Source organism: Notolabrus celidotus, chromosome 8, assembly GCF_009762535.1.
Source record: "Notolabrus celidotus isolate fNotCel1 chromosome 8, fNotCel1.pri, whole genome shotgun sequence".
NCBI classification, from domain to species: domain Eukaryota; kingdom Metazoa; phylum Chordata; class Actinopteri; order Labriformes; family Labridae; genus Notolabrus; species Notolabrus celidotus.
Window position 1 is genome coordinate 29,877,049 of NC_048279.1, and position 72,089 is coordinate 29,949,137.

At 39.4% G+C, this 72,089-nt stretch overlaps 2 protein-coding genes across 2 annotated transcripts; one reads left to right on the top strand and one right to left on the bottom strand.

Annotated features, from left to right (window-relative positions):
* Positions 1–22,134: 22,134 nt before the first annotated feature.
* gask1b (golgi associated kinase 1B) lies at positions 22,135–31,973 on the bottom strand. The gene is made up of 4 exons (XM_034690921.1): positions 31,046–31,973; positions 29,151–29,368; positions 25,964–26,190; positions 22,135–24,302 (listed from the first exon to the last, which is right to left on the bottom strand). The coding sequence occupies exons 1-4, from the start codon at positions 31,923–31,925 to the stop codon at positions 24,095–24,097; spliced, it is 1,533 nt and encodes a 510-aa protein (XP_034546812.1). The 5' UTR covers positions 31,926–31,973; the 3' UTR covers positions 22,135–24,094.
* A 3,211-nt stretch (positions 31,974–35,184) lies between these two features.
* On the top strand, positions 35,185–43,465 carry tmem144b (transmembrane protein 144b). The gene is made up of 13 exons (XM_034689993.1): positions 35,185–35,517; positions 35,618–35,776; positions 35,902–36,024; positions 37,674–37,773; positions 37,925–38,005; positions 38,136–38,214; positions 38,322–38,354; positions 38,453–38,532; positions 39,141–39,259; positions 39,616–39,735; positions 41,372–41,469; positions 42,522–42,575; positions 42,801–43,465. The coding sequence occupies exons 1-13, from the start codon at positions 35,412–35,414 to the stop codon at positions 42,882–42,884; spliced, it is 1,236 nt and encodes a 411-aa protein (XP_034545884.1). The 5' UTR covers positions 35,185–35,411; the 3' UTR covers positions 42,885–43,465.
* The last annotated feature ends 28,624 nt before the right edge of the window (positions 43,466–72,089 follow it).

Genomic DNA, 72,089 nt, shown 5'->3' on the forward strand with positions numbered 1-72,089 from the left:
GATTTGGCCTTGCTGGATTTGTTTGCCTTTGCTTACTGACTTGCTGTGCATGACCCCTGGACTTTTAATGAAAGAAACCTGCCCTCTGAACTGCATTTGGTGCCCTGGAATTGTCTCTGCTCCTGAGTCGTTTTCACAGGAAGTAAGTCAGCACACAAGACACAAGGTAAGAACTACAAAGATACAACAGGAAATGAAGACTAGAATACAAAACAAGGATAATTCAAAACAAATGCAACTTCTGACAGGAGAGTGTCTTCAAAACCCAGGAGTTGTAGAGGTTCATTTTATATCTGGAATATATTTGCATTCAGATCATCTCATGCTATGAGACATAAACTTAACACTGCATGACCTGTTAAAGCCTGTTTAATGTGAAAACTTTATGATATTGCAAATTCTACAAGTTATGCCACTGAACACTGAGCTGCATAATTGTGACTGTTCTTTTATTGTCAACAAAGGCATTTTTTCAAATTGAGTTTTGCCATGCATTGCTCAGGATCAGTTCTGGCTTCCAATATGCCAAAAACCCCTGGTGGAGATATTTTGGCTTCACTTGTGCACAATGGAGTTGTCTTTCACTGAAACCTTAGTTTATACCTCTTTCAGTACATACTTTCAATGTAAGCACCTTGTTTGAGTATCAGAGAGGAGAGGACGTGCGGTTTAGTATGTGATGGAAAGAGAAACTGAAATCTGGCACAACATTTTCCCACAAGGTGTCACTGTGAGAGTGGGTCCACCTGTTTCTTTCCTTTCTTGTCAAGGAACAAATCATAAGGAATTGTTTCTTTTACATTTTACATGAGGTGTGAGTGGGCTGTAAGTGAACATGTGCATGTGTCTGCTAACATCTGAGACCCTTGCTTCCCACATCTAGGTGGTTGCCATGGAAACTATCCCACAAGTGCAAGCAGCAGCACATCTCTGGAGTGATTCAAGGCAGGCAGAAAGAGCCCTGCTGAAAAACACATAGAAGGAAATTATGTTTTAGTAGACGCTCGGGAAGCAACAGTTCATCAGTTCAGACTGAGCACAGAGGAGAAAGTGCACCTGGAACTATGGGGGCGGCAGGGTGTAGTTTGCATGCAAGGCTAATACAGCTAGTAACAAAACATGTAGCATCATAAAACCTGACGGAGACTGGGCCGCAGGTTCAGCCAGGCAGTTAGGTTGAGCCCTTTTGTGCAGAGGCTGCAATCCTCGGCATTGTTCAATTTGCACTGCAGCGTGTCATTCTTCCTTCTCCCAGTTTCCTCCTCTGTCCACTTTCCTAACCTCTATGAAGGCTTAAAGGTAAATAATTGACTGAAAATCAAATCTGACAAGACAAACTATAAAATAGTCAGAATTGTCTCAATATCTACTGGTTGACATCACACAAAATGTGCCAGATCTTTTTGGGAAGATCTTTCCCCTTCTCTACAGAGCTGAAGGTACAGATTTACTATTTAGATGATTTTCTTATGTTTTGGAAACATGCTCTCCAAAATAACTTGATGATGAACTGATCCTAAATGTTTTTCTTTGACTGCAATTGGTATTTTCCATGTATCTCTGTATTTAATGTTTGGTTCCTCAATCAAAAACCAGTGTGGACCCTTTTCTAACTCCAGAGAGTCCAAGGTACATATTATATTAATATATTAAGTATACATATGAATGACCAGGTTCATTTAAAACATTGTAGAGACCTGTTTTTTTTAAGTGTCTATTTACAGATACTGATCGTCACCTGCACATAGATTTTCTACCTGATAATTATTCCCTATCAGATGTTTCTTTTAGTCTAATATGTTTATCTGTCCTTGAGTCAGTGTAACTCCCTCCAGTCAAGACACGGACACAAGGCGTTCCTTTTCTTACGGGCATTTATTTCACACAATCTGTGCCTTTGAGCATGCCGTGAGAACTGTAATAAAAATCATAAAATCAGCTTAATAAAGCTTCAACACAAATTACATATACACATAACACACTACTTATCAAATCAAATCAATATACATAGAAACTACATGCTGTTTAAAGGTGCTGTGAGGAACTTTTGTTTTGTATCTATTCTGGCGCCCCCTTGTGGACAATGATACCTCTTATCTCTTGCCCTATACATGCAAAAGTAGTGTTTTCAACAAAAACACCATTCTGTTGTCTTTTAACAATCAACTTTATCAGGCAATGTGATTATTTTCCATGAAAACAGTCAAATAAAGGCTGTTTCTGAGGCGAGATGTCCATCATCTGGTCTGACACCTACCCCCTCAGGGCGGTTTCAGGCATCAAAAATGACAACAGAGAAGATGCCAGTGTTGTTGCTGATGGCCTTGTTTGCCATTGAAGGTCATAAAGAGGCATCAGTATCATTTTCAGTCTGTTTCTCAGCCAGTTCAAAACTCCTCACAGGGCCTTTAACTTATAATCACATCAAAGAAAATAATTCGGCCACACAAACAAACTTTAACACATATCTCATTGGCCCCATGAACTGAAAGGGAGTAAAAATGAAATTTCTGGCTTCCCAGGTCTTCCAATGTGCAGCAGCTTTCTCCTCTCTGCATTAACCTTGCTGCATGGCAAGCATGAGGTGCATCCTGCTAAGCCCCGCCCCTTTCTCATGTTCTGGAAGCTTTCACTTTCTATGTGGAACAATTCTTATTAACTTTATATTACACAGCTATATATTTTAACCTTAAATTATTCTAGTTTTTAACTTTAATTACTATATGAGTTGAAATGAAATGAATCTATAAACTTTAATCACTGGCAGCTACAGGCTACAGTCAGAGCACACTTTGACTTTTGGAATGTATAAGGTGAAAAAATGTTTCAAAAATAGCTGGGAGTAAAGTTTTTGGATATTTTACTTCATCTCCTTTTTTCTATTTGGTTGATTTGCCCACACCTGATGTAGTGACACTGATTAGGCGTTCCCTGGTTGCCACACCATTTTAAGTTCTGTCTGTCTTCTAAAAATGTTTGCCTGATGGTCTACTACAGAAATGTTGCCATTAAACATTTTATTTGTAAGTTGGACAGTGTGCGGGATTCTTGCATCTCAAAGTTTTATGTTAAGATGAAATAGCAACATTTCTGGTTTGTCACATCTCCTGATAAGTTACCTTTGTTACTTTCCTTAATGTTTCTTGTTGTGTTTCCTGTTTTATTTTGAAACATACCCATGTCTCGTTCAAGGTGTCTTGACTTCCTGTTTCCAGCTCCTCTGATTACTCTAATGAGTCTCACCTGTGTCTTGTTTTCCCCTCTCGAGTGTATTTAGGATCAGTCTTTCCTCGTTTTGGAGCCTGTTCGTCTCTTGTGACAACGTCGCAGCATTCCCTTGAGTTTCCTTTTGTTTTTATTCAGCCTGTTGATTTAGATACCTCTGATTGATCACCTGTATACTGAACAGACTTTTCAACTTTAATCATTCCCTTTGAGTCTTGCATTTGGGTCTCACTCTTGGTTCAGTCTGACTCAGTATAAATACAAAGTCTTGAATATCCCATCACACTTTCATTGTGAGTCTTTCCTCTGTCTTCTGTTGTTCACTCTCTGCTCCTGTTGCTCCCTCTGCATGAAAGCACTCACAGTTCCACTCTGATCTCTTATTTATGTGACTGTTTTAAACCAATTTTATGCATAAAGTTCCTCAGTTCAATTGCCTTCCTGCATACAAAGTTCTACATCAAGTTCTTACTTCATTACTTATTAGTGGAGAGGAGAAAGATGAATGACTGAATAATTCATCTGCTCAAAGAAGAATGCAAAATATGACAGGATTGATATTGTTGGGAGAAGTTGATTTCAGAGGCTTAAACAGAGGAACATCAAAATAAATGTAAGACTTGTTTCAGAGTAATCCTTCTCACATGCCTGAGTAGTTTCTCTAGAAGAGGTCAAATCAGGATGTTTCTCTCAGACAGTTTAAACTCAAACTATTTCTTCACTAAATCACAAAACATATACACACTGTTTCAAAAATCATCTTTAGTATTGATCATAATATTCAGCCTTTATTGTGAGTGTCTTCTGCCTTTTTAAGTGGAGCCTGCTGCTCTGTGAAGCTGCACACTGACTCTCTGCAAAGCCTTTTTAAAACCTTTAAACGCACAATAACAATTTCTGTCTTGTCATGTTTAATGCCTGCAGCTGCTGCAGTGGAGGTAGATGTCAGATCACATGATTAACAGCTAGCTGCATTAAGAACTGGCATTTTAAATTTCCCACTCCACTCTGAGTGATGCATTCGATTGATAAAAGAGGGCAGGATGAGATCTCCTAAGGAGAAACTACTTCACCTTGTTCAGGACAAGATTAGCAAAGAAAAGAGAGGAGCAACTTTGTCCACACGAGGGTGCCAAAGTCAACAAAAACAGAGTTCCTCAGAGGAGCTTCCCTTTTAAATATTCCTTAAGGGCCCCACCCCCACAAGTGCCAGCCAGAGAGCTTTCTGTTTTTTATGCTCTGAAACTGTGGAACTCTTCCTGTGGACATTAAAACAGCGAGCTCTCTGGCTATTTTTAAAAGTAAACTCAAGACTTGACTTTTTAATCTGGCTTTTAACTTGTAGTGATTTCCTTTTAGCCTGGACTGCATTATTACCATTATGACAATTGTTTTAGCATCATTTTATTTAGTTTAATTTAACCTAACTTATTCTATCGTCTTTTTAAAAAAAAATTATCCTATTTAATTTATATGGTATTTTTTTTTATTTTAATTGATTTTATTTTATTTTTAAGTATTTCATGTCACATTCCTCTATCTTTAGGTTTTCACTTAGATCCATAAAAAAAAAAAAAATTGTAATTTATATGGAAAGTTAGACCGAAAGCTATATTTATCATTCTAAATCATAGCTACGTATAACAACCCAGGTGACTTAACTGTCTGTACTTTCTGCAGGCTTTCATCCTGACAGCAGTGAAAGGGGAAGGGTTCTCGCCTACATATATGTAAACATCATGGCAGGGAAGGTCCTAGTTTGCCCAAAAGTTTATCTTCATGCCTAAATTTTTCTGTGGTAGTGAGGTGATATAAAACGCCTCATTCTAAAGAGATGAACAATTAACAAGCCCATACTGAAGCCCCATAGAGTCAAATGGAGGCCCTAATTTACGATGCTCTTTTTTTTTTTTTTTTTGTTCTTAGAGAATAAAGACTTGTTGGTTAAATCAGGAGAGGTTAAAAGCAGTCAGAGACAATGCGCTGGTGTAGCGCAGCTTTAATTGAAGCCCCATAGGCTATGGTCCTTGAAGCAGGCGGCCTGGTTTCAAATCACATTTGTTCCACCTTGTTTGCCACACTCTCTCTCCTGCTGTATTCACTATCCTATTCTCTCAATACAGGAATTAAAAGGTGAGTGTTTCAGCGGTGTACAAACCAAAGTTGTGCTGCGGTTATCAAAGTCAAACACTGTGAACATCCAACAGCAGACTCTACCATACTGAGTTTTTAGCTGTGTGATGCAAAATACAAACAAGTCTAATGGTGCGTTCACACCAAACGCGAACGATCGCGCTAGACGCGCGAATATGAACGTGCGAATGATTTGTGTTTACTCGCGCTATACTCGCTCGAATGTTGTCATCAAACAGAATACTGTGGAGGCTGGCTTGACTTTCGTTTCTGAAGTGGAGGCTGGCTTGACCGCAGTAACAACGTTGAGCTCGCAGACATTGAATGGGGAAGCTAGTTATACTAAAGTGGGCAGAGATAACTTCCTACTATTACAACTGATAGCTGACAGACAACGTTTTTCACAACTCACCACATAATCCTCCTCCCTCTCTGTCCTCACAGTGAGCTCCTGTTTATTCCTCATCCCATAAGAACAGGTAGTGTCACAGAGTCTGTGGAAGCTGTACGATGATAGAATCAAAGTGTCCCATATGTTCCAGATGAGGGAATCTCCGCTGGGATCTCCGCTGGTCCATGCGTCACACAACACACGTCCAGGGTGATCTGCACGCCGATTGGCTATCGCGCCGCGATTCATTCGCTTGAGTTCAGATTTTTCAACTCTCGCGAATGAATTCGCTTCATACGCGCGAATGATGCGCGCTATTCGCGCGAATCGTGCCATTCGCGTCGCCCAATTGGCGCGATACGCGCCGCCAGACCAGTACTCGCGTCTACTCGCGTCTCTGCATTGACTTTACATGTACTTCATTCGCGCGAATGATTCTATTCGCGTTTGGTGTGAACGCACCATAAGAAGCATAGAAGAAAAGACGACTGAGGTGTTTCATCTGTAACTGAGCTCAGTGTACTACAAACATGCAGACTTTACAGGCTGTTTGCACAAAGACGCAATCAAAATGAACACACTCTAATAAGTCCCTGAAGACCTGTGTAACGGCTCATTATCTGCCCATTATATCACAGGCAGTACTCTCATTTATATAATTTGATTTCCTTTTATACTCATATTCATCTTCAGTCATTAGATCTACATTAATGTAACTAAATCAACGTAACTTTGCTTTAATAACCACTGAAGTCAGATCTAACACTTTGATCTCGACCTTGCATCATTTCTTTGTCTGAATGAAGAAACTTTGAAAACTTCAGACTGTACAGAGCTCTGCTGCTTCAGGCTTTGAACCAGAACCAAAAGAAACAACGCCATCACTCCTACTTCAGCTTTTTGATGTCTCTTTGATTGTTTCAGGATTGATTTAGGCTGTTGTTGATTGTTCATTTCGTACCTGGCTTTAGATTTATAAGACCATTTTTATCCCTTATGAACTTTTGTGTAATCTTAGATCTTTAGTCTTTTTGTTTTATTCAGAATCCAAAATGGAAAATATTTGCTTTTTTAGTTTTAATAATGAAGCTGTAGTCAGAATTTCTAATAGACTGCCATCGTTGGACTTCAACCCCACCTCTTCAGAAGTGTGTATGCTTCATAAAGTTTATGAGTTCATGAAAAGTTTAGCTCTTTCTTGCTATCACTTCTTTTAAACTTAAGGACACAACGTTTTTCTAATGTTAGCAGAAAAGGAAAATATTTAAATGGATTCAGATTTGTATCATGTGATTTGTTTTCATATCTTTATCATCCTGGGTGGGGTTGGATGGATTACCACACCTGTCGAAGAGACAGTGAGCCTACAAATACATATATTCTGTTAAACAAAGTTAAAACTATTTATAGAGCACCTTTCATACCAATCAAATGCAACTCAGAGTGCCTCACAGTGATTAAAAATAAATAAATACAATATACTGTGACTAAACATAAAACAGAAATGGATTTAGAAGTAAAGACTAATGCACACCAATTGCAACAAAATATATATAAATAATCAATAAAGGGAAATGGATAAGAAATAAGTAAATCAAAGATAAAACATGACTATTAAGACAATAAAAAAGGTAAAGATAAAAGCACAAACAATTGCAATAAAAAGTAGCTGTTAGATGATAAATTAAATACTACAGTGGAATATTAAAATCAATATACAGTTACATTAAAATGATAGATTATATGATGTCATTAAAAAAGATACATACAATCTAGACTCAATAGATGGGTCTTTAATATACTTAAAGAAGTCTAAATATTCCGGGCTTCTCTCAGAGCAGCTCCTCCTCAGAGCAGACTAACATGATTTAATTGGGTATAAGGTTGTTTGTTAAAGCATGATCACTCTGCCCCATGCTCTGTCATTCCCCTCATTCAGCCACTAGAGGGCAGCAGAGCAGCTCTTTCAAAGTGTCTCATTCCTCTCCTGCAGCCTCCAAACTAACTCCATTAATAAATTCAGTCTGCTTCTGAGGAAGGTTCAGTGATCTTATCCAGTTTCTGCAGGACTCTCCTGCAACGACAGAATGAAAAGGATCCCTTCACTCCACCACATACCAGAGAGCAGCTTGTTCAGATGACGGTGTAGCAGTCTGTGGTATGCAGCTACACCAGAGGCACGTGTTGATGCATCTAATGTGTCTGGAGGATATTTTAAGCCTCACTGTGACTTCCAGTGATGGAGGGGATAATCTGATAGTTAACTGTATATAGAGAGCAAACAGAATCTACTGGTTTGAGGATGGAAATCTCCTCTGAGGCTTAAATATGACTTAAAAAGTCCTGTGTGTCCAAGAGAGAAATGTGCTTCTGGGTGGATATGCAGTTCTCTAGATGTCGCTGTTGTTCTTTGTTTATGCAGGATAGACGTGCTCACTGTAGAGGATTGTTCTTTGTAGTAAAAGCACACTGTACTAGTGTTCCCTTTTTACAGTGTAATGTCATTTCACATTTTAACCTCTTAAATATATAATTTACCATGTTTTCTTTCACTACTGCTTTATTTTGATTACATATTAGACTCCTGACCATTAAAAGCTGAACCTGACATCCTGCTGAAAACCAACGCACGAGTTCATTTGAAATGTTTGGAATTTCTTCTTATTCGACCCAAAGAAACATGAAAAACAAACACAAAGGTGAAGTTGTTTTACTGCACTGTTAGGAATCATAATATTGAGCTTTGAGGCAGCACAGAGAGTTAAAAACATCACACTAGTATTAAGTAATCTGCATCAGCTCCTTCATATAGCATCAGTAAGTCATTGGTACATCAGTGGCAAATCACCACCTTACCAACAACCATTAACATAATTCAAACAGGAGTATTACCAGCCTCATAAACTGAGTTTTCACTGCCTCACGTTTCTGATGTTGTCGTGCTAAACCTGCAATTTCTGTGAGTTCTTGCTCTAACCACACCTGTTAGTTCTGTTCTTTTATTTTGAAAGAGCTTGGTATAGTTTTGGCTCTAGGTGGCGTGTATATCTATGGGCAGGCGGATGCATGGTGATACACCAAGAACAGGAAAGGCAAGACACTGAAAGAAATGCGAGAACATGAAGTGAATAACTGATTAAAGCAACTTGAACCTACGGAAGCCCTCAGTGGACATTCATCCTCACATTTCATGTATTGTTTTCCCATTATAATAAGTCCTTTCTGGTTGTTTTTTTCATTGCCTCAGAAACACAAAGCTATTTTCCCGTTATAACAGATCATTACCCGGTCGTGTTACATGCTTGATTCTGATTGGTCAAAACCCCAGTAATGAATTCTCAATAGCAAACGCAGCACTAAGTATTCCCTCCTCTGGGAAAGTGGATCCTTCATGGCGAGAGAAGACCTCTTGCTTAGCATGGACTCTGTTTGTTTGTGCAAATGCATAAAACAGTGTGTAGGACGGCTCCAGCTGATCCAGAACCTGAACACGCACAAGAGAACATATCACTCTGCTACTCAAAACAATTCACTGGCTTCCTGTCCAATACAGGATCCTATTATTAGTCCATACTGCACTCAAAGGTTCAGGTACTCAGTACACTTTGACCTGCTCACAGACTATAACCCAATCCAGCCCCTCAGATGGAAGCCTTTTACCTGTGCCCAGAATCAAAGTCTGTTGAAGGGGCCTTCAGTTACTGTGGTCCGTCTCTGTGGAACAAACTTCTTGCTGACCTGAAATCAATCATGACATCATGACTTTATTTTCCAAAGCGTATGAAGAGCTGCTCTGTGAGTTTGTCAATATGATAACCATGTGCAGTAATGCTCTTCTACGTTTAGTTTATATATGCTTTTTAATGTTTGATTGCTGTTTGCTGTGTCTGTATGCTGTATTGATCTGACTTCTGTATGTTGTTCACCATGGTAAGCAACTGCTTTTTAATTTAAGTGTAGAGTACATTGAGCTTGCCTGGAATGAAATGTGCTTTATAAATAATATTGCTTTTTCTACTTGTAACTCTGGGGTTATGAGTTATAGAACAGAATAGAATGTGTATGTATTGTCAATGTACAGGGAACACTGAAATTGAAATGCAGCCCATATGCTTCTGATGTGAGACTGTTCTTTTTCTGGTGTCTGATGTGCATATGTTTAGAGCTGTACACTTTAAGCCCTTTGATTGTAAACATCTACTTTTCACTTTTCATGGAGCAGCATAAAGACATAGAAGGTGAGGCGGCTGTGACACAAAGGTCACAAATACCAAATATACTTTCTACCTGTAAGACGACCTCATTCAATTTCAGGTATAAGACAAAACTCATAAGGAGTCATATTTTTCTTTAATGAAATATGTAAAAGTAAAAACAGAATATGGAATTTTTAACACAATAATCCAACAATAATAGACATCCCTGTGGCTCAGGGGTTAAAATGCCAACAATGAACTCAAATGACCCCTTTCACCTCCACCAGAGGGCTTGCATCTCTGTCCCCTGTTTATTTACTCTTCTTTTAAAAGGGGATAGAAAAGACTAAAAGCTGCTTCACGTCTCTTCCTGAAATAAACTCATAACCGACTTGAAAATAAGCACATAAAAAAATAATTTCCCTTTCATTAACTTTCAACAGATACAGTTTATGAGTCATGAACAGCTTTGGAAACATAAACTAACAGACTGCCTGTTTTTGGCCTGTGGTGCCAGCAAGGCCGGAGACGCTTGGGCATGACCATGAACCCACCGCACCCCGAGGCTGCTCTCACTCATTTCCTTTCTGGCCCGCTCCGCTCAGACCGGACCAGGCTGTTCCTGTTTGGATTCCTGCAGGATCGGGTCAGACTTGCTAGGGAAGATTTTGTTTTTGAGAGTTGCCTCAGCCACAGTGGTGATACATTCTTTCCTCTTCCCTCTGCACACAGGCTGGAGAGGTGAGGCTGCAGATGAAGACTTATATGGAGTGCAAGAAGGTCCAAGAGAGAGAGAGCAAAACATGATGGTGCAAATTTATTCCATTACAGTTTTAAAAGCCTTTCTTGTGTGACGCACTGCTTCGATGCTCGTCTGTACTGGTACTGGAAAAAGAGTGCTCACTTTTGGCATTTTTCACCATCTTCTTCATTCATGTACAAGGACTTTTGTCCATCATTTTAAAACGCCCATACAATACTTTTACGAGGAAGGCTACATTATGGAAATAAGAGCACAAAGAATTTTTTTTTTTTTTCTTAGGTATTCATTTTCAGGGTCAGAAATAAACCTCCAAGCTTCAAATGTTTATTTTCATTGATAAATTTTTCTTGAAAGGTATTTGATTCAAAGTTAACTCTGAATATAAAAAACATAAATCCTCTATTGAAAAATAATCTGTTGCATCAGTTTGAATCTTAGACTATAATAAATGGACGTAGTACAATGATGTCACCCATCTGTTTTTGATGCCCTGTTTTGAAGCCGATCGTCCGCGGTGCCATATCGGAAATGCTGAACTCAACTTAACTCTTATCCAAGCTATGTGCGGTAAAGAGGCGGCCCTAAAGCCTATTCGCTAACAGCTTGAGGGTGCCCGCCTGTCAATCAAGTCAGCCATGCCCTTATTTGGGCAACACTTGTAAGTTTAATATCTTCAAAAATCACGAGTTACGAAAAAATTCAACCCTGGTGAATGGGTGTGTATGTGGTTTGCTGTGTTTCTGCAGCCTGCCTTGACCAGACACTTGATGAGCTGCACTTTATAGTACACTTTTTTGTACATTACTCCCACATGGGTTTCATACTTTAAGACCAAATGTTGCAGCTGGGTTTGAATTCAAGTGTCTGTCAAGTTTCTCGACAATGTTTATCTTCTTTCAGTCTGCAATCAAACATACTCAATTTTTTCTCAGGAGGTCGAGTGGAGACCAAGATTTGGCCTGGATTGTTGTTCACTATGACGCACTGCTCGGGATGATTCAATCCATTTTCAGGGACGATTGGTCTTGCAACCCTGTGTCTGCGGTATCTTGAAACTTTAGTTTGTTGTACGGTTAAGTCTAAAGACGGCTGTTATATGACAAGGGTCAAGCTGTGACCTCTCCTCTATGCAGCTCTTCATAAGAATAGCGTCTTCATCGTAAAGATAATCATGGCAGGACAAACCTCACTGCTGTAGCTTTCATGTTAGAGGTCGATGTGTGGCAATGACAGGGGAATGTTTGGTGATAAATCAGCTAAGATAGGACATACTTTAATACCATATCTCTTGAGCTGTGCTTTGCAGATGTAGAAATGTATAATAAGAAAACTACGAAGGTTTATGCACATGAAGTGGTGGGAGAGTCTGTTAGAGCCCATATTAAAGTGCCCATTTTTACAGCTGAACAAGCCTGGTGTAAAGAACAATTTTAGCCTGAATAGCTCATTTTTGTACTCATACACACTGAATGAGGGTAAATGTTTTGCAGCTGCTTGCCAGGAGGTTGAAGCTCTGCCTCAGCTCCAACTCTTTGTCTGTTTCCAGGTTGACTGAAAAAAGTTCAGTCAGCATTTCCAACATGGCGACCGCCACCATTTGGCTTCAAAACACTTCTTCAGAAACCAAATGGGTGACGCCACTGACACAATGTCCAGTCTGTGTGTTCAATTTGAATTCAAGACCAGTTTTCCAGTTGTGCTCTCACAAAGAAATAACTATATTAGAGTTTTGCAGTTATGACACTTTTGGCTTTTTCAAACTGCAAATGTAAGCAATGACAGAGCAGAACAGCTCAGCCTCTTACTGATCTCAAAACTTTATGAAAACTGCCTCTTCTCTCTGTTTTACATCTGAAGTATCTCAACTCTTTCCTCCTCTCTTCCATTATTTGCTGTCCAGGGATGACAGCATTTTTTCTTTCAGCTTAGGTTGAAACACTATTAACTCGTCTTTGTGCAAATTGTGTGCCTGCAAGCACTTTTGTTTGTCTGTCTACTTTTGTAAAGGTTTTTATGTATTTATGTCAATTTCCCAGAGAGATACTCTGAACAGAACTATTTCCTGTTTGGTTTCTGAATGTTAAAATTGTCCATTTTAGGGATTTTATGCAGTTAAAGCCAGAGGAGAGAACAGTTATTATTTTCACAAAAGCTCACCTATTTAACAAGAACACATGAAAGTGCTTGTTAGATGCTGACAAAATTGCCAGCGTCTTCCTGTTGTGAATAATCGTTTGATTTGAAATCCGGTCTTTTACAAAGTTTGCAGGTTTTTATTCCAACAAAAGTCAAACCCCACAGCAAAAGAGACAAATGCTTTATTTGATATTCTCTACTGTGTGTTTTAGACACACCATAGACCTCTGAGCTGTCATGTCTCTGAGGCATGCTTTGATTTCCCCTTCATGGTATAGAATATACAGTAAATGCCTCATGTATGACTTGAGATCTTTGTATAGCTCCTGAGTGAGGCTCGGTCAAGTTCAAAGTATGGCTGCAGGGGCAGTTCTGACCTCAGAGAGACAACTGAGGAATGGGATAGGTGAGGAATGTTTGGTGCCTCTTTCTGCAGACTGTTCACACCAACGCTCACTGGCTGCACATGCTGGTGTCAGTTTGTTAGAGGAGGTTAGAGTCACTTTCTCACAGTAACTCATTTCAGCTAAGTATCCACACTACGAAGTTGTTTTTCTACCTTTTTCCTGGATCCTCATGTATTTCTAAGATTAAGATCTAAGATTTGCTAAGATTATTTTTCACTCGAGATGATTGGACGACGGTTTGTTACCTGATGAAAATCCAGCTGAATCTCAGGCTCCGAAATGGAAGTCAATTAAAGGATAGACTCTGCAGTGTAAGCTTTAGAGGTGTGCAGCTCTCCTTTTCAAGACCATCGGAGCTGATCTGAGTCTGAATGGCTACGATCTGATCCAGTTCGATAGAATTCCATTCAATTCAGCACAAAGCAACTTGACAAATGAATCCCAAGAAATTATTTGCCTCAACACAACCTGACTAGCCACCTAAGCCAGTGTGGAAAAAAAGGTCAACATCTGATTCGTGACCAGCAGAAAAACTCTGGAACCACAGTCAGCCAGATCACAACTTTGAAATTGGGCCATCCACTGATTTGTATCACATTTGTACTGATCCAGATCTTTAACATTAAGATCAGTTTCCATTGATGAATCTTAACAACCCATGCAAGAAGCTCTTCAACACAAGTTTATTGTTAAATGTGGCAAAATTTGGTGTTTTGCTCAGGCTGTAGTTTTATGAGGTACTACTAACAACCCACTCAGGTTATTTCTAGAGGGATAACAAGTCAGTCAAACTCTCCAGTGAAGTACTTTGCTGCCATTTAGACCCATTTTCTCTCTCTTTTGTACCTTTTCGACTGAACTTACTTTAAATACTCCAGACTTGGAAAATGTCTCTTGAGAAAAGTGGTAGTCGATGATGTTCACTTGAATGGTGCGCCCTGTTATTTTGGTTTGAGATGAAAGCTTCATCTGCCAGATAGTTTGGAGAAGTGGACATCACATGCTTCTAAAATGCCGCCAAGAAGAGCTGAGACTTTAACTGTTAGGAGTGAGTATGATGATAAAAAGCATGGTGTTTTTTGCTGAGCTGTTCAAACTTCACATTGAGAAATCAGAGATCCGCCTAGCTCCAGCTGTGGGACTAGTTTAATCATATCAGGTCCAGTTCCTGTCATAACAACATGTAATGTGTAAAATTGTATGAGCGAACCTCCTCAATGGTCCCATTCAGAGTCCGCTGTAAACTCCACACCCCTCTCATCACAAGACCTCTAAATATAGAATGTGACATATGCAGCCCACAGCTCTGTGATTGCTCCATATATCTGTGGGAGCAGATGTTTCGGATGCCAACCCGTGGAGATCCCTCGCTTGGTTTTTTAGTTTGTGCGCTCATCCCTCTAATCCAACTCCACGGCCTCAAATGTCTCTGCTCAGAGTTCAGACTTGATGGATATGGTGTATGTTCCTCTCTGACCCCGGTCTGCAGTGTTTTTTTTTATTTGCACTGTTAGTTTTTATGGGCCTGTGAAATGATCTTTCTCAGGCTGGTTGCATTTTTTGCACAACATAATTTACTTATGTTAGACAGAAGATGCATCCCATTTCGGGGGCTGCATCCTTCAAAGAAAACTGGCCGCAAAGGATTTCTCTTCTTTTTTTTTGCAAAGGTTGAAGTGAACTGAGACGTCTGGCCTGCAGAGTATTTCCTGTTTGCATCAGCAGCTGTTCCTCCTCTTACATTTGCAGCACAGAGAGCCCTTTGGCCAAGCAATGGTAATGGTGATGGTTAATGGACTGGTACTTATACAGTGCTTTTCTAGTCATTCCAACCACTCAAATAACTTTTGCATTATACTTATCCCATCCACTTCAATCACATTCATACACTGAATGTAGAGGATACTATATAGGAGACTATTAGCATGAACTATTTTCATCCATATTCATTCACACACTGGGAGCAATAAGGGGTTCAATGTCTTACTCAAGGACACTTCAGCATGTGACAGCGGGGGCCAGAATCGAACGACACGACCGACTCTTCCCCTGAGCCACACCCACCCAGGTAGCCACTCATAGCAACAAGTGTTTAAATTCATGGGTCATAGTATTCATTCATAGTATGCAATTGCATTCCACCATATATCCCCCATACCAAAATGTATGAATGAATGAATGAATGAATGAATGAATGAATGAATGACTAAATAAATAAATACATAAATAAATAAATAAATACACACATAAATAGCTACTGGGAAAACTTCCTGGCTCTGAACACCAGCACATTCGAACACAAACATGCAGCAGCAACCATTGACCCCTGACTACTGCATAGAATTTGAGAAAGCATTTTAAGAGATAGATCATTCATAAACCTCTGTGAAATAGTAGATACAAACAGGTGAAGAAGATGTGTTGCAATCTGCAAAAATAAAGCTGGGTGGATGAGTGGCTGCACAAAAATGATTGAGCAGTGAGCTGAACTTGATCAAACCAGCAGAAGAAATGTTCCCCCCGGAGACCCCACTGCTGACCTGCATGCCTGGTCTATATATAAGTATAAAATAATAAACATAAATACAACAGCAAACATGAGAGTTAACTCCAGTTACGTGCTACAGTAGAATAATTTATCCTTGCAGTTGGCAGGAGCCTCTACGCTGTGCTTGTATTCCCAATATATCTCTCCTCGGATGCGATCAAAGATTCACTTCGTTGCACGAAAGGAAGCTGCACACTCCAGTGCACGGTCCGCCACAGTTAAGCCCGAAGCTATCCACTATCACCTCCTTACATCCATCTCACTTCACATTGAATATGGATTTCCAGGCTGTATAAATTCCTCAGAGATAAATCTGAGTCTGTTTCTAGTTCAGAGCTCGGGGTCAAGTTGGTTCACAACCCACTGCTTTCTTTAATAATCTTTTATTGTCATGGATTTACTGACATGGAGGGTCCCTTCACTGCCTCTGGCAAAACCAGTTCATTTTGAGTTCTTACCTCAAAGACCCTTTTACTTGAATGGATTCTAAACAAAACAAAACAAAAAAACTCTATATCCCTGTATCAGAAATGTAACAAGACTTTTTTCGGTCTGTTCATGCTGCATTTAGAAGAATATAAAGAGGATGTTTCAAAGAGAGTGCAAACTTCAGTGAGGACTGGGAGGGAAAATTTGCAGGACTGCTGACTTAAATCCCCTCAAACTCGTTCTTTCTCACAGAGCAGGGATGAGATTAAAAGATCTTGGCAGAGTGCCTGCAGAAAATGTTCCTACATGTAAGCTGTTAAAGAGATCTGTTCTTATTGTGCGCCTTGATTCTGTGAATGTGCAGGCGCAAAAAAATACGTGGCTATTTCATGAAAAAAAGCAAGCTTTGACATGACTCTATCTGACATGTGTTGACATTCTTTCAGTTTCTCCTCCAAAGTCCTTATCAGCATAAGAAAGAGAACTCCCTCCAACTGTGTTAGAGACAAACCAGGCAGAACACTTTGTTGTGTCTGCTCTCTTTTGTCTTGAAAGAGACTGAATCAAATCATTAAAGTGCTGCTTGTGTTGTTATCTCAGCTTGAAATCCACCTGTGTAGAGTTCGGACAGTGACGGTGCAGGTGGTGCTATTGTTCTGAACACTCCTGGAGACTGTTTGCCGTGAAAGGCAACGTGATGTTCCAGATGCTTTATATGGTCTACAAATTATATAAGAGGAAGATTCTTCGAAAAACAGCGAGGCCTGCTAGCTTCAAATAAATATTGAAGCCGCTCATGGGTGAAATGTAAAAGCAGAAACAGCTTGTCAGAGAAATTAGAGGCTGAAACTGAGAATAAAAAAGCTGGCTGCCAAAATGGTTTGTGGATGAGTTTTTTTTCCTTAACTTAAGTCTTACACTGGATGGGGTATTAATCCAAACTAATCCATCCAGTATTATTTCTGTTTATTTTTGTGCTGTGATGCTTATAATGAGAGGATAGGTTGGTGGTTTGAGTAGGAAACTGGGAATGGGGAGTGGGGTATGACATCCGACAAAGGACCACAGGTTGGAATCAAACCTGGGCTGCCTGCATTGAGGACTATGGCCTCTCTACATGGGGCATGAGATTTAACTGCTAGGCCAAACCGGCACCACTAGAAATGCACCTGAGCTACATGAGAGGATTGATACTTGTTTCATATTTTTTCCTTTCATTATGAAGCTTTATATAGCAGCCTGTTAGCGTAGCTAGTGGAGCATGGTATTCTGCTACCATGACAATTAGCCCAACATTTAATGACAAAAGTTTTGTTTCACACAATTTTTTGTACAGATTAACTGTTAAGTGTGCTCAACGGCAACATTAAGTAACTGTCAGATGCTCACTTGCAGTGTTGCCAACTCCTTCGTGAGGAAAGTAGCTATTGGCTGTCCTATAAGTCGCTAGAAGTCGCTAAATGACGTCATCGCTTTATTCATACAATCCAAATTGTAAAAAAATTGCAGCATCCACTGCTCATTGAGTAGAGCAAGAACGATACATGATTTCACAGTCAGTCTCCAAAAGTCTCCATTTAACACCAGAAAAAGTCACTAAGTTTGTCGCCAGTCGCTTTTTTGAAAAAGAGTCACTAGAGGGGTCTGAAAACTCGCTAAATATAGTGACAAAGTCGTTAAGTTGGCAACACTGCTCACTTGTCCATTATGACAAAAATGATATTAATGTCACACTAAAAATGTGAACACTGGCTGAGGATCAATATCAATTTAATTTTGGGGGGAGCTTCTTCAGGCCTTTGTTTGGACAATGAATAGAGATATTAACAGGGGGGAGAGAGAGGTGTTAAGACTAGTTTATACTTAGCCTTTTCAATGCAGTAGCTAACGTACGTAGCCTGATGTGCACCTCCTCCAAAATGTAATCAGTGTCGTAACAACGTGGACAACAAGCCTGACTGCATTGTTTTTCCTGCATTAACAGAACTTCCAGAATCACTGTACATCAGCCGTACATTTCATCTCCTCCGACGTCTCCTCTCTATTCTTCCATGTGATAATTTGCTGTATGATAAACAGCAGCATGTATCGGCTCTAATTTAACATAATAACATAATAAAGTATGTAGTGCTCACGTCCGCGTCGGCCACTGTTGCGAATGGTCAATGCATAAGTTTAAACCAGGCTTTACATGTGGCAAAGAGCTCAGGATGGAAGTCAGACCTGACCTGTTGCTTCAAAGTCTGTAGCCTCTGTACAGGGAGCATGCGCTTTAACCACCAAGCTAAACCAGCAACACAAAATACTGTTTTCTATAAAATAAAGAAACCATGCTAGAGTACAGGATGAGTAATCAACGTGACATTTTCCCCTGGAAATTACAACTAGAAAGTACATCTAGAAGGTACTCGTTCCCTGATGTTAAGCCATTAACTGGTAAAGAAGTATAGAAAAAAAGATAGACAAGAATCTATTTTTTTCTGAGAACTTTGAATGTGGATCTAGATGTGAGTCGTTTATTGTGTGTAATGTTTTTGACCCCGTTGTCTGCATGTTAAATTTTAGATTTTGAAAAACAACGAGACATTGTTGATGTGTGAAGCTACAATTAGAGAAATGTATTGGTAGGAAACACATTCACAACACAGCTGAATAAAAGTCTTATTAAGCTACTGGACCAGAACTGCTGGGAGGCACATACTTTCTAAAATAAGAGTTCAGTGAAGGTCAGGGGCAAACCCTGAATGTCATGGTAAACCCGAGTGATTATCAGCTCTGAGTCGAGGTTACCAGAATAAAGAGCTCCTCTGTTTGGAGTCTGACCGGACAGCAGCCAGCTGGGCATAGCTGCCATCAGCCGTCCCAACTTATTCTTATCTAATGCCTCAAAAACAAAAATCCTCTCAAGTCTCACCCCCCGGGTAGGAAGAGAGAAAATAGTTTAAGGGAAGTCATGGTGAGAAGACGAGGTGAAGAGAGATAATAAGTCGACATAGAGCTACAGGCTCGTTATCTCTACAAGAAAGAACATGTCCAGCCTGTTATAGAAGCAGAGGAGGAGTACATGTACACATTTCACCGACCATGACTCTGAACCTTGTGAGTTTACCTCGTGTATCAGCTCATCAAAAACAGAAACTTTCCCCGTGCACAAGACAAAACCTGTTGAACCAAACGAGGAGCTGAATGTAAAAGCACACAGCCTCTTTAAGGTATTCAGATTAGAACAAGTAGCCTGCGGGGAAACTTTTTACCTCACCATAATTGCACTGTCCCTGAGGCATAGAAGCTGTAAAGAGATACACAGTTGTTCCTTTCATTAACTTTTCAGTATAGATTCAACTCATTAATTTGCTTAAGATCCACTTCGCTAAATGTTCCTTGACCTTTTACAATGAAAGCAGTCAGAAGGGTAAATCTGTGTTCAGATGTAGCTAAATGATAATGAGCAGAGCAGGGTTAGTGATGTCATGGCTATCACCAGGGTAGATGTCAGCCGGGGGTTGAGGTTATGAGAAGAATGAGCTCCTCTGTTTGAAGCTGTTTGGAGTAAAATAAAGTTTCTCTGAATTGCTAATTTGTATTAAATCTGTTCTACAGCGTAGCGCAGGATAGGGTCATGCAATGCCAAACACACGACCTTCAATCAAATGGTGAATTGTGATTTACGTCACAATGGAAAAAACTGGAAGGAGGATACATGTGCAGACTTAAATCAAATTATTTAATTAAAAAAAAAATGTACTGAAATGTTCAAGAAACTAAATCCAAAAGAAAACACTGTGAACACAAGGAAGACATACAGTGGTCCAACCCAGCACAGGGGACGCAGAGAGACTAAATACACAGGGTAATCAACACAGGTGTGGACACAGGACACAGGGCACAGGGCACAGGACACAGGTGAAACTAATGAGGTTAATCAAACAGAAGGGACACATACATGGGCAGGAAGTAAAATAAAACAGGAAACATGAGAGACAAGAAACACATACAAGGATCACTACACATATAACCAATACAGAATATAAACAGGGATGAAACTATCATCTCTCTCTCTCTCTCTCTCTCTCTCTCTCTCTCTCTCTCTCTCTCTCTCTCTCTCTCTCTCTCTCTCTCTCTCTCTCTCTCTCTCTCTCTCTCTCTCTCTCTCTCTCTCTCTCTCTCTCTCTCTCTCTCTCTCTCTCTCTCTCTCTCTCTCTCTCTCTCTCTCTCTCTCTCTCTCTCCTCTATCCCTCTTTCCAATCCCAACTTGGTCTCAGCAGATGTTTGCCTAACATCTCCATCCATGGTGGATTAAGATGAGATCGGACTGAGTCCTGTCTGCTGTCTGTACGAGGGGACTGGATCTTATCCTGTCTTGATGTTGGGTCTCTGATCATAATATAATAGAGTATGGTCTAGATCTGCTCTGTCTGTAAAAGCATCTTGAGATAACATTTCTTGTGATTTGGCGCTGTATAAATAAAGGTTGATCGATTAATTTATTGATTGAAAACTGGGAATCAAAGATAGAATATAACAAAGAAAATACAAAACCAAAGTCACCTCATTGTTAAGGCTTCAGAGGTTTTACCTGATATATTTTGTTCCACTTGAAATGCCAGACTATCTGTTTCCCTCTTTGTTCAAATCAGAGCCAATGCTCAGAGAAGTGGGAGTATTTCACTTTTGAGGTTATTTAGTGTGAAATTAATCTCTGGCAACTATCAAAGGCTTTGGTGTGAGGTATTTTTATTATCGCAGCAGATAACTGCTGACATACAACATCACATGGGACCAGGTCACAAGTGCAGCTCATGTTTCTCTGTCCATATCTGTGGTTGCTTGAACAATGTGAGGCAGATAAAGTGGAAGAAGATTTCTGCTTTGATGCATTCGTGTATGAAATAAATGACGTTCCAGTGCCAATTCATCGCCTGGTCACATCTATAATAACACTGCATCACACCCTCATTGTTGGCCTATTATATTACTGCCAAACATTGCTTTTCCTCTGCCTCTGGATCATTCATGCCATCGTTAATCGCAGCCTTTCATCTCTTTATCACCGCCCAGACAGTTCCATCAGCATCATCTTCTCATCTACCTCTGGTGATGGAGGTCAAACACCTTAGGAACGCTGAGGGCAGAAATCCTTCAATCATAATCCACACTCCGACAATAAATCATCATCACATCTTCAATTTATTCATCTTTCATTCAATTACTTACTTGCCTCTCCTGACTGGAGTAATTTTATCAACACGTTTGCTTGTACAGGAGGAATTATTGACTTTCTTCTCTAAGGGATTTTCCATAAGTGTAATCTAAAGTTTGGCTGTTTGAGTGTGTGTTGATTAATAAACTAGCTGCTTGTTAAGGCGTGTTTATTGGCTGGACTGCAGCACTTGACCTGCAAAACTGCACACAGTTTTCCCAGTGCTCTGATTTCACTGAGCAGATTAAATGTGGTGACATGGGCGGACTATAAAGGTCAGGATCCTGATGCCTGTGTGTCTTTACATTTGTTTTTGCATACCTATATTGATGTCAAAAGTCATCTTTTGTCTGTGTGTATGTTATTACGTGAGCATATGCATACACACAAGCACGTAAAGAAAGAAAGTTCCGCTGCAGAGCTGTCTGTGTGTTTGTGTTTGAAAGACCCCTCCTGTTCCCAGAGGCATGGACCCCACTGACGCACTAATGCGGGTGCAGAAGGGTTAAAACAACAGCCGTGTGAATGCCCAGGCACGGACGCGAGAAAATAACCCACAAAGCCCCATCGACTCCAACTCTCAGAGCCCAAAGCTCTCTGTTTACGACAGCATGAAAGGCAGACACCACGCTCGAGGTCAGGTTTCAGAGCTGCAGACTATTTCTGACCATGCTTTGACTGATAGAGACTGGACATGAGGAAAGAATGTATTTGCTGTTGGGTTTATTTTTCATTCATAGAATACACTTACAAGACATATTTTAGTATCTTTTTATATACAAATACGCGCTGACACATGTTGTTAAAATCAAATATGAGGGGATGAAAATTTCAGGCCTTTATTTGACTAAAAGATCTCCCCAAACATGTGATGTCATCATTATATACAGCTAAGTTCACGTAAAAAGCTCAAAACTTCACAAAATTGTGCTTCATTCCCTTAAAAAATATTCAAATTATACGTATCAGATGTTTAACAGATTGTTTTATTCACCATATGACACTTTTAGACAAAAATACAGATTAAAAAAGGAAGAAATAAAATAAATAATGCAGTTATGGTTGGGGCTAATAGTGTTTTGTTGTAACATTTCACATGAGAGTGCATTTTAAACAGAGTAAGATCATGTGACTTCTCTTCTAGCTCTTCAGTTTCTAATGTACAGTCACTTTGTTAAGTTCATTCTGTACGTGTTTAATAAACAAGTGATGCCCTGGATACGTTTATGAAAGCTCTTTGACTTCTTCGGGGGTTTAAAACCAAAAAACAAAGGAAAATATATTTAAGACTGTTCACAAAATTAAAAAACTCAAAACACAAAAAAAATTCAGTGAGTGTGAGAACATATAATCACACCGAGCTGATCTGAGTTGTTGCTTGTTGGCTATGCTAAGAGGCTTTTACAACTTGTTAATTCCTGCCATTTATTCGAAGAGCGGAAAAGAAAATAACTTATTATTTAGTGCATTCCACTCATACACAGTGTAAATCACACTCACTGAAAGGCCTCAGGAGGAGCAGAAGTAATGACAGCATCATATTACGTACATAATGATGGAAGTGCGTTAGCCTTGGAGGAAATAAAACATGAAGACACAAAAGAAGAAAAGTAAAACTGGTTTCTTTAAGTAAAGCTGAAGCTTTTAAATGTCATGTCTCTCTCAGTATCTGTAAATAAAAAACTTTATATAACCTTAAAGGGATAGTATGATTTTTTTAGCATGTTTGTTTGAGGTATTTGTCAATACATAAGTGTATTACCCACAGGACACGCAGGGCAGCTCGGCCTCTTTGTTGAGAAAGCAGCCTGAGAACCAGAATGGAAGTTAGGCTATCAACCGCTGCAGACGTAATTTAGCTAATCTTAACAAACTCCAACCAAAGAACTGTTCCCTGTATAAGTTTACGCTCTATCTGGAACTTTTTCAGTGACTCAAAGAATACAAGAAGAGAGGAGAGAAACCTTATTGCTAACTGAAAGAGTGAGAGATCCCAAATGACCGGGAGGTACAGATGTGTAAATTGCAAGCCCACGCCCACGAGAAAATTACTTGGTGTCACAAGTGAGACTTGGTAACAACAGTACTTCAGGCTCTTTCTAAATCAGAGGATACCAGCGGTTCACATACGGCTGCAATCTGCATCCCTCAACATCCAGAGACACAACATTTCCTATTGACAGGCACCTCATTCAACCCTACTTCTAAAAATCAGACTATCCCTTCAACCTCAAATGACCTGAATTGCTTGTTTTTACAGTTTAACAACAACAACAACACATTTGGAATAATTGTGTAAATTGTACATGTCCTTCATTAACCTTTTAATAGATATATTTTTTAAAAATGTATAAAGAAAAAATAAATTATGACTGACTAATCTTCATTGTTCCAGTATTTCTCTGTGAAATCACTCTGAGTTTCTGACAGCATATGCTCTCATGCTCCTGTGATATAATTTGAGAATTGGCACACACTGGATTACATTTAACTCTGAAGCATAATCTCATATGTTTGTTTTTATTCCAGATCCTTGTAGAAACTGTGAGTGGACAAAGCTCCAGTGTGCTTTAAAAGGCCAGTCAGAAAGGACACAGTGAATTCACAAATTGTCATTTGCTTCAGATATTTCAGTAATTTCATCAATTACATTGATGTCAGTCTCATCACGCATTCATTGTGATGACTTTGACCCCGTGCGCGTTGATGTAGGTCAGGAGCACCTTGACCCGCCTCTCGATGACATCGATGAGCTTGTCAATGCCCTGCCGGCCGCCCTGGCTCTCCCAATACGTCTGATCCAGGAACAGAGACTGGAGGAGCTTCTCCCTCAGCTTCCTGCTCCTCAGCACTGACACAACCTGCTCTGGGAGCCTGCACAGATAAACAATGAGTCACAAAAAAGTACATTGGACTTGGTTTGTTTGTTTGTTTGTTTAAGGCACATTTCTCTTAGGTAGAGCTGCTTTTTGCTGGGAGCAGAAATCATCTGAATTCTGCTGTTGAAGCATCAAGTTCTTAATTTAGAAAACCTGAGCACTGTGTTGTAATTGAATTTGTCTGCTGCTTTGTACTGGATGTTTCTCCACATGTTGCAGCATTAAGATGGAAGCTGTAACCACAGATACACCAAAAAACACAACAAGCTCAGAACAAAAAGAATGAAGAACAAAGGAGAATGCCTTTAAAGCCTCTGTATCCATCCTCTCTCGTGTGTGGCGGCACACTGCTATGCAACAAGGTAAACAAACTTCTCACAAACAAGTACAAGCTGAAAGTTGGAACATTTTGGTGTTTCGTTTTGACATCTTAGAAGTTAACATGTGGATAAAATCTCTGCTGCTACAAATCAAATATCGATAGTCATGTGAAGCCAAGCAGCAGCAGACAGGTTTGGAGGAACAAATGTGGGCGATCGTGTTCATGGCTTATGTATTTGCAACAAGAACGAGACAGATCTACAAATGTTTGTCATGACAAGTAGCATGTGCACTCAGTGTATCCTGAAAAATGATTGGGAATGAACAAAACTGAAAGATGTACTTGCTGCTTGGCGTTGGATTCACTCCACTGAGTTTGGGTCAATTTCATGAAAATAAATGACAATACAAAAGACACAAAAGTTTCGCTCAGTCATGTGGACTTAAAGATGACTGTAGTAGAGTCATAATGAAACTGTCATGTGTTTTCCTCTCCACATATCAGTTTAAAGTGTGCCCAGAATGAAATGTCAAATATCAGTTTGTTGTGCTCTCATGAAAGTCAAAGAAGCCTCACAGGTCTGTATAGATTTCAACATGATGTCATCAGATCTGTGAGTGACATCTCATCCTCAGGTGATCTGATGAAAGCTAAATTTGGACTTGTATTGTCCTTACAACTGTGTGTAGAAGCTGGATTTTTGATAAGGATCAAAAAGATCCATGTTTCAGGAGGAGACACACACCTGCTTGCCAAACCACAGTTCCTGTCCTGTCTCCCCTGAGGTGTGGCTCAATGATTTATTGACTGAAGGGTGGATTAAATTAAAGTAGTGTCTGTGTTGTGCGGTTTTGAAATACAAATCAAAACAAATCTGTGGGGAATTAAAAGAAGAAAGGTGTTAACATGCTCTAAAGGCTCAAATCCAAAGCCCAAATTAACTTAAGTGAACCAGATCTAAGTTTTTACAAAGACTTTTGTAACATTTTTTGGTAAAGGCAACAATACTGCAAATTTAACTGTTCTCTAAATGTTCAGAGGGGAAAAAAAATCTGAAATTCTGGAAACTGGCAACTAACAAAAACCAAAGACAGACTTCTTGCCAATGACCTGACAGCTCGCAAAATACAGCCAATCATGCTGCAGACAGTTTAAGTCCAGAAAATGAGTGTTTGATAGATGGTCCTGTGGTGATCCTCGACTTTTCTAACCAGCAAATATTTTGATTGTAGGACAAAATCTAAATGTGCCTTTGTGTACTCCAAGCTTAGTGCTCCAAATGACCAATCTACTCAAAACCAAAGGGTGAAACAGTAAACTAAAATCTGACTCACTCTTTAATTCCCTCCAGAAGCCGAAAGTCCAGGTTGTCCTCATTGCGGTCGAAGAATCCTTTGTTGTTGGTGAAGACCAGGTGTCTGGGGTCGTGACCTCGGTGAACGATGTTCGCCAGTTGTATGTGGTTCTGGTCAACACATCTACCGTGGTGTCCAAGTTCCACACACAGATCCTCTAACCTGGGCCTGAATCCACAGCAGCTCTGATCCAGGCGGCTGTGAATCTAAGAGAGAGATGACATTTGTTACTGGTAGTTAATCTCCTGAGAATACAATCACAGCTGTGACATATGGCATGTAGGAAGTTTGGGATTATTATTTTGAGAATTGTTGGAAATGTCTGGCAGAGAAAGAACAATCTCCAAAACAATATTTTGAGGCTTCTAATCCTTCCAGCAGAAAACTGATAAATATCCAGACCAAGATTTATTTTCTCCATGCCCCGGTTAATGTTTACAGTCTAACAACTTGAGCATGAGAACAGAGTTCAAATTGAGAGACAACTTCTAAAACCGGAACATCGCCTGTGTATGGAGATTAATGAAAACTAAATTGTTGTCAGACAGTCGCCGCTGGCTCTTAGGATTGAACTTGAGACAACATGTGTTTCCTTTTCTGCTCTCCACACTAACGCTTCTCCTGCATTGAAGCCCACTCAGACAGGATTGGACAACAAACTCCTTCTTTCAGAGTCTGCATGCATAAACAAATCTGTTTACAGGTAAGCCTCACTGCTTTCTGTTGGCACGAATCCTGTTGGTTAATTTAATCAGACATTAAGATGAATTGGACCACAAGGCAGCTGACATGACATTACTTCATTAGGGACTTTACTAAGCTCATCAAGCAGCATCCTCTTATTCAATCCCTGCTTCCTCTGCATGGGCTGTCAACCGATAATCCTGAGTGTGACTTCATCCCATCCTTCACTCTCTCTCCATGCTTAAGCATGCGATTGACTTTCGCTTCAGATTATGTAACCTGTGAATCCAATGTTGAAGATTACAGGTTTCAGATGGGAATTTTGAAGAGAGGATAAGTGCCATTCACTGGCAGCTTCATGAGGAACCTGGGGGTGCTGACAGCTCGGGTCGGTGTGCATCCACGAAGGCATGAAGTGTGACAGCTGAAATACCTCCAAGATTGCTGTCAATCAAAGGAACAAGCCCTCGAACACACTTTTCTGCATGCCCAAGCAAAACCTTTTCATCTCCAAACCCTTTGGCAGAGTCATTTTAAATGTCAACTTTAAGCCCATTATTAGATAATTGGTAATTTGAGAACCAGGAAGGAGCGATGTATAGTGAGCAGATGACTATAGAAGATTGGAATCTTGAAGAGGTTCCTCTGCTTGCTTGTTACAGTGATACTTAATCAATAGTTTTACATCAAGTGTTACTTCAGAAATTATTCTGTTATTTTCAAAATGTTCATACCTTTCCATTCACAATAACCAGTTACACTCAGTTTGAGCTATCCATATGAAACACTAACTCTGTAGCCTTCTTTCAACAAGCTAACTCAGCTGTTTTTAATTAAAATTAAGGTTCAAATTTCAACTGATGGGAATGTAAAACAAGGTAAACATGACTCGTACACAGAAGAAAACATGGACGTAGTCTTGGTGATGTCACCCATATTGGAAATGCTAACTCAACCTAACTTTTGGTCAACCTAGCAAGAGGCAAAGAGATGGAGTTGAGTCACATCAGAGCATCCCTGTTCAAAACTAATGACTTCTAAAGAAAATCCGACCTCATACAGTGTGTACAAATGGAAAATGAGCTATTCAGAAAAAAATATTTTTTTGAACCAGACTGTAAACATGTTTGTTTCTGCTGTAAAGATCTGCTTAGCAGAGCGGGTATGAGTGTAGCTTCCATAGCTTTTTCGATCCAGCCTCAAGTGGACATTTGGGGAACTGCAGTTTGGAACATTCCCACCTTGGCTTCTTATCTCAAGGTCGCAAGTTGTCAGGATCGCATGAATCAGCGCCATGCCTAGTCAAGTTTTTGTGTCTCGTCACTGTCGGTCTTACATTTTATTTTCATTTAACTCGTATCGCATATTGTGTTCCTGTAACTGTTCACTCCATTCACTGGCTTCAGTTTTGTGGATTCCTCTGTCTTTGACTACAGTTTTTATGTCTTTTATCCTCGCCTTTTCTCAACTGGTTTTGTCTGTGTTCGTGGTTTTCTGCCATAAACAAACCAATCTGAGTCAACTGGATTCCTTTCTGCACATTGATATGATTATAGTTAGTTTATTCTGCTTAGCAACCGCTGCTAGGACCAAGTACTTCACACAGCTGTCTAATAAAGAACTCTAAACCACCACCAAGACACTCTTTAGAAGGACTTAAACCATCCTTTGAGGCACGATCTTAAAAAATAAAGTGATTCAGTTTTATGTAGAAAGATGTAAGAGGAACTTTAATGTATTACAGTTTTTGAGCAGAGGCAGACGGTGGCTTTGGACAATCAGACAGATTTAACTTCAGCTTCCAGCTGTGATTGTTGTCACTTTGGTTTGCACATTATTCAAGGGTCAGCTGAGGACAAGGAAATAACTTTCCTTGACATGAAATGCTGTGATTTGTCTTTTGTTTCAAACCAAATATGTCAGTGAAATAACCCCTTCTAGTAAGTTCACTTGCGACTGACAAGATAGCTTTTATTCCCTGTGGAGCGTCTTTCTCTTCACTGCACATTATGAATTTCTCATCACTTCTTTATGAGTTGCTTTATGAGGAACTGGAGGTGGTAGGAGTTATAATATTGAGTCACTATGAGTTCAACAACTTCCAAGGCTATTTGAGTTATTTCTATGTTTTATTTCCTGCTCCATGAAAAGATGAATCAAAGAATCCTCATGTGATGTGTCCTAAATGTCAAAATCTGATTAGAGATACGGGCTTCCCACGCAGGAAACAAGACATGTATTCAGCCAAAGGACAATACCTCTGAGAATATTGAACCTACTTTTTTTTTCTTCTATCAAAAACAGCTGCAGGAGAACATTGCTAGTGCCAAATAAAAACATTCTGATAAAGTGATTCATTCAGCTTTTTCTTTTTTCATCAAAGCCTGGGGAGGCTGAAACAGCTCATTCTGTAAAATTGAAACATTCATCAAATCTGAATTTTCTGATTTCATTTTTCAAACACTTATTTTATTGTATTTACCTGCAACAGGAAGTCAAACAGAGCCATTTTACTCCACTCAAAGTGATGAACTGTGGAGCAGCCGGAGTCAGGCTTAGGGCTAATGTTTTTAAGCCAGCACCTCTGTTTCAGAGAGCTCTGGTACTCGCCCCATGTTAACCTCACGGTGGATGAGCCTGCAGCAAGGCCTTCTGGGTAGAGAGACGCATCCCATGAGATCACTGGACAGGGCTGGCCATCTAAAGAGGAGGGATAAACAGATTATATGATCATGTTTCAGCAACTGTTCAGTCTCTGTTAGTTTTTTAAGCTATCTTTAACCAGAAAAACTCAATGAGCATGCTTTCACTTAACATCTGCACATGATAAACACATCCTTTATGATGCATGGATCAACACAGGAGATAGAAAGTCCATGAAATGCAAGTTTTGACCAGTCAGGAGATACATCAGATAACGTTGAGATTTGTTTCAGGAATTTCTCTGTCAGTAAAAGTAGTACGTGACAATTTAGCCTCAAGAAACAGCCTGTGCTTAAAACATTCAGAGCAAATATTTGAAATGTTTGAGCGATACATTTGACTTCTTAAAAGACAACAGGACTACATATTTTGTTGTGAGAGAACACTACTTTGATATGTAGGACAAGATCAGAGATAAGTCGTACCACTTTGTCCACAGGGGGTGCCAAAATCACTAAATCGAAAAAGTTCCTCACAGGACCCTTAAATAGCATGCTCTTAATGGTGCTGAAAACAAATATAAACAATGTCATATACTTGAATTTTGCAGAGATTTTTTTTTAACCACTGTTTATAAAGCTACTAATAAGTCAGAAACTATGGGACCTGTTTTCTGAGACGACGTGATTAAAGCCCGCCTTGAGAACCCTAAATCAGTTGTTCTTACACTTCCAGGCTCTGTTTCATCTACCTGAAGGTAACAGTTCATATTCAGGAGATAACTTCTGTACTGTTGAGTCCCAGTTGGAATAATAAGTTGGAATAATATCTTAAAACACCTGCCGATAAAATAGCCCCAGAGTTTCTACACCTTTTGAAAGAGCTCGTTATAAAGTTTGCAGCTAGTCTCAAAGTTTTGTTGAAGTGAAAGATTGAATTCTTACTGTAAATGTGTGACTTCCCTGTGAATTAATAATACATTTAAGCTATTTTTGGAAATTTGACTGGCATGAAAAGATTCCAGGGTTTTGTCCCATCATGACCCTGCAAGAGCTGCTTTGTCAAAGACGGATTTTCCCAGTCTCATTATTCTTGACATTATTCTGCTGTAGACATTCACATTAAGATTGTCAGTTTTGGTTTTGGACAGTAGTTCTCTTGTGTTTCTGTATTTTAGTCCTGACTCATGAGGTATTGTAAGCAGTCCTGCGAACAGGGAAAAGGTGCATGTAAAGTTCATGTGTGTGGCTCAAAAACACATGACTTTTAGATAAGCAATGTCTTACTCTCCCACTGTATGATCACAACCTCTGAAAACCTGGTTTCATGGATCCTTTGTTTAACTTGTTCATGTCATAAAGTGACTGAAGGGTTAACACAATACTGTAAAAAGTGAATTTCTTCCATAAATTAAACTGAAGGGGGTTCTGTAGGGTGAATTGAATGAATTGTATGCCTCAAATCACCTAAATCTGTCATAAACCAGTGCTGAAACTTAACAGGAGAAGTGTTGGTAATGTCTATTTCTCTGTAGAACTGATGACAGATCTGTGGTTTATGGGATGCAGTTTGTAATCTGGGTCCAGTTATTCGGGTTAGATTGTTTTTTTTCCTCAGACATATACTGTGCATCCCCACCTCTGGTTATCATCTTTCATTGTTTTTCACTGACACTCAGATGTATCCAGTTTCAGTCAGGAAATAAGAGACCTAGTCCCTGGTTTGATGGCATACCGTGTAAAAAGCTGAACATCCTGCTCACTGCTGGTAACGTCCTGTTGAGTCCAAGCACCCTGTCCAGGTGGAAAGCGAAGACCTCCGTGTTGTCCACAGGACTGTTAATTATCCCACACCGGCCTCCACACGCATCGTTTCTTTCTGTGTTCCTTTGGTCGGTCACTGATACACCAGTCTCTCCCTGAAATATTAGGAGTGACGGAGAGTCTCCGTGAAAAACTTCTTTGACGCGCAAAACTTTGGAATCCGCGAGAAAGCGCATGGCTTTCACGTCCTGTGTGCTGAGCCATGGCGGTGCCCTCTGGCTGTAAATTCGGATAGAACTAATGTGAGAGTCTGTTTGCTCATCTATGTGAGATTTATGGAATAAATCCAAAGTTTTATAATTAACATCCCTGATCTCCCCCAAGGAAGTGTTGCTTTCAAAGTTGAGATTGATTTGGCCCGCGTCCTGCTCCAAAGTGGCGAGTTTGTTCTGCGTAAAAGCTGAGCCAGCCGTGATATTCCTCCTCACTTTCTTCCTCAGTTTTGGTCTGATAGTCCCACGAATATTTGCTGGTTTCAGGCGCTTTGTCTTCAGAGTTATGTACACCACGTTAGAGCGCGTGGGGACAGAGTCTGGTAGCGCATCACTAGTTTCTAAATTATACAATCCACGGGTGTGTCTGTACTTGTCTTTATCAGTCCTCCTGTCCTGGCTCTGCAGCGAGTATCCAAACTGTGAAACTACAAAAAACAAATAGATAACACAAACGATCCCAATGATCAAACTCCTTTTGGAAGGAGGACACCTCCGAAAGCTGCCCGTCAGTCTCAGAAAAGGGAAGCAGAGCCAGTGAAAGCGAGACTTCCCCATTAGAACTAATGATATTATCATGGTTGAGTGTCTTTATAGCGCCAAACTCAAACCAGGAGGAGCGCTCAACTTCGGAAACTCATTTTGGAAGGGAGGATTTATGGCCACATTGTGCACTCAGACAACTGCGCAGGGGATGGACGGGCTGGGAATCCACCCTCCAACTTAACATGAGGGGATTTGAATTCATTTTAAACAGTATTTTTCTCCGTATAGAGCTCATTTTTTATGATGATAAATACATATCAAGGACTCTGGAGCATTACATGGAATTTAATTTACGAAGAATGTTGAGGGGAAAAAAATCGAAAACAGTTTACTACCATGAAAAATTCTCCAGAAGCATTCACCTAGTTATAAATAGTGGCTTTAAAACATTCCACACTTATGTCAGATAACTTCCATCCAAATCTTTATGATCTCTGTATAAATATTTGGGATTATTACAGTAGTTACTTCCAATAAAGGACAAGAAAAAATAAAGTTAGTATAGAAGTGATGAACTGCATGAGGATTTAAATGGGTAGAAATAGTGAGGTTAGAGGTGAAGGTGATGAGTTACTTGATCCATCAGACATTTACGAGTTTTAGGCGACATCTGCTGGTCCATTTTATTTTATTCTTGACTGTCTGACAGCAAGACTTTTCGTTGGAATAGAATAGAATAAAATGGAATGGAATAGAATAGAGTTTTAACTACAGAATATTTATAATGGAACATATATAGAATAGACTAGAATAAAATACAGTAGAATACACAGTGAATATATAGATTGAAAAATAATACAATTAACAGAATATGTGGAACAGAATAGAAAAGAAGAATACAATAGAATAGAAAGACTAGAATCTAATAGATTAGAATAGTAAATATAGAATACAATGAAATACAATAGAATATAAAGACTAGAATAGAATAGATTAGAATAGTAAATATAGAATACAATGGAATACAATAGAATATAAAGACTAGAATAGAATAGATTAGAATAGTAAATATAGAATACAATGGAATACAATAGAATATAAAGACTAGAATAGCAGCGTGAAGGGAAGCAGTAACATTAACTGCAGGAAAACAGTGTCTCATCCTGTTGTAGTGAAATGCAGGCACAGAGGCAGAGGATTTCCTGACCTGAGTAGAGACAGGTTTAGTTATAGAACTATTGTTTTATAGCCTCTGTGAAGAACAATGATGATCATCACACTCCCCTCATTAGCTTGTTAATTATTCTCTAACCTGAACAGCCTCCAGCTTGGTTAAACTGTAGAATATTTCACAGCATGAAATATTTCTCTATCAACCCAATGGGCCAGAAGAATTGTGACAGGTAGAGGTATGGGAGATTCAGACTGTTCGTTACAGGTGCTTATAATGTTTGATATAGCAGAAATAATAATAACAATAATTATATCACCTTACAGGGGAAATAAGATCTATTTAATAATAGCTGGTTAATAGCTGGCATAATTAAGGTGCGAGAAAATAGAACACTGTCACTACCACAGTCAAATGTTAAAGAAGATTTGTGAAATATGGGAACTAATAAGGAACTGAACTCCTGCTGGCTCGCAGCTGCCTGCTGGAGATTATGTTAGCCTGAAGCACAGCACAAGACAGAAGTACCTTACTTCAAGTCACAGTGGTGACTAAATGAATGAATGCAGCTAGTTCAGACAGTCCTCTTCACCTTCCTGTTTATCCTCATCCTCATCATCATACATGTGAGGTATTAAAGTCCCCACTGCATTACCAGCTGCCATCTTCATTGCTGAAACTATAGCAGCCGTAATGTGTGAATACTGACTGTGTCCATTCTCCCTTGTCTCCTCAATGATAACAGTAGTGTGGTCCATTATAAGCTGATTAATACAAATGTATTGTTTTGCACTGAAACGTATTTGTCACTTGTTATGTTACTTCTTATCCTGAGCCAGAAAATGTAAGACAATCTGTGTTAATGTTGACTCATACATAAAAACTAGCCTATCAAATATTTCACAACAAGCAGCAACGGTCAACTGATTCATGTCACTGGAGCATCAACACTGAATTCAAAACATGATTGGAATTATTGATTAAAGTTAAGGCAAGGGAGGCAACTTAATTTGTATAGCACATTTCATACACGAGGGAAACTCAATGTGCTTTACATTAAAACATTAAAAGCACTGGAAACATTCAGACAAGCACAAAAGAGCACAATTAAAATGACAAATATAATAAATCAGAAAAGAAAAGGATAATTAGAAATATATTAAAAGTAAATTTAAAATTTGCATTTAAAGTGAGTTCAAATAAGCTAAGATAGGAAGGAAGAGGCAAATAAAGCTAGATTTATGATTATGTATCTTTATTCAATTAACAAATATCAATTTCATTCAACAACAAGATAAAAATCTAATCAATGTTTAATCTCTAATTACATGGAAAGCCAGTAATACAACAGAGCTCAGCTGTTTTGCAAGGAGGGGGGGCTTCTATCAGAATATTTACATCCCCTACTTAAGGTTAAAAGCAGACATTGACAGTGTAAAGCAGAAAATCAGTACTGATGTCTAATGTGAATAACAATATCTGGTAATATATGGCAACTGCTATTGGTCAATCATACTTTAAGTCAAAATTCATCATTTAAATGTATCACTATAGTGACTTTTGGTTGATTATCAAACAGTTATGAACTCTGTTATCCACTGATTCATAGCTTAGAGATGGGTTGGCTTTCTTTTCTTTATACTGAATGGTGATAGTGTTTCCTATTCATCTTTTTATACAATTTCAAGCCCTCGTGCACTCACACACTCACCTACTGAACGCCTGACGTCAGATAAATACACAGAGGTTTATCCTGCATTTACGTGCTGTGGGAATATTTGGAAATTTGAGTGTCCGACTGTGAAAATTAACCTTTCAGCTCCTTAAAGTCAGTATAACAACTAGGAAGTGGGAGAAAAGTTTGATGATGACTTGACTAGTGTATAGACTTTGAATGGTATTACACAGGAACATGGCAGATCAGGAAATATCATCTTAGTGGTCAGAAATTGTCAATATTAGTTAATTCAGTCAAAATCAATCCGGCTTAGTTTTTATAAGTTAACTGTGGATACAAATGTTGCAAAAGTTAGTTGCTGTCCACGTTAGACGTCCTTTAGTTCACAGAGTTAATCAATTTTAATATATTTTCATAGAGTCTGAACTGTTCCCACAGTTTCACCCACAGCCCATGAACGCACCACACTGGGATGAAAGACTTCCTAACTTGGGAACCCCTAACATCTGAGCAGCACGTGAAAGCAGGGATGGTGCCTCGGCTTTAGGGGGTAGATTGAGATTGGGCCTTTTGTGTGTGCCGGTCATGTATTCACAGCAGCCTGTATGTGTCGCGTTGATTGATTGGATAATTAGCAGCACCTGGATGAGAGACATTCCTCGTCACTGAAGACACGCGCGCGGCCTCCTGCTGGGTGTAAACACTGTGGAGCGGCTCCATCAGAGAAAATATGTTTAATTTTAAAATGCTGGACGCAAAATACGCACTTTGGGTTTTATTTGTCATTGCGTTATTGATTGAGAGCTGTCGGAGCGTTGAAAATGGTACTGAACAAGGTATGATGCTGTGGCCCCTCAAGGTTTGACTTTGCTGGCAGGGTTTGTTGTCTAAAATATGTTTAAAAATCTCCCTTTAATTTGCTTTAACTTCCTCTAGGTCTCCAAAGTACAGCGTTTGGCCGAGTGGGGACATTTAATTCCTCAGTTAACTCCACCAACATGACTCATTTCGCCTACGGAATTGCTGCAAATGTGGTTGCTGTGCTCCTGTATGGAAGCAATATTGTTCCTGTCAAAAGAATAGAGACAGGAGATGGTACGCACTTAAAACTTTATTCTCTACAATAATTCAATTTTATTTAATAGTTCCATATATTACAGAGTTAACTGTAGTGATAAGACTGCTCACCTTGACTTTTATTGATTCTTGTGTGTTCACAGGTATGTTTTACCAGTGGGTAACCTGTGGAGCGATATGGGTTGTAGCTATGCTTGGAGACTTGATGCTTCAATCACCCAAGTTTCATCCTTTTGCGATGCTCGGGGGTTTCATCTGGGCTACAGGTAGTGTCTCACAAAATCTTCAAGCTCTCATGAGTATACAACTTTTGTTGTGGTGAAGCAGAGTTTAGTCATGTAAGTGTCTTTTAAATGATCAGGTGTATGTTAGGATGCAGCTGATTGACCTTTTAAAGCATCAAAAGACAGACAAAAACAAGATGCTATCCCAAGAGGAATTAGAGCAGGTGTAAGGACATTGATGTTTATTGGTTTAATATATTAAAACATTAAGTACACCCTGAAGTTTCATTGACAGAGCAGTATTTTGGCACATGTACACCTGTGTTCAAGCTATAGTTGATACAAGCTGTGTCTACTAGATCAGTGTTTTTCAACCTTTTTTGAGCCAGGGCATGTTTCATACATTAACAAAATCCTGAGTCACACCACCAACCAAAGTTTTACAAAATGACACATTTAGTCTCTCAATAAATCTATTTATCTGAGAGAGGGACTTTGGTTACTTCTTTAACTGTGTCAGGGCCAAGCATCTTATTTACAATAGCCTTTGCAGGTAGTATTAATGTCTCTGCCACAATGTGTCGCTTTTTTGATTTGGCTACGAGTTCAGCTGCTGAGTAGCTAGCTTTGAGGGCTCTTGCAGTCACTGTTGTAATTTTTTTCTCATAAAAGTTGCCTTTTCAACCAACCATATCACAGTCTTCATCCGGGTTAGAATTTTGTCCAGGGCCCTGTTTGGAGTTTTCATTTTTCTTTTTTGAATATTTATCCATCGCTGTTGTACGACTAAGTTTTGTCACATACACCTCACGCATGCATCATTAATTCTATTGTCTTAAATTAACAAGGTCATAAGTGTGCTTTATTGCCACCCAGTGGATGGGTAGCACAGGTCACTACATGGACAAGTATCTAATTACTCCGCCAGTCACTACACTGCAGGCACAGAAACACTACATGGCAAGTTATTTGCAGTATATGAATAATACTTTTTTGGACTAATTACGTGAAATTTCATAATGTCCCACGGCACACCTGATGATCTGTCACGGCACACTAGTGTGCCACGGCACAGTGGTTGAAAATCACTGTACTAGATTATGTTAAAGCTATGACGGGAAAAAAATCACCCAAATTAATGAAATATTTGAAATAATGCCTTGTAAGCTACCTCATCTATGATCAGGAGGTCACATGGTTTCACTGAGTCACTCTTTTCACCATGAGATGACGACGCATTCAAACACATCACGGTGTAACACCATTCTAACTGTGCTTTGTCATATTTTTTCCTTCCCTGAAAAAGCAGGGTCCAAACTAGCACAGCTGTGGTGTTACTACTGTTTTAAAACATGCCCATTATTTTTATGTGTGTGTCTTTGAATGTAGAGTTCATGGACTAAAGGAAAAACTGAATCCCAAATGTCAGTGTGTCAAACTTGATAAAAAAAAACTAAGTGTCTGTGCTGAAACTAAACTTATGGGAACACTGCCTCTTCATCTTTTATAAGGATTATTTTCATGAATCTTCTGTGTACCTAAAACTGAATTATTGTCTCATAATCAATAATTTTCCTTCACTTTTCCTCACTTGTTTCACTTCTGACTTCTTTTGGGAACTTTTTCACCTGGAGAGCAAATAATGGGACGCTCTGCTATCTATTTAATGTGCAAATTGCTCTTTTCTGCAGGGAATATACTTGTCGTTCCAATTGTTAAAGCAGTCGGTCTCAGTCTTGGAGTTTTAATTTGGGGATCCTCCAGTTTGTTGATGGGCTGGGCCAGTACAAAGTAAGTGATATTGACTTTCTTTGTGTCTATCTGTATAGGTATTTTAACAGTCTTTGTAACAGAGGCATCACCTCTTATCATTTGAGTGAGCATTATTTTTTCTCAATTGTGCTACCTAATCATGAGAAGTAAGAGTGACTGTTTTTCACAGATTTGGCTGGTTTGGGATTAATCCTCAGGATGTCTCTAGGCCAGTATTAAATTATTGTGGAGCTGCGCTGTGTCTGCTCAGGTAAGCTGTAAAGCCTCACTCTGTATTCCAGTTTCATTGTAGCTACAAGACAAAAACATGGTAGAGTTGTGTTCTGCTGTCATCTTGAGTAATGTCTTAGATAACAGAATGACTTTTGTGTTTACTTCAGTGGCCTCATCTTCTTCTTTGTGAAATCAGACGTGGATTTGCATTCCAACACGGAAACCATCCCATTACTTATCGACAGAGTACGTACGCTGATTAAGTGTCGGTTTATTTTTCTCTACCTCTATCTTTTGAAGTCAATATCTGAAAACTCTGAAAGTAATTTCCAATTTGCCTTTATTCTCTCCAGGAGGATCAATTCCTGCCGCTCGGCCTCTCAAAAGTGAGTCCAGATGATTATGTATGTCCTGATATAGTTTTTTAAAAAACTACCTCACTGTACACTTCTAGATATAAAGACTATGCTGTCTCTATCTGCAGAGACCAGTCTCTGGGATCAACGGACCAAGCTCTACACCTTTTTGGATCGATATCATCGGAACAAAGAGCAGGCGGTTAATGTGAGCTCAACCGATTAGCAGTCAGTGAGCAGCATGTTCACAAACACTGCTATTATACATGGGAGTTTAAAGCACAAACAAGGGAAGGGTTATAAAACAATGACTTGGATTAAATCAGCAAAAATGTCCCTGAACAGCTTTGAAATTTAAATATTTCACATGAAGCCCCAGGATCTGTTTTATGAGCCTTCCTATCATGACTTTGGAAACGATTTAATCATAAATACTTGACTGTAATACCACAAGAGGAATGAGGGTGCAGAAATAGGATTAATAAAACAGTAGAAGATGTAAACAGAAATCATTAAATGTCAAACAAGCATGCTGCCAAGGTGCGTATGGATCTTATGAGTGCAAGCCAGAGTGGCATGAGCAATGTTTCTCATGCAGCTTTAACCGTCCTCTTTTATATCGTTTGCTGAAACTGAAATGTCGAATCAAATCGGTGCAAAAAGAATTTCTACATGCTGTGCATATTATGTCCTGACAGCCTACCTTCATCATCCATGCATCCAGCATGCAAATAACTTTTTTTATAAATTCAGCCACGTCAGTGGAGATTTAAAATCCATCCATCATGCAGGGTCTCCATCTCCTCATGTTTTCAGCGGCTGCATGCTTGCTGTGTTATCTGGCCTGCTGTACGGCTCCTCCTTCACACCCATCCTCTACATTAAGGCCCGGTCTGCGTGCACGGACTGCATTTTCCAAGGAGCCAGTGCCTTTGGTATGTTTCAAAGCTCCACAGTGTGAGAACAACTCACACGGTGAATCTTTTTAAACTACTATTGATTTTATATTTAAGAATTAAAACCTTGTCTTGATTTTCAGACTCCACCAACCCTGGTCTTTAAATACAGAAGGTTTAATATCCTATACCCTGAAGGACTCTCTGAATTATTTTCAGTGAAGTGTTCGTCAATAAAATGTCCCGCTGCTTTAATGTGTCACTTAAACTGTTATTGACTGTCATTTAAACTCTTGGAGCCAAAGGCATAAAACTCTGTTTCTTATTTAATCAAATATTCAGGGGAAAATACAACTCATATAAACCTTTCAATTCTTCTTGGATCTCTTTCACAGACCTGGACTATGTCTACGCACAGTGCTCTGGTATTTTCTTAGCGAGCACCGTGTACTTTGCCATCTACTGTGCAGCTATGAAAAACAAGCCCAGGGTTTACTCCAGAGCCATCCTACCAGGTAATTCACACTTCCCCACAGGGATACTTTTGGGCAAAACTATAACCTTTTAAGTCCTCATGAATGAAATTTAAATCTGCGTCACACAGAGTTTCTATTTTATTAAGTTTTACAACATCAATCTGAGGTGTAACAAGATCACTGCAAATGTCTGATTCCTGGAGTGTTGACTAGAATTTGAGTAATTTAGTAAAACAAAAACTACCAATGGAGTTTGAGCATTTCTACTCCTTGCCATGTGAACACAGTGCTTAATCTTAAAGCAAAGAAAGGGCCTATAGGAAGTGGACAAGGCCTGGAGTTTTAGAAGTAAAGCCAGTATTGAAATACTTGAATCTACTGGTTGGAACAAGAAGTCAAATTGTTTGAAAACAGAGGAGAAAATTACCCTACTTCTCTCTTGATTCATTACCTCAGAAAAGAAAGTGTATGCTTTTATCAGCTGGTTTGAAGTGTTACTGAAACAGCATGAAAATGATTTAGTAAATAATGTACCAATTTATATAAAAATCCAGGGTAAACAGGGTTTGGTTTAGGGTGTGGCTGCATTTGACTGACTCACTGGCATTCTGTTGACCAGGATTTGAAATGATACAGTGCACACTCACCCAGTAATAACTAGATGGAGAAGGCCAAAATGCTGAACTCGTGTTTCAATACAAGTATTCACAAACAAAAGGTTTCCATCATGGTGGCTGAATTCACTTCCTCTACACAGGGTTGGGTAAACTCTGTATAAAAAGTAATGTTTCATTCAGAAATGACCTGGTTAGACAAAGACCTTGACAGAAATATGACAGGAAACACAACCGTGTTAATTTCATACACATTTTCTCCATATTCAGATTAATCTCTACAAATTCAGATTATCTTTCCCTCTCAGGCCACTAATAGTAATTCACATGAAACAGCCTGAAAAGGAAATCTGCTAATACCCAGATTCAGATCAGAACTTGTGATAAGGGTGCAGAAAGATTTTTCTCAGCCAAGTATGTTAGTAATCATATAAATACACCAGCAACAAGCTGCTGCCTCGGTGCTGGCTTCTTATCAATCACACAGTTCAGCTCAGAGGTCTGAAAATGAGGGCTCCTGGCTGTTTGACACAATTTCCACCAGCTGAATTATTTCAGGAAACATCAGAAGCATCCTGCACTTTGAGGGGCAGCTAGGGTCTAAAAATAGCTCCATTTTGCCTCCCATCAACACGGGAAGAATGAGAGGAAATTCAGCAGCTTCCTCTGCCAGCCAATGGAAATGAACACTTTCATTCATTGGGTGTGTCGGGTTTGTTGATTTTGGGCAAAAAGCAGCAGAGGCAAACATCCATCCCTAAACATGGCGTGCAGTTTGAGCCTGAGTTTGTGTCGGTGTTTAGTGGGTGGACTTTAATTTGAAGATCTAGCCACTTTGAACACATATTTACTGTGATTCAATTACAGAAAATCAGGGTCTGGTACCGTCTGGTAGTCGGTCTCTAACTCCTCTGTGTGTGTGTGTGTGTGTGTGTGTGTGTTTGAATCTTGTCACCTTTTTTTTAACTTAATCACACCCTACTACATTGTGAGCAGTAATCACATATTTGTTGTGTTTTTGTCTCCAGGATAAATACACTCTCTGTTTCCTTTTTCCTCAGCTATGTTGTCCGGTGTGATGTGGGCACTGGCCACATACTGCTGGTTCCTGGCCAATAACTACCTGAGTGCGATTATTACCTTTCCTATTGTCACCGCAGTGAGTACATGATGTCCTGAAAGCAGTGAAAGCCAGCCTGAAGAGACTTTTGTTAATTCAAGCCCTTTTTGTCCCTTTGACATATTGGAGGCACTGCCAGTCTCAACCTGTACACAAAAAATATCTAAATGAAATGTAAAGAGTGCATCAGCCATGTATTTCATGGAAACACTACATAAGCTTTCTGTATCATCAGAGCCAGAGCTGTATCAGAATAAGAAACAGGCATAACAGACCCCTGAGGGATGAATCATGCAGTTAGAAGCGGAACATATGAATCTTCTCCTGCTTTGAGTGAACTGGCTCATTTACCATGCTGGTCTGCTTAGGTCTCAAGCGAGATGTCTCAGTGTCTCTAAAGAGATTCATCACACTTCACAGGAATACTGATACCATAATAACAACTTAAACCTTTAAAAAACACTTGATACTTGAATTTGACTTTGATAAAATCTGAATATTCACTCTTAACAATTAGCAATGTGTGCATTTGAGCCTCTAGGGTTAACCCTTTGGACCTGAAGATACCTGGTTATTAGTTTTGATGGAAAGAAGTTATGGTTATGGAAGGATTTATCCAAAGTGATAGCTGATACTTGGTGTTCCTTGCAGCCTATTTAACAGCATTAGTTGATGTGCGATCTGACCCAACCTTAATATTGACATGTGAACCTGCAAGTTTTTGGACTCTGGAGAAGAAATTTCCGACTTTGCTTTAAAAACTGACATTTGTGACGAGACTGCTTAGGTTTTGATAATCATATGAGGTAGGTTCCTTTTAATAAAACATCAGGGGGTTGTTGGCATGCATGTGCAACTATATCAGTAAATGTTTATTAAACTTCTTTAGCACAAATAAAGAACACTTGACAAACATGTCAGAGCCCCATTTACCTGGCGATGCAGGTCAGTGGTCATTAAACAGTGTAGATAACATAGAAAGTAATGTGATTAAATAAACATTATTTCAAGACACTGAAATTACACAATGTGGAAACATGAAAGGAGTTGATATTCTTTGTTTCTCAGTTAGTTTGTTTTCTTCTCTGCAGGGTTACGGTCTGGTTGCAGCACTGTGGGGATGTTTGGTGTTTAGAGAGATCAAGGTAAGATCACAACACTAATTGATTTAAAATCATCCCTAAAACATGACTTTTAATACATTTGCAGCCACAGTTTAATAACCAGATCATGATTGTAGAAGTCTTCTCAGTCGACGGCATTAACTGAGATTAAAAGAGGAAAGCTTTAAGGATTACTTTCCACAAATATGTAGAAATCAGAAGTTTTACATAAAGCTGATGTAAAGCATGCATGTTTTACTCCCTCAGGGTTTATCCAACTGCTTTGTCTTCTTGTGCGCTTCCTTTGTCGTGCTGACCGGCTCCTTGCTGACCGCCATCTCAAAGCTCTAATGCCGCAAAATACTTCATGAATTTCATCGTTCACATTTTCCCCAGTTCTTCAATTCACTTTGGAAAAAAATGACCTTGGTTTTATAAAACTCCTAGAACCCAGTAACTAAACGGAGAAGCGCGGTGGTTGAGCTGACTGTAAGAGCTTTCATTAGATGTGGAAAGTGCAGCAGGGTTTTTACTCTGAGCTGACGTGTGATGGCAGTGTCTTACAGGATCCACCCTCCTGCTCTCTACTTTGGTTTGCTTGAACTTTGTTACTGAAAAGAACCTGTCACCTGTGCAATGTTACATTTTGTTCAAATGTTCTCTTAATTTAAACTTTGTTTGTTCAGAAAATATTATGTCACATGCTATGTTCTTTGCTACTAACACAATGTCAATACACATCCTTAACATATTTCACACAAGCTAATTGGTACTGAGAGGGGCTGTTCCACTAAAATAAAGCACATCTCTATTTATACTTTACTAACAGGGTGGATGTTTGTGTCCAAATGTTTCTAAATGAGTTGTCAGTGTCTTTTTTCTTCATGTTTTTTCACTCATGCTGCTATTAAATACATCTGATACTGACTGAACTTTGTACTCGTGCCTCTACAAACACTTTACACTTATTTGTATCATGAAATCTGATTTAACATGCATTTCTGCAAAGTGATCCGTCTTCCCCTTATGGAGCTTGGTGTGTGTGTGTGCTGAAGTGTAGTATAAAACGCAATGTGCTCTTACTGATTGGATGGTCCATATGGGATAGCGTAGATTACAGCTTTGAATATGTACGTATGTTGATCTATATTAAAATCAGCTGAGATGGAGGAGGAGGTGTAACTGGGCTCTGTAGCACAGAATATTTTAAGTATATTTTAAGTGAAGATTAAACCTGCTGGTTAATTTGATGCAGAATGGATACAGAAGTTTCATATTTGGAGAAGTTTTGCTGACATAGATCCTGAGGGGGGAAGAGTAGTTTCCGAGCACATTAAAACTTCATTTTAAATCAGACCTAATACATAAGTAGGAATGTTGGTGTGAATTTTTAATTGATAAACTAACACAACTTTAAGATATATTTATTTATATTAAAGCTGCTGTAAGGGATTTTCTGTTTGTTGATTTTGGCGCCCCCTGTGGACAAATTGATTTCTCTTATCTTTGCCGAGCTTCTTTTAGTAGTCAAGTGTATCGCTCACTGTGAATATTTTGCTTGTGCAGTAGCGTCATGACCTCATGTGTTCTTATATATGCAGTTATCTTGTTCAATGTGAGTGATATGCAAAGCGTTGGTGGTTTCCCTTTGATATGCATTTCTCTGTTTGCATATACAGTAGTTTGATGTAGGCTTATATGTATCAGTGCTATTGGGGAGGCAGTTGAGTGTGTGCAGCTCTTGAGTCCATGACAAATTTTTCTCAAGGGTATTGTATTTGCAGGGATTGGGTATGAAGTCCCTATGGTTACCTTACCCCTCGCAATTGTAAAACAATTACTGGTTGATATAAACCAGATTTATACCCATCTCAAGAAATACCCTCACAGAACAAGAACAGAAATTGTAAAAAGTATCTTAACAGAAAAGACGTCGCCCAGCCTTACAGCTTTAAAGCTGCTGTTTGTATGATTTTTCATAATTTAGACATCAGAGGTCCCCCAGTGGTTCTCTTCAAGAACACAGGGTGGTAAAGGTCTCAGCAACCTGATTGTTTCTCTTTGTTAAACTTCGGTTCCAAGGGTCAGACCAATGCAGATTGGGAGTGACTGAGGAACTTAGCATTCATGTTTGTAAATTATCTTTATGTAAAAGAAGAGTCAAAGGAAACAGTTTTTACAGCCCCATGATCCCACACTCCCTAGGTTTTTGAAGATTTGCCCTTTTCAAAGAAAGCTCTTGGCATTCATGCTTCGGTTAACGGGCAACAGTGACAAAGACTGACATATTAGAAATGAGGTGTGACACATACTCGCTTGAAGAAGACAACAGATAACGTGAGCTGTCCCACGCTTTTGTTGGTCTTATTTATACAGTTCCTCGTAGTTTGGATCTGCCGATAATATGTCGTCATTTCTGCTCACTGGAGGTGTGAGCAGGCTCAGGTGGAGCGCACACTCTGCACACACTTGGTTGTGCTGCCTTAATGATTTATGCCCATTCGATAATATCCAGTCTAGCTGAAATGCATGCTTGTTTTCACAACTCAGTCATGTTAAACCCATCTGACTAACCATTTCTAAATGCCTCATCTCCCTTGACTCTAGTTTGTTTAAATGAAAATGTTGTCAGCAGGTTTGTGCATGGCCATGATGAAAAGTGTTGTCACAAATAAACAGTCATCAGTTCTAGTCATCAAATTTAATCCAGACGCCAAATCAACACTCAAAGAGAGTAAGGTGTGAATTTAAATCAGGCTGTCCTTTTAACTAAAGCAGCTTTCACCAAGCTGTGTTACTCTTCAGTGAGGAGCTGTGGGCTGAAGAAAAGACTTGACATGGTGTTACGCTCCTAAACAGGATTATCACAAAGAGAGAACTTCATCCCTTTTAGTCATGAAAATCTTGCACACAGTGAGTAAAATGCTTTGTCAGCTTGTTAACACACTTTCATCTCCTCACATACACAATTAAAGTGTGCAGTGATGCGATGAGGATCCAATGTTTCCCACACTGAACAGGGATGTTAACCACGTACAGGATGAGCGGTTTGTTGTGTGTTCCCTGGTGTTCCTCTCCCATGAATTTTCTGGCTGTCTTGACCGCTGCATGTATTTTTAGACTCTGCCTCTTGCCTGCGTCTTTTTGGATGTATTGCTCTGACTGACTGATAAGCTGCGTATAGATTTTGTGGACTGGATAATGAACCCTGCCTGTTTTTACACACGTTGCTACTGTGTGAGTCATGCAGTTTGGGTCTGTCATTTTTGTGGGGTCGATGAGACTCATTTCAGCATTCAAGTTATTTTTTGTAATCGCAGCTGTTACCTGTTAGGCGAGGCTCTTTATACTGTTTGTTGTGAAAAATCAATAGGATATGAAATGTTCATTTCTATGTTTTGAAATTGCTGATTGATTGATTTTGTCATCTTTGGACATTGTAAGGATAACATGTCTCATTTTTGTCTTGTTTATGCTAAGCTGTAGACTCACTGCCAACTGGTTGCAGACACTACAATGCATCTACAATCATCTCATCTTATTCTAGACAAGGAAGTGAATAAATGTGATGTCTCCCAGAAAAGTTAAATTATGGATTGACCAAAAACATTTTATTTTTATATCTTATCTTATTATAAAGATTGTCTCGGGCTCGCCCTGAGCTACATTACGGAAATGCTAACACCATGGGAGCCATCTCGTGGCCTTAGATCCTTGGGTGGGGCACTTTAGGTCGTTCCAAAGCCAACGCTTAGATCCAATGAGGATCACACTTTCTCAAAGAGAGCACCTCGACTTGGGAATGACCTCCCCAGGAAGATAAGGCTTGCAGTCAGTGACATCTGTTCTTAAGATCCATTTTTACAGACTTGCTTTTATTTGACTTCATCCTTTTAATCACTTTTTATTTGTAATTATTATTAATTGTATTTATTTGTATTTATTTATTTTTCATTTTTTATTTTAATGTTCCTAATTTATTATTTTCCATTTTCTATTTTCTCCCAATGTGATGTCTTCTTCTTTAATGCTTTTATTTGCTTATGTTTTTATTTATGTATTTTTTTATGAAAAACCTCTTAAACAATGATTTATTTGTCTACTGTCTCACCACTTTATTCTGTTTGATTTGCGTTTATTCTTTTTAATCTTTTGCGTTGTATTTTGTCTTTGCATTGTTAGACTTCCTACACTCCTGTCTGTTAATGGTTTATTTTGTCTTCCAAATTCTGCCATGCTTTGCTTGTCAAAACACTTTGTAAAAATTTGTTTTTTAAGGTGCTATACAAAAATGTTTTTTCTGCTTGCTTTTAAATATTATTCACTAAAACATGACCTAATTTATACTCCGATATAATTACAAATGTGGATGTTCAATCTTTCCATATTTTCCTCACTCAAAATCCAATAATCTTGACTCTACATTAGTCAATTAAATGGCCAGAAGCGTTGCCCCCTGCAATGATCATTATTTCATGATGTACAAAATTAAATTCACAGAGCATAACCCGATTTTCCTGCCCATCATCTGTCATGCTCCCCAGCATTAAACCAATATGAGAAAAATTCAAGGACAGAGAAAAGGTCATATTACAAGTTAGGGACATTTATAGCGTGTGCATGTGATGGGTGCTTTGAAGTTCAGAAACAGATCAAAGGCTGGTTGTAATCTGTATTGCGTACTGTATGCCATTCATGTGTTGAAAATATCTAAGTTGAATAAAGCTTTGAAAAAAAAAAAAAAAGAATCAGGATGAAGCAACATCAAAAAACTGTCATGACTTATGCAAAAAGCAATGCAGTGGTTGTAATGTAAGGGATGATGTGAAGTGGGATTCTAATTTGCATAACCACCTGCTCACGCATCATCCCCTTGAGATATATTGGTTTTGAACATGTTTTCAACGATTAGATATTTATACTCCCTCTGATTCCACGGTCAGTGACACTTCTACCAGTGCAGCAGAGTAACATTTCACTGATGTAGTGTTCTCGTGCAGTGTGTTGAAACTCTGACTAAACACCAAGGTAAACCTGAGCCAAAGAAGACAGAGTCGAAGCAAGATTGACCGTTTACTTCGGGTTCCTTCACTGACATGCTGGTAAAAATTGTAAATAAAACAATACAAAACAATAAGCACTGTATATAACTTAATGTTACATTTTAAGTGTCTTCAAACATGAATTAACTTCACTCAATGCACTTTGAGTACCAGCTACATTAGCTGCTAGCATGTTTTAAATAGCTTTTAAATAACTGTTAATAATCTCTATTTAACCTTTTATCCTTAAACGTTTTGAACAATATATCACTATTTATATTCTTAACATCCTAAACATCACATTTATGAACTTACGGCAATGCCTCTATGATGAATTTGAGCAGATAACATTCAGACCATGCTCCACATGTCTGCCTTGCTTTCTGATGAGCCAGGAAAAGAAGCTAACAGGAAAATGACCCAACAGAAACAGAGCTGACAGGATGTGACTACCGGTAAGCAAACTCTGACCCAGGCGTACGTACATTTTAGAGGCAGGGGGAAATTGGCGACGCAGTTGGTGAGAGGGAGAACTGAAGTCAGATTATATTTTGATGCCTTTTACACATTTCATTCATTGAATAAGAACATATTAACAGACCCGCGTCACCATCATCACTAAAATATGCATATTCTATTTGAACGTGTGTTTGTTGCGAGTCGTTTCCGATAAGCTGTCATTAAAAGATAAAAGCGTGTCTTAAAGTTCATCAAATATTTCATCAGCTCTGTCTCACCTTTACATTCCTCTGAGGTGTAGAGGAAACACACGGGCCTTATCCTAACGTGTTTGTCGGGAGGTAAAAACCAAAGTAACATCAGAGGACGTAAACCAGCCGCGGAGCAAAGTGACAGTCATGTTTTCAATGTTTCTAACGCTGTGCAGAGTCACTACGTGTAGTTATACTTTTAATAAAGACTGCTGTACAACGCACACGGAGCGCACAGACACGGCCCCGGCTGCCTCACACACTGATCACATCTTCATCACCTGCATGTGTTTGCTGTGTTATTGAGAAAAGTGTGGAAGTAAAGCCATGCCCGGTTCTCACAGTTATTATCTTACATATTATCATAATCAGTCAGAGCGCAGACCAAGCTGCCCGTGATGAAACCAGCACATTAAAACTTATATTCACGGATCAAACTTCTGTCAGATAACATCAGAGGAGATCTCTGAAGGACGTGAGCTCTCTGTAATGTGAAATAAAAAGTGTGTGTCCTGTAAACATGAAACACTGCAGTGAGACGTGCGTAATGATGAATGATGGATGCTCTGGCACTGCTGACGGATACATGAATGCTGCAGCGACGTGGAGTCACTCGACATTTTTATTCTTTATTTGTATTTCTTTTGTGTCCCTCCTGCAGTTAGAAACAATAAGTGCTCTCTGACCTCGGCTTCATTCACGAGGACCACGGTTTGTGTGTCAGAAAACTTTATTCTCTCCGTCTTCCTCTCAGTTGTTGCCGTGATTCACAGTGAGAACCTTTGATCTTCCGGCTCATTTGTATGCATGTTCATTCATAACGTGCTTTGCATTGACCATATGGTTGAATGTGGGCGTGAAAAGAGCGGAATACGAGGCTGATCTACGTGCGCATATCTCCAGGTGGTTTGTGATTTATAAACGGAACATTGCGTAAAGTTTGCGTGCGAACGGTTTTCCATCCATCCATTATCTTGACCTCTTATCCCGTTAGGGGTCACGGGGAGCTGGAGCCTATCCCAGCTGGCTTCGGGCGGAAGGCAGGGTACACCCTGGACAGGTCGCCAACCTATCACAGGGCTATCACAGAGAGACAGACAACCATTCATGCACACACTCACACCTATGGGCAATTTAGAGTGATCAATTAACCTGGTGAGCATGTTTTTGGATTGTGGGAGGAAGCCAGAGAACCTGGAGAGAACCCACGCATGCACGGGGAGAACATGCAAACTCCACACAGAAAGGCACCCGCCCGGCCGGGGATTCGAACCAGGAACCTTCTAGCTGTGAGGCAACAGCGCTACCCACTGCACCACCGTGCAGCCCGTGAATGGTTTTATAAATCTGAATTATTTTTGGCGCACGCTATTTCCGGGTTTTCGGAGTACGTACTCTTTTAGTAGGGATTCTACACACTCTTTTATAAATGAGACCCCTGTACTTTCTTCAGGGCTTTGCATTGGACGCACTTTTAACATACATAAGGCAAATGTCAGAACGTTCAACACCATGGTAATGATTACTACCCCCTATGGTTTATTTTGCTTCGTATAGATCAACCACTTAGAGATGCTCTCACCGGCGCTGCTGCTATTGTCTGGATTGCAGGACAGGAAGTTGCACCACTTTTCCCTATCAGAGATGGTTTGGGTCCAGTAGCTCTCACATACCTGCCCACTACCTGTCATTATTTCCCCACTCTCCAGACCAGCCTGAGCGGGAAACTAACATCTTTGCCACAGTGTCAACAGGCAGAGGTGAAACGTGCTGACACTTCTTTCCCTGAATTGATTTGATATTTGCAATCAGGTTGTCCCTGGCGCTGCTTTTAATGTTGAGACTTTTTCACTGTTGGGCTTTTGATCAATCAGAATCAAGTATTTAACACAGCAGGCTGATAGAAAATTAGGTTTCTGATTCTTTGTTGTGTGAAAATCGCTCCACATACCTGCCAAATTGTGTCCCCAGATTGAACCAGATAGAATGTGATAAAAAATAGTCCAAAGAACAATTTCAGACTTCAGACAATCACAGCAGGTAATAATCAGAAGCAGACAGACCACGATCATGCCAGGTGCAGACAGGGTACTGATGAGGGCGGACAGACATCCTGGCAGGAAGTGACTGATAGCTGTTCTATATATATATATATATTAAACACTCAGGATATGGACACAAATGAGACACCTTCAGGGCAGACTACGCAGTCAGATAATGAGCTGATACGACAGTGACGGGAGGGGGACAGGTGCGGAATAATACGTCTGAAGTAATTGGAGAGGTTTGTACGAGTAATAGAGATCAGAGGAAGAGGTAGCATAATTATGACATAAGGAAATAGGCATCAGGGATAAGGACATGATGGGATTATTCACTATAAAACTAATAATCAGATAATACGACTCAAACAACAAAACTTAACTTGTGTAAACATAAAAAAGAGTCATAAATAATATAAATCTGATGTTTTAACAGGCAGCTTTATGATTTGGAAACTTAGTAAACAGTAGCTTCCATTCAGTGAAACTTCAATCTCCATACATTGATGTTTTTCTTTTTACCTTCATGTGTAGATTAAAGTTACACAGGACCAAGGGGTGGTTGAGTTTAGTTTTGTAAGAGCAAAGCATCAGATTCGATGTTTGAAAGGCAGCAAGGAGGGGGCGACGTGGAGTTCCCCAAACTTTGAAGCCTCTGCACACGAGATAAAAACATTACATGACTGATGATTAGAGGAGAAAAGCCATGTGATTTAAAGAGACTGTCATCCCCATGTGTGCTGCAATCAACTAATAGTACACCATTTTTCTCAAGGGCCTGTTTGATATGAGGTTTAATAGTACATCCATGTGCCTTCCATTTATGTGAAATTGCTAGAAAGTAAACAGACTGCCTCGTCCCTGTACGAAGGACGCCACATCCCAGCAGCCCTGAAGACTACAGAGCGGTGGCATTGATGTCATGGTGAAGACCCTGGAGCTGGATGCTCCTCTCGTGGCCTTGATTATTGAGCATTTGACTGGCAGACCGCAATATCTAAGGTTATAATGCTGTGTAGATAGAGTGGTCAGCAACACTGGAGTCCCACAGGAGACAGTCCTGTCTCCTTTCCTCTTCACCATCTGCACCACAGACTTTAACGACAACACAAGAGTCCTGCCATCTTTAGAAGTTTTCAGATGACTCAGCTGTACTTGGCTGCCCCAGGAAGTTTAGTTTAGAAAACTTTAATGTCGTCAAAGAGGCAATTTGTGCTACAGCACAGCTTATAAAACATGAAAAGTACATCAGACACACAACAAGAATGATCCAAATAACACGTAGTAGCTGTTTTCAGTACTGCAATAAGACCACCTCAACAGACATGACATAATATTCACAGTAAATGTCAGTGCTCTCTCTCAGCCCACTGCGTATTAACAATCATGTGGAAGGGTGAGGAGGCCAAGCAGAGGGCTGCGGTGGTTAACTTTGTCAACATCTGCAGGATGATGCTGAGGGTGTGTTTCAAGCTGGTGGTGGCCAGTGCTCTCCTGTTTGAGTGCAGGGGCAGAAGGCTGGAGTTAGCAAACATGGACATGCTAAGTGAAGTTCAACAAGCTAACCTCAATAGCTTATATTGTAAGTATTATCTCAAAGATTCTAAGGGCTTTGGTTCAGTTTCTTTAAAAGCTTTGAACTATTTTTCGGGGAGCAGGGTGCGTCGTATTCCATCCATCATTAAATCCCATTGTTTACCAGTAACTTACTTTTTGATCATGCGAATACTTTCATTAGCTTTACACTGTGACTTGTGTGGTGCTTCTCATGTTGTGTTGATACAATAAGCTCATTAACATGAAATAAGTCTGGTTTCTTGGTGAGGCTGTTATCTATCTACTGTATGTGATATGTTCAAAAGAACCTGTGAATTCACAGTCAAACACTTCTGTAATGAAATGGATTTGGAGTAACCGCCTCGCTCAGTATGCTTTGAAGGCTCTTCCCAGCTTCATCATTACTCCATGTGATGTAGCAGGCATTTATCTAGCTTGTTACATCTTTAAAGCTGGCTGTGAAATACATATCATGCTTCTGTTGTAGATACACAGCATGTTGAAGCCAAAAGTAAATGCTGCGCCTGGTTCATCAAACATAGCAAGAGACAGAGTACGCATCAATTCTCAAACAGCTTAAGATCTTGTGCACACACTATAAAAACAGTCACTTTTGTGGGACTTTAAGGGCTTTGTAGCTGTATCCATTTCGTATTAGATAGATAGATAGATAGATAGATAGATAGATAGATAGATAGATAGATAGATAGATAGATAGATAGATAGATAGATAGATAGATAGATCTTTATTTGTCCTTAATAAGGAGATTTGTTGCCACCGTCTGTACAGGAATACATGTATGAACACAATAACCATAAACATCCACCCAGCCTCACAGCAATGGTGTCCCGCATCCCACAAATATACACACCAGACACATATGCACACACTGGGCACATATAAAACACACCGAACACATATGAACACACTGGACACATATTCATTCTTTTAAAATGTGTGATTATCAAACATTCAACATTTTTATTGTTGTATGATGCAAGACAAATAACTCGTTAGGACCTAAACTAATGCTCATTACAGAGGACTAAATATGAAGTAGATTAATTCTTGAATATTAAGTATTTACCCTTTTATTAATTTAAAGCCTTCATAAAATGGCTAGACCATGGGTATGATATTGAAACTTATTTTGGTGCTCAACTGTAATTGAGTGCAGCAGAAGAAAATACTCATCATGATTCCTCAAAGAAGACTAGAATGAATGTTCCTCACACACTGCATCAAACAGGATGCTCGATCTCTGCTGCAATCTCTGCTTGTAGTTTCATCACATTAGGCGGTGCTCCAGCCAGTGTGTAAGCATTGGCAGCTGAAAAATAAATATTTGTTTTCACAAGACTGCACTGGTCATAAGTGCCTCATTCATGAGAGAATGAACACCCAGTGGAGCTGCGTCCTCAGTTTAGTGGAAAAACCACAGCGTCCATTTTCAGCTGCAAGCTCTTTTATTGACATTCAAAAAAAAAATTGGTTGGTCGTTCAGCTTATTCACAGTGTCTCACTTTGTAAAGAGCAGAAAAAGTTTTGCAGTGTGAACCTGTGAAACTCATTTGGAAAGTAATAACAGTTCTCTTCTTTGTAAATATCACATCACAGCAAGCTGGCAAATTATCCCTGTGCAGCTCACCTTTGGGCCAATTTAAAAGGTGCACAGAGAAGAACAACTCAATTACTCTTCTAGAGAAAGTCACAGTTTTAACTTCTAGCTTTTAATGATCACTTTATTATGATTTCACAGCGCTTGTAGCATAACTTCTAGTAGCATCTGCTGCTCGGAGAGTCTCAGTGGAAATAGCAGCTGTATTCAGGCTTTCATTATAATTATTATAGCTATAATTCTCACCCTCCATCTCTTGCTCTCGTCCTTAATTCCTTAGATAAGACCAGAACACAGTCTCCTCTTGTGCTCTAAATAAGGCCACTTAAGTGGGATGAAAATTATTTCAGAAACTGTCGTAATTTGAATTCCAGTCGACTCACTTGCAAAGTGAAGGGACATTTAGGAATGATGGTGACACAAACGCTTACCACCACGCTCAGTGGTCGTTTTTCCCATGTTGCATCAAGAGTCTTATTGATGCCACGAGGTGGGTGTTTTAGCATTATATGTTGTGTTAAAGAGGGACACAAATAAGGATTAAGGTTTCAGTTTCTGGGGTTCTGCTCTGTTTTACAACAAAGTTTTCATTTCGTGATGCACCACGTTTTCACTGGGTGACGAGTCAGGCCTGCTGGTATGCCAGTTCAGAACCCAGACTCGTCTACTGGGAAGCCATGCTGTTGTTTGTCGCTTGGCATTTTCTTTCTGAAATATGGTCTCCCCATAAAGGCATTGTCTGGGTGGCTGCATTTTTCGCTCCAAAACCTTCATGTACATGCCAAATGGCATTTATTCATCTCATACCACCAAGAATGCTGGCTTTTCAACTATGCACTGATAACAAGCTGGGTGCTCTTTAGAGCGGAGGACACAGCGGCTATAATTCTCCATGTCAGATTTTTTATTCTTCAGGCCAAAGGACAGTTTTCCACTTCACCTCAGTCCATCTTAATTTGGCTCAGGCCCAGAGAAGACACCAGCGTTTGAGTCATGTTTGTATATGGTTTCCTTTTTTCATTGTACAGTCTGACTTGCGTTTGTGGATGCAGTGATGAACACCAGAACCCAATTTAACCAGAAGTCAATTCTTGTTGGTCCTCCAAAACAGTCTGTCTTTAAGTCTTTAAATTGCATTGCATTGGGAGCCGAGGAGAACAGTTCCTGGAGTTTTGAAAATGAGCTTTTCCTATTAACTGTGTTCCCAGACATTGATTTCCACTTCAGGTTAATTTCCTTCTTTGGGTGTATTGCCTCCGAGGGCCCAAAAATGATAACCATCAAGCACGGTTTTAGGCCTTGAACTATTTGTTCACGTAGTCTCTCACAAAGTGCCAAACCTCTTCCATTCTTCTCATCTAGCCACATGTCAGAGGCTACATACACACGTATACACATATTTCTATAAACAGATTTTGTTCTCTTTGTTTAAAAAAAAAAAACCTGTCCACATCATACGTTTCTGTATATTTCTCTTTCAACATAAGAATGCAGAAACGGTTAAAATTGCTGCATAAGTGTGCCAAGCCAGTTAGTGGTGAGAACATGTAATTGACCTGTCACTTCAAACACATTGAAAGAACATTGTGCGCATGTGCATTGAGCGTCCTCTTGATTAAGTGTTACATCTAAACTGTGTTTTCGGAGTGGTGAATTAAAAACTTCATGAGTGGCTCTTGTTCAGTTTTGTGTTTTCTTTGTGTTGTAATCTGTCTTTGATTTCCTGTTTCTCTTTGTAGATTTACCTTGTGTTGTATTGTTTTCTTGCATTAATTATACGTTCAGATGTGTTTCTTAGTCAAGTTTTTAGGGTTTCCTGTTTCATTTTGTAGTTCTTGCTCCCTGTGTGTCTGGTTTGGTTTTACTTCCTGCCTTGTGTTGCCCTCCAGTGTGATTGCCCTCATTAGTTTCATCTGTGTTTTGCTGTCTCACCTGTGTCTGATTACCTTGTGTGTATGTAGTCTCTGGCTGTTTTCAAAACCGCCTACTATACTAGCAGTACGTACTGATTTGGCCAAAATTCAGTATGTAGTAAGTACAGTAGTATGTGAACAAGAGCAAAATCTGCAGTATGCCGAAACTCCCCGGATGTCGTATTGATTCAGGAAAATTTCACAGTATGCATGGGACCAGTCTGCCTGTACTGTTTCCCACAATGCACAGTGCCTGTTCCCCTTTTTCTTTTCTCTTTTTTTAGTCGGGGAAACTCAGTTTTTAGGTGCTGTTAAAATTATTAAATTACATATAAACCACTTCTTAACTTTTTAAATCATAAGTGATGCTAAAGAAGCAGTTTCGCTATCAGCTTAGCCGTTGTTTACTTCCGCTTTATGAAACCGGAAATCCAGTGACGTCTGACCCAGCCTACTGCAACACAGATCGAACAGAACAGTCATACCCCAGAGGAAAATTTTACTGCTTAAGGCTTTCTCTTCTAAGTCTCCGGAGACAAAATTGAGATTCTCACTTCAGCCTCATTCAAGTTTCAAATTGCTCTCATTAGCTTCTCCTAAAATTCACTAGGAGAAACAGTTGAGACCATGACATGAGTCTTATTTGAGACTTAAATGAGAGATCTCATTAATGTCTAATTTTCTTCTCTTTTTATATATATATATATATATATATATATATATATATATATATATATATATATATATGTATATATATTTAATTTTTTTTGGCCTTTTTGCCTTTATTTGTTAGGACAGCTGAAGAGAGACAGGAAATGCGAGCAGGAGAGGATATGCAGGAAATGGTCGACCTGCCAGGAATTGAACCGGAGACCCCTGCGACGAGGACTGTAGCCTCTGTATGTGGGGCACTTAGACCACTAGGCCACCAGTGCCCAAAAGAATCCACTCCTTTAATTGTAATAATCTGGCTAAACCTGGTCAGACCTTTAGCGGTCTATATTTTAAATAAATCGTCTGTCGTAAGAAATCTCTTTCTTTTGCATATTCTCTCAAATCCACTAAATCTTTGTGAAGTTGTTTTGTTCCACACAGACTTGTAAAGGAATGACCATATTGTGAAGTCAAAGAAGAGATCATTTGACATCTAAATAGCTGATCTTGCAAGTGGTTGAAATGTTTGAATCAGAATTGTAAGTTTGTGGACAATTACATTGAAATAATTTTAATTTTGCAGGGCACTATAAATGTTAATGAAGAGATGAGCTCAGGCTCTTTCTTTGCTCCATCTGAGCTCAACTTGAGACACAAAAACTGAGTCTGACAAAAACAAATGGATGAGGTTAGATTGAGACAATTGAGAGAACTCTCTGATTTCTCCACCTGAGCTCAAAAGGAGTCACAACACCTGAGAAATACCTGAGAATCATTTCAGATTCTGACCAGATCTCCTTTTGAACTGAAAGGGAGACTAAGAGACTTTCTGAAACTTTTTTTCTGGAGGCAAGAATGAGAAACAGGAGACATAAGCTATAGTCTCATTTTGCTTTCAAACAGATCTCATTGTTGTCTAGGAGACATAAAAGAAACACTTTTGAGATCTCCTCTCTAATTTTCTTTTCCTATGGGGCTACATAATAAATTCAAACGCTGTATAGGTAGTAATTAGCAGGCCGTTTTAAAAACAGCCTCTGTGTTTATTCAGTTTATGTCTTTTTGTTATCTCAGTTGAAGTATCTGATATTTAACCACCTAAGATAAAGTATATGTTGTTGTTAGTCTATGCTGTTTAAAATAACTTCAGGAGGTTTCAAGAATGTGTTATTGTAGAATGACTTCAGAAGAATTCAGGAAGGTCTATAAGAAGATCACCTTCACCTTGCAAATAAATGTGGTCGACACAGTGACAGTTGACGTCTTTGACATGTTCAAAACAAGGTCTTCAGAGATGGAGTCAAAAATAACAATGTTGTACTGGTATTGAGACATCCATATATGTGTGTGTTGTGACGACACCTACACCCTTTATAAGACGGCCTTTGGAGGCAGAGGAGCGGCAACTTCATCTAGCCGAGTCGTCCTCCAAGCAGTCACGATGCTTGTTACTGATGCTGATGCTGTTTGTTGTAATTAAACATATTACGATACGAGCAAGTCAGTGTCACAAAGTTCATTCTGCATATGCACATCACAGGCTGTTAAGACACGACACAGTCTTTCTGGTTTTATTTGTTAATGGACATCTTTCAGTAAGTTTTGTTTGACCTCCTGTGTTTTTTTCTTTTGTTTATTAAATCCTAAGTTTCCATATGGGTCCTCCTTAGCTCATTTTCATCACACCTGACAAAACTATTATATTTGTTATATTTATTCGCCCTCTCATCATGGTCTGGATGCCCAATACATATAATATAAGAGAAAAACCATGTTCATCATATACCTGTGGAGAGGTCATGAGAGATTTAGCCTCTCTGTAATAGGCTTTTCATAACCAGTCATGTTACTAACCCTTCCCCAATTAACTTAATTAGTTGGAAGATCCTTCCAGGTGTTTGTGATTTTAAGCATTTTAAATGTTTGATGTCTGTTAGATTAGACCAGGATCTAGCATTTTGTTAGAAATACCCTCATTGCTCTAAATTAAGATCATTTTAAATATTTGAAATGTTTATGTGGCTCTATATGAGCTCCATTTGTGAGAATGCAAATGAACATGTTTCATACATGACTCGGGGGCTAATTATTTTCAAGGATAGGTTGTGTACTATATATTTATGTATATTTAGCTGCATGGGGTGAGGTTAATTTATACACATTTCAGCAATAAGTCAATCAAGAGCTTCACAGAAGAATTCAAAAGCCTTTCAGCAGAAAAAATGCATTATAGAAAAGCTAATTAATCCAGCTTACAGAGCAGCTCTGTTTCCGTGAAAGGACAGACCAACTCCTATCTGCTTTACAAAATGACACTCATTCAGAAGTCGCAATGCATAGTTGAGACAAATGGGGACTAAATTAAGACCACAGTGGCAGGCAGATGAATACTATCTGATACTGACTGTCTGGGAGAATATAAATGAGTAAGCCTGTCACAGATTTAAAGCTTCAGAGAAGGTTATACCCAGCAGCACTGAATGTTTTGCTATGAACAGTGAGGACGTCTCAGGGGAATATGACCAGGAAGTGGAGTTTATCCTCCTGCATTGTGTTTTATAATACATCCATATGCTGAGGCTTCCTATCTATCCAAACAGAGAGATAAAGGGAGAAAGTCAGAGTTTGGTGCACAGCAGGCGCTTAGTATTCATAAAGCTAAAATGACAGCTCCTGCTTGTCTGCTCACAGCTGTTAGCTGTGCAGCTTGACAGATTTAATAGCCCTTTAAACGTCAGAGGGAAGAATTTTCACATCCCTTTGTTTCTTTGAACAGCTAAATCTTCATCCCTGTTCGCTAAATAGAAGTTTGATGGCGAGGATAAAGACCAGTCGTCCAACAGGAGATTAATACGCAGCTCGGAAGGACTAAAGGAAGGAATAATTATGGACATCAGTGATCACTTATCATGTGTCATCATCATCAATGATTAACAGAGAAACCTTTTGTCAGAGACAATTCTGCATTAGTTTAACTTTTTTAAAGGAAAATATTTGTACAGTATGTTTTATTTCTGACTCTTCATAGCAGCAGAGAGGTCTTCATTTATTTGCTCTCAGCTGAGCTGCATGATTTATTTCAGGATGCAGGCTAAGAGGAAAGAAATGAAAAAAGCACATCTCCATCCCAACACTTCCCATGTTGTGCTCGCCTCGTGGACATCTTCTGAAATTAAACTGTGAGTATTTTGCTTCTGTTTTATGTTTGTACAGATCTTAGAGCTGCAGGGTGTACAGCTTGTGAGTGATGGTGATTCCTCTCTGATAGTCAGAGGGAAGGTGTTTAATTCGACAAACTAACCTTAAAGGCTGGTTTTTGTTTTTTTTTTGATTGAGCTTCTCAGAGTAACTATTGAAAAATGTGTTTTTGTTGGTTGGTTTAAAGAGCACCAGGCTACAGACTGGTTAAACAACACAATATATGGTTATCTATGCTTATACCTCACTGGTAGAAAATTAACATGCCTGGTTTCTCTTTACTCCTGTGGGACACACTGTACCACCTGTAACCATAGTGTTAAATTATAAGTCTGTCATCACATGCATCAAACATGACGGCCTGGACCACACCAACCTAACCTATAAAACTCACCCTGTAGGCCTCAGTCTCCCTCTTCCCCTCCACACTGCTTCAGGCAAACAAAGACACCACCCATGTGAGTCAAACTGGACTCTAAACCTTAATATATGATGGAACATACCTGGAATTTATTATATAGATGTTTGTTTAGGTGTTGATTAATTGTTTGTTTTGATATACTAATACGTTAAGTTATTTGTAATGTAAATTAGTTTTATTGCTATCCCTTTAAATATTAAGATTTGTAATGTTTCCATTTTATGTTGTTTAGATTTAATCATCCACATCCATCCTGATAGCTATGCGAAATAAATCCTGTGAAACAGACTCTTTGATCCCGTGTCTAAATGTGCACTGCATCACAGTTTCAAGACACTAACGTCACCCTAGGAGTATACCTTTTTCCACATAGGCTGTTTTCGAAACCGCCTACAATACAAGCAGTACGTACTGATCTGGCCAAAATGCAGTATGTAGTATATGAACAAGAGCAAAATCTGGAGTATGCCAAAACTTCTCAGTATACAGCGGACCAGTCTTCCTCGCATACTGTTTCCCACAATGTACAGCACTACTCGGTTTTTAGCTGCATTACCGTCACCTATTGTGTTGGCGTTGTATCAGACGTTTAACGTTAACATTTGCATTGAAGTAATGCAAAATAAACGCTGGTGAATCTTGCAACTCACCATAATTACAGAATTAATAACCATCTTACAGGTAATAGTTTATGTCTGTGAAAATGATCAAATTCCATATACACCACTTATTACATTTTTAAATCATCAGTGGATGCTAAAGAAGCAGTTTTGCTGTAAGCTTGCCCGTTGTTTACCTCCTCTTTCTGTAACCGGAAATCCAGCAACGCCTGACCCAACATACTGCAGAACAGATCCAACAGAGCAGTCATACTACATACTACCTTCAAACACAGTATGGAGTATGCCGTATGCAGTTCGTACTGCATATTACATTCGTAGGTAGTTTGAAGCGGACAGTTCTGAAAACAGCCATAGTGTGTACAAAACATGGACAGAAAAACAGCTAACCTGAGTCAAGCCAGAACCTTTAGAGCTCCCCCTGGTGATAGGCTGCAGTATACAGTGGGGCAAAAAAGTATTTAGTCAGCCACTGATTTTGCAAGTTCTCCCACTTAGAAAGATAAGATTTCAGCGTGGCAGAAATCAAACACACACTCAGCATGTTCTCTCGATCTCCAAAAATCATCAGGAATACCATATCATTAATTCCCAGCCTTGGCGTGCAAACTTAAACATAACTTAATATGATGCGGCTGCTAGCCCTTTTTGGATTACATTAACGTTTATAGGTCTTTCTCCATCTTTATGGAGTGCTCTCGCAGGTCTAACCCTGCGCCGCTCTTAAAGGGACAGCGTTACCTCAGTACAGTGGAGCAGCTCTCATAATAATTATGGCCATAGGTTAACATATCAGGCTATCAAAACACCACGTAGCAGTCTTTAGTTCACCCGGTTACACTTACTTTCCACCATAATTTACAAATACATGCTTTAAAAATCCTACAATGTGATTTCCTGGATTTTTTTTTCTCATTTTGTCTCTCATAGTTGAAGTGTACCTCTGAAAATTACAGACCTCTCTCATCTTTCTAAGTGGGAGACCTTGCAAAATCAGTGGCTGACTAAATACTTTTTTGCCCCACTGTAGGTCTTAAAGCTTTCTCCTCCCTGCTGACAGCAGAGGTGTGGTCTCTTCAAATATATTTTATTTCTAAAACATACTTCCCACTTTCCACATAAATGAAACAAGCTTTATTTTTCTTTTTGGACTAAAGAGTCGGTAATACATGTGTTAGATTACAGACAGAAAACTAGTCCGTCAGAACCCAGAGACACTAACACATACAGTCAGTAGATCTCTATCCATATCTTCTGATGCTTTGGACATGACTGATTACTGTCTCACTGCAGGTGATGAAAATCAATATCCTGGAGGTCTAAAATGACAGATTATATATGAGGCCTGGGCTTATTGATTCTATGCTACAAAAAAAAACAAAAAACATCAACCACTACGAGAAAATGCAAAGAGATATGAAAACATCAGGCTGCACTTACACTATCATGTATGATAAATGTGTTTCTGATAATGTATTTTTTTTACTAATGAAAGTGCTGTTGAAATGGATTAAATCAAATTGCATATATGTTTCAAATCCTCTTCATATAGTAACCATTAACAAGGTGGTTCAGCTCTCAACAAAGATGACAAAGATGGAGCTATATTTGTGATCAAGATATTACTCACGTTAAGAGAACAGAGAACATTATCTTTCTTAAAGTCTTCACTTTCCATTTAATTTCCTCGAATACAACTTTAACATGGAGATACTCTTATCCGAACGTTCTGGCTGTAAGTTAAATACTTTTTCAGAATTGTGTTAAATTTCTATTGGAGCTACATGACGTTTAAACTGAGAGACAAATTCAATCTTGAACTCAACGGCTCCATGGAATATCTCAGAGAAGCATTTCTGTTCAAGCAGAGGTTTAAAAGTTGGATGATAATAAAAAAGATAATTACTTTTGTGCCTCCAAGTGAAGTTTAGTTTGAAGTGTTTGTTGATCCCATTTTTTTCCCAAACCTTCATCTCAGCAGTTGTCCTCTGCCCTCTGGTCCTGGAGGGCAGTAGAGAGACCCTCATTTTAGACACTACAGTGAGACGAAGAAGATGCTGAACCAGGAAACCAGATTGGACTCAGTTGAGGTGTGTCCTTTTAGTGCTTGGACTCTGCATCTGTTGCTATTTTAGAAGAGACAAACTTAAAGGTAAGGGCTACAGTTTGGTTTTGGAAATGCTTGCACCTGTTTAGCTGATTAACCTTAGCCAAAAGACAGAACACAGCGACAGAATCAAAACCAAAACTACATGGCTTGAGCATGTTTTCTGTCATGTTTTCCAAAATCCACCTTAAACTTTGTAAGTGTTTAACTTTGGGATCCTTACTCATGTTTTACATAAAGTCGTGTGTGTTTGAACAATGGTTGGTGGCACAGAATGAGGAGACTGACTCACTGGCTGGGCAATTCCTCACAAGCGGACTCCATTGAGACAGTACTTATATCAAGTACTTATACCATTGGCAACCACTAATTGTGAAGTCGAGCATTACATCTCATCATAACTTGTCTCAAATCTTGTCATGCTGTCTTTAAAAATGAAACATATCACTCACTGTGCAGTGGAAAATGGAAAATGGAAACAGGCTGTTTCTGCAGCGCACTGTAACCAACTGCATTTGTTACAAGCATCAATATAAGTATATACAAGTAATCAATTTGTCCCTGGTAGTGTAGTTTACCTCTTTAGGCCATGTAGAGGCATCTGTGTTCTTTTCAGTCAGGGCCCTCAAAGCTAATGCATCCATGCAAAGTCCTTTAAATGGCCCTCACTTTTTGAACGAGTGATTAACACATGCACGTTAGACCCTTGGCCCATACTGTGCTTGCTTCACCTTGTTAATTTGGACTTAAAGTGTTTTGAAATAATAAATTATACAAGTTTAAACATTAATCAGAGTTAAAATGTTAATTGTTAGACAGCCCTACTCTCAGTTTGTTTTGTGACCAGTTAAAATCTCTTCACAGGAGCTTATTTGTTTGGATCTTAAAGAGAACGGTATGGGATAATTGGTTTCTAGTCTTTGGAAAGGGCATGTATTAGACTTTTTATATCTCTGTCGACTTTTCTGTTTTATATTCGTGGTGTGTTTTGAAGTCATTTTTACACTAAAAATAATTATATTAGTTCACAGTTAAACTCTGTGCCATACAGGAGACAGGATTTAGTGTATAAGTGGTTGGGAAACTATTTTTAGTTATCTTTTTAAAATCCTCTTTAAGGAGAGATATCCAAAGGCAGTGATAAAGTTTTGGTATCCGGCAAATGCAGGCATAGTTCAACGGATCGGTATCATCAGCAAGAAGGCCAGCTTATCCTCTCTTTGTTGAGTGCTGCTATTCCTGTCTTGAGTCTGAGCCGGGAGCTGCTGCAGATGTATCAGAAAGGCTGTATAATGAGTGTTTAGCTCACACATGAATACAGAAAGGTGTTGGCAGGAATACATTTGCAGTATGACTGATTCACTCTGACTGCTGAGATTGCAGCACATCTGGATAAGCAAACTCCAGCTGTCTTGTTTTTTAATTGGCAAAAAAACAAAGAACATGACATCTTCTGATTTAACTTCCTCAGTCCACTGACAAAGCAACGCTGGTTTGTTGGCAGATCATCATGTGGTTTTGTACATGACAAGATATACCACTATGGTTACTTTGAATAATTGTAAGATTTATCACACAGCTCTCATACTAATCACCCAGATGTGTTAAATACTTGATTCTGATTGGTCAAAACTCCTAACAATGGTTATTAGTAGGGGTGAGCCCAACTAAGGATTTGCTTAGTCGAATCTGATTCATCAGATTTTGCCCATAGTCGACGAATAGTCGAATGTTTGTTGTTTTTCCTTATTGACCCAAAGTCTGCATGAAGGTGACCACATGACAATATTACGCATAACCATTTACAATTAAGAGACTCGTAGCTTAAAGTAAAAGGGACAACAGAATAGTATAAAACTTAGATTTTTTTTATCTATATTGCAAAAACAACGAGGTGATGAAGGAGAGAAAACTCAAATAAGGCCGCCATCCGTTAAACATGGAACAACGCTGTTATAGAATAAGGAATCAGGAGATATTTAAACAGTGTTCACACAGCGGAGAGCAGCACTGCGGAGGGTAGTTTGTCCAACTTAAGGCTAAACATCTGTATAATTTTCATAATCAAACCTGAACCAGCTAAAGGGTTTTTAAATCTCTTAACAGTACCTTTTAAAACAGTCTTTCATTGCGTCTTTGTCCGCTTGAGTCTTTTCAAATTGTACGTGAGGAAAACCTTCGTGTGTACGGGCAGAAGTGCGCTCCTTGCTTTGTTGACTGTAAATCCTGTCTTTGAGAATATCCTCTCTGATGGCGTGGAGGTGGATGGGATGCTGTGGATTGTTTTTGAGGCTTCGGACAGCTTTGGGTATCCCTCCTCGTTTTTTTGGCCCTGTACAGTTTTTGTGTGGTCCGGTAATCCTTGATCTCACAGCCCTCTTCATGAAGCTGCTCCTCATCTTCATTACTGTTTTTAGGATCAACTGAAGTTTTATTTCCTGACATTTTGAGTTACCATGAATGTAGAAAGATTTAAAGGCCAGCTGAGGTACGTCTGCTCCACAGCTCCCGCTAAATGGGAGAGTCCACCTTTAATTACCAGGGGAGATTTAATTACCACTTTAAGGAGATTTAACACTTCAAGAGCTGTTCTCAGAATTACATTAAATAAGTTTATATTTATATCAAAAATAGGCTAAATGAGACACTATTTTTACGGGAAACAGGAACATAATGTAAAATTAGACATTGAGCACCCCCATGGTTTGAATGGAATGATCCACGTTTCATATGCAAATATTCGACTATGAGATTGGCAGTCGACTAAGGCTCGTTAGAACAAATCGTCGAATATTCGACTATTTGGGGTCACCCCTAGTTATTAGTTAGTCTGAATAGCAAGAGCGATGCTAGGGACAATCCAATCCTTGGAAAGGAGTCTGGCATATTAAGTTAATGATTTTACCTCTTCCTGTTGACAATGTGGCAAAAACATGAGTTACATCCTCGGCAGACAACAAGGAGAATATTTTTAATATTACTCTTTTTATTTGGAGAGAGCACAAAGGCAGACCAGTCACCAGCAGAGAGAGTGGGGGTTGTTCAAACAAGCAAGGAACTGATTGAAAGAGAACAAATTGAAGAAAACAGACCTGAAGCAACAACGAATCGAGACTTAGAACAGGCTTTGTCAGAGTTACAGGACTGGTTGAGTGAGAAGAAAATTACAACACATTGATTTTTTTCTGCATCTGTTTAAAATGCCAACAGAAAAATATGTTTTCACTTTACCATGAATGAATGTTAATGTTAAAGCAACCAGCAAGGCTGATAAAGAGTACTGTTACCATAGAGGATCTACCAACCATTGAATCTAAGGGACTATTTTTTTTAAGCTGTATAATAAATAATTATTAAAGCTGGGGTTGGAAGTCAGATTTAGATACACTTTTTGTCATACTGGTTAAAATGATCTTTATGTCCCAATGACAATCAATACATAATGTGTTTTTACAGAAGAGCGGGAAAACAAGCTGCTATCTACAGCCGGAGTAAACCTGGGAAAACACCAACCAATCCCTGCCATCAGGAGCCAAATTTTGAAACCAATCAAATCCTGTCCTGCCGTTGTGCCCGCCTCCTGCGCATACATTTCATGTTTGTTTGTGTTTTTAACTTTCACTGTGATAATATTTTGGTGTTTTCTTACCGCTGAGTGAGACATGAGTTGACGTAGTGCAAAACATAAAGGAGGTGCTGAGGACCGGTTTTGAATCAGTCACGATCATATGGTCGCGAATCAGCGGAGCTCGTGCATGTGAGGGGGGGCGTCGTTTTAAAGGAGCTCCGAGGGGAAGGGGGGAGGGGTTAGACGGAGTCCTGCGGAAATGCTACATTCAAATTCATGCTAGTTTTTCCGTGACTACTAACCCTAGCTTTAAGGCAACAAAATCCTCTTTAAATCAGTAGTTTGGGTTGACTCTTTTGTGTCTTCGGTTTGTAGCCAGGTAAAGTAGCCAGGTAAAACAGGTTATTATGTAGAGCTGAATCCCAACAGGGACGGGGTTGGTCTTCAGTTGGGCACTGGTGTAAACAAAGTAGGGTTGCCTCGCAACGGTAGTGCGAGTGAAAGGGAAAGTTCCATAGTGAAAAAAGCCCAAATTCTCACCAATGTATGGTTACAAAAGGTCACAACTTAGACAAATTGCCAGTGAAAGATCTGACAAATATACACAAAATATATCAAAAATAGTCGAAAGAAGAAGAACGATCAAGAGCTGCTGTAACAGGCTACAGACACGGCTGATCTTTATTTTGTCTAACAACAATTTGAATCCGTGTTTAGAGTTCATAGAAGACCAAGTGGTGTTGTGTCTTTCTCGGTGGCTTGGGGAAGCTGTCAGTGATATATCAAAGGATTTTATTATATCCACTCTACACTACCGTTCAAAAGTTTGGGGTCACCCAGATAATTTTGTGTTTTTCATGAAAACTCACACTTTTATTTATCAAATGAGTTACAAAATGAATAGAAAATATAGTCAAGACATTGAGAATGTTAGAATAATAATAATAATTTTGTCCTTCAAACTTTGCTTTCATCAAAGAATGCTCCCTTCGCAGCAATTACAGCATTGCAGACCTTTGGCATTCTAGCTGTTAATTTGTTGAGGAAATCTGAAGAAATGTCACCCCACGCTTCCTGAAGCACCTCCCACAAGTTGGATTGGCTTGATGGACACTTCTTGCGTACCATACGGTCAAGCTGCTCCCACAACAGCTCAATGGGGTTGAGATCTGGTGACTGCGCTGTCCACTCCATTACAGACAGAATACCAGCTGCCTGCTTCTTCCCTAAATAGTTCTTGCATAATCTGGAGGTGTGCTTTGGGTCATTGTCCTGTTGTAGGAGGAAATTGGCTCCAATCAAGCACTGTCCACAGGGTATGGCATGGCGTTGCAATATTGAGTGATAGCCTTCATTATTCAAAATCCCTTTTATTTTTTTACAAATCTCCCACTTTACCAGCACCAAAGCAGCCCCAGACCATCACATGACCTCCACCATGCTTGACATATGGCGTCAGGCACTCTTCCAGCATCTTTTCACTTGTTCTGCATCTCACTAATCTTCTTCTGTGTGATCCAAACACCTGAAACTTCGATTCGTCCGTCCATAACACTTTTTTCCAATCTTCTTCTGTCCAATGTCTGTGTTCTTTTGCCCATATTAATCTTTTCCTTTTATTGGCCAGTCTCAGATATGGCCTTTTCTTTGCCACTCAGCCCAGAAGGCCAGCAGCCCGGAGTCACCTCTTCACTGTAGACACTGACACTGGCGTTTTGCGGGTACCATTTAATGAAGCTGCCAGTTCAGGACCTGTGAGGCGTCTGTTTCTCAAACTAGAGACTCTACTGTACGTGTCTTCTTGTACTGTTGTGCACCGGGGCCTCCCACTTCTCTTTCTACTCTGGTTAGAGCCTGTTTGTGCTGTTCTCTGAAGGGAGTAGTACACATCGTTGTAGGAAATGTTCAGTTTCTTGGAAATTTCTCGCATGGAATAGCCTTCATTTCTAAGAACAAGAATAGACTGTGGAGTTTCATATGAAAGTTATCTTTTTCTGGCCATTTTGAGAGTATAATCGAACCCACAAATGTGATGCTCCAGATACTCAACTAGCTCAAAGAAAGGCCAGTTTTACAGATTCTCTAACCAGCAAAACCATTTTCAGCTGTGCTAACGTAATTGCACAAGGGTTTTCAAGATGTTTCTAATCATCCATTAGCTTTCTAACTCGATTAGCAAACACAATGTACCATTAGAACACTGGAGTGATGGTTGCTGGAAATGAGCCTCTATACACCTTTGTAGATATTCCATTAAAAACCAGACGTTTGCAGCTAGAATAGTCATTTACCACATTAACAATGTATAGAGTGTATTTCTGATTAATTTAATGTTATCTTCATTGAAAAAAACAGTGCTTTTCTTTCAAAAATAAGGACATTTCTAAGTGACCCCAAACTTTTGAACGGTAGTGTATGTCTAAACAATAACACTTCAGCTAAGTTTATGTGAACCTGGTTAGCATTTGGCATATTTCCATCTGTGTTCCTAGTGTGTGCGTCAGTCATGAGCTCTCAGTGAATTAAAAAGCCTTTGAGAGGGCTGTTTTCACTTCCCGTTGATTCAAAATGAAGCCTACCCAGCGCCTGATGAATGGAATATCCTGTGTCAAAGCCCAAGATTTCAAGGAAAATAATGAACGATGCCCGAAGAATCCCCTTTCAGATTTCATTATGAGGGAGAGGTTCTAATTGTGATGAAATTAAATTTTGCTTTCTCTCTCTGTGAGTTACTCTACTGCTGCTGCTGCTGCTAATCATGTGGTGAAGTTTGTTGCAGTTTGATGCTTTGGATCCTTTTAAAAGCCAATCATCTTATGTTAACCAAAACCACAGCAGGAATAATACAACCAGCTGGTATCAAACAGAAGATGAATGTGTCCTTCGTCAGCCGCTGACCTATCAGAATCAGAATCAGAAATACTTTATACATCCCGAGGAGGGAATTTCGGTCATTATAGAGCTCTTCTAAACAGTATGTAAGAAAGTAAAAATATTTGAGGGCAGCATTTAAACAGGATCCATCAGTGGGTGGCTATTACCTTTCAGAAGAATGATGCATGTTTGAGCTTCATTGAGCATCTATTTAACCCACTGAAACATTCTTGGGTCGGGAGATTTTGCCTCCCTGAAATGTAGAGGAGCAGGAAGCTGTTTGACATTATTATTATTATCATTATTATTATAATGGAGTCTGCTCCAAACATAAGCTTCTGCGAGGTGGGAGCCAAACAACTACAGACTCTAACATTATTTTTATTGTCATGATTAGCAGTGCAGGTAGGAGGTGCTGCCTCCTGACTCATCGTGTGTTATTACAGTATTTCTTAATTGCTAAAACACTAAACCCTATTGTCTGAACCAAACTCTTAGTGGCCTGAACCCATGTATTGAATCAGTCACTCTTTTAGCAAAACCATGAGCACTTTTCTCCTGGTTAGACACAACTTGCAAACACATTCTCACTCACTAAAACACATTTTGCACTTGTGATGCACTTGTGTTAAGTAATGGTAAGCACACGTAGCAAAAGTTAAACACATTTGAAGCTCAGGTGTCACAGCTTAAACACAACCACTCAAAACGAATCACACTTGTGGCTAATGATGTGAGGAAACCAATATAAGCCAGTTCAGAGAGCACTGGTTGTTGAAGGTTGTACAATGGACAGACACAATCTGAAAGGCAGAGGAAGAGTGTGTAAGAGGTGTTTGAGGAGGAAGAGGAGGGGAGCAAAATCGAGAAAGAAGAACAGGAACTTCTGATGGAACTTTTACTGTATATAGCTGCTTAATTCAAAGAGGATATTTTTAATTGTTTCGCAAAATTAATTGAGCCTACTGTGAACAATAAACATTATTTCTACAGCTTCATGTCCTGAGCGTTGTGTTTCCAATTTTTTGATGTAGTGTGTAATGACTGCTCAGTATTGTTTTTAATTTTGATTGACTTGGGGTATGATCTGATAACATTGTTTGGTTTTGCAGGAAGAGTCAGAGGTTTGGTGAATGTAGTTTGAAAATTGGCTTAAAGTGTTGAGAAAAGCGTGGTGGATGCCAAGAAATGAGTTTTAGCAATTGAAATATACTGTAAGGTAGATGGTACTTATAGGATAGCAGGCTAAAGATGATAGAAAACGGCTGCTGGGTAGGCAGGTGGGTTCAGGATTCAGGAAAAACAAGAAAAACTGTCAACTTTATAAACTAATGATCTGGCACTATGTACTGTGTGAGGCTAATGAGTTAAGTGGAGACATATTTTTAGCATTTCAACCTTATAGAGTGACACTAATGCAGGGCTGTCGCATATTACTGCATGAGCTTTAATGTGATGTCTTAAGTATGGTGTGTTTAATTGACCAACAAGTGGGTGTTCACTTTAAAGCAGCTGTTCAGCCAATGTGTTCCTGCCTACAACAATATGTTTAATAGCTTTAAAATTGCAGTTAGAGCAAAGCCCTGTCCTTGACAACATAATCATCAACATAGATGCCATAAATATAAACCACCAAGATGCTTCGAGGTGTCTTGTTATTCCGAGCACCTACCATCGGGTATTCATTACCATCCTGCCCTCTGAACTGCTCACTCTGCACATACATGCAGAGAGAGAGTTTAACTTCTTGTGAACTCCCTCAGTGAACATAACATGTAATGACATCTTCAATGCATTTTCTGATTCAAACTTAATATGCAGCGCTCCACCTTGATGCGAGTATCTGGTGAATCTGCCCTCCCAGCTGATCTGTAATGAGCCCAAACGCTCATTCCTTGTGTTAATGAGCTGTCTGTGTTTCAATACCATACACCCTCCTGTCAGCCAAGCAGCACCTGAAACACCAACTCAAAAACTGAGCGAGAGGATGGTTAATGAATATGCTGGGACATGAATTACATTATGCAAAGATACGAGGCAGTCTCATCTGCGGCAGGCTCCTTTGTTTTAGACATCTTCCCTCCATTTCTGTCTGCAAAGATGCCTCGCATAGTTTATTCTGCTCTGTGAGTTTGAACGATCTTATGCTTTTAAGCTTGAAAGCTCCTCTTGGTAATTTCACACGTTATTGCCCTCAAAACGCACAAAATATGAAATGTTTGAATTTTTACAGACTGCATTACCTCAACATCTTAAAAGCAAAGCCCTAAAATGTGCATTTGGAGTAGTGATGTGTAATTGTCTGCCGGTAGGAGAACTAACGCTGCTGTGAGTTTTCTATTTCATTTCAAAGTTCCTATGCTGCAAGTGGCTCCATCAATGGCTTCATTCAGCATCCAAATAAGACTTTAAATTTCTGTTTCAAAAACCGAACATGATGCAGGTCTGCCACTTGAGATGAGAAGCGCAGCACACATGTGGTCTGTGTGGTGCAAAGATTTCAAAGCCAATGGTTTTCTTTTGCAATTTATAAATCCTCACCGTGATGGTGGAACATCTTTCGCACATTAAAGTATGTAATTTGCATTTCTAGCCACACCAAATGCTGAATATGTTTGCACTTTGCTGGAATGGAAATGTGAAGAGGCAAGTCAGATTGAACTTTGAAAGAACTCAAGAGTTAACTTTATCATGGTTCCGTTTAAGTGATGCCCCATGTACAGAGGCTCCTAGTCCCAGCTGTTCCTGGCTTGATCCCTGGCCACGAACCTTTGCTTCCTGCATGTCACTGCTCCCCACATATCCACATGTTTAACCTGCAAAAACAAAAATGTTGTACTGTTTGTTTATCTGTCACCGCTGACTGAAAAACAAATTGCCCCCGGGGAATAATAAAGGAAACTTGAACTTAAACATATCCTGTCCCTCCTCGCTCTGAAGAAAAAAACTTTACCATGGGTGAAAAAATAAAAACTGGTGATTTTTATTTATGTATTTTTATTGTACCTTCAATCTCCGCAGATTGACTCACTTTTATGCTTTCAAATTTGATTCCAGTACATCCACCATCATAATTCCTGACCGTCTCTCATAAAGACTAACATCCAGCCTCCTGTTCACATGGTGGACAGGAACATTCGGCGACCAGTTTTCCAGACGAGCTTTGTCATTTGCTGACATGTGTTTGACAGGTTCGTGTTTCCTCAGTACATTCCTGCCATGTTTCAGGCA

Bases quoted from the DNA above. Each gene is read 5' to 3' on its own strand.
- tmem144b (XM_034689993.1), top strand. From the start codon at position 35,412: ATGTTTAATTTTAAAATGCTGGACGCAAAATACGCACTTTGGGTTTTA. The intron at 38,355-38,452 runs GTGAGTCCAGAT...CTCTATCTGCAG, and splicing joins TGCCGCTCGGCCTCTCAAAA to AGACCAGTCTCTGGGATCAA. The intron at 42,576-42,800 runs GTAAGATCACAA...TTACTCCCTCAG, and splicing joins TGGTGTTTAGAGAGATCAAG to GGTTTATCCAACTGCTTTGT.
- gask1b (XM_034690921.1), bottom strand. From the start codon at position 31,925: ATGATAATATCATTAGTTCTAATGGGGAAGTCTCGCTTTCACTGGCTC. The intron at 29,369-31,045 runs GTATGCCATCAA...CCTCCTCTTTAG, and splicing joins GATGTTCAGCTTTTTACACG to ATGGCCAGCCCTGTCCAGTG. The intron at 24,303-25,963 runs GTGAGTCAGATT...TTATCTGTGCAG, and splicing joins CTTCTGGAGGGAATTAAAGA to GCTCCCAGAGCAGGTTGTGT.